Genomic DNA, 72,089 nt, shown 5'->3' on the forward strand with positions numbered 1-72,089 from the left:
AGAAAATGATGTTAAATAGTGACTTGAAGTAATACTGAGAAACATTCGTGAAGTCCAGTTCTTTAAACAGTCCTACATAATTCAGATCACATTGCTTCTGTCATGCAACCAAGTAGAAATTACACGCGAGTGTCGGCGTGTGCAAGTAAGTCGATTTGACAGGCTATGTAACTGAATATCTACCAATAGGTTTTCAAAATGTAAAAGAACAAACAAACAAGCAAACCAGAAATCAAACATGGCGATAAAGTCTTTTAAGAGTCACCTTCACTTTAACATAACTTGTATTTTCAAATATGAACTTTGACCATTATTTGCATAACCAAGAAGGCTATGTCTCATCTCGTTGTCATTTTATATGATCAGTTTGACACAACCTATAAGCCTGCAAAATTTTGCAGCAGTCGAAGCAATGTGGTCTCCAACACAAAACAAAGGGATATTGTGTGTGTGTGTGTGTGTGTGTGTGCGTATGGGTGCGTTTACATGAGAACGTGATTGCTACATGGACGAAGGTGTAATTGCTCCATTGAAGAAAAAAAAAGTAAAAGACAGAAGAATATTGTTTCGTGTTCTTGTGAGATTCGAACCCATACATGTGCAACATTCAAGTCTCTTGCGCCAGAGACGTCGCCTTTAACCTCTCAGCTATACGTCTAACGAGAAAATATGAGGAACGTAAGCTTATATGTGAAAGATAAATCAGGAATCGTTTTGTCCACATTCCATTCTCATTTTCAGTTGTAAGCTGCAAAATTGTCAACCTGATGAGGAGATTTGAAAAAATAAAATGCATGATTACTGCAGCTTATTGTCTCAGCTACAACATACTTAACCCTAAAGGGGCCGGGCTTTTTTGCCTATGCTCAGACGGGGGATGGATTCCACCCCCCCCCCCCCCCCCCCCCCCCCGAGATCTCGGCCATCGGTGGTGCGATCGTGATGAAATTTTGCATGCGTGAGACCCGCGTCATAATCTACAAGATTGTGTCATCAGATTTTTTGAAACAATCAATTTCTAATTTTGATTAATTAATTATGCAAATTAAGCTCAAGATCATATCTTAGCCTAATTAAAAGCATTGAGAGTCTAATTTTTGATCTGTAAATCTGTTTTAGCATATTCAACAATTGTACATCACAAAAACTTCCAAAACTCATTTCAGTTCTTATGTATTTTATTGCTTTCAGAATTTCTTATGTATTTCTTTGTTTTTCAACTTTTGTTTTTTTCTTTGTTTTTTCATTGGAAATTGTCACTGACCACTTTTCTACCATAATTAGCACAAAACTAATCAATGAAAGTGATTAATTGTAAAAATAATCAGGTTTTTATGACTTTCATGACAGAGCACTGTTTTCCATAGGAAATGTACACAAAATCACAAAATTGTGCCCGTTTTGGGGCGACATTCCGTTACAAAAATGGGCGTGGCTTCGCAAAAGTATGCGTGGACGTCGCAAATTTGGTCTCAAAAGTTGCGCGAGACTTGAACAAACAAAGTCAAGAAGCCTCGCGATGAGGCCTTCTCGCGTTACAGCATTATAGCGCGAAACGTCGAGGGGGGGCGGATTCCGCCCCCCGGCCCTTTTAGGGTTAAGTTTCAGAGGAAATGGAGCAAAATTAGCTGAGGTAAAGGTGCTTGAACATTATCAAGTCAATGCATGGTTTAAAAAATAATCACCTCCCATAGACATATTCAACATCCACATCAGTCAAAAAAATTGAATTTTCATGTTGGTTGCGCGAAAACGTGCGGATGGACGCGCACACGCGGAATTTTTTGAAACACTTAAAATTGTCTGAAACTTCGAGAAAACCGGTAGGGAAGTCGTTTTGAGCATTTTAAATTTTTGACGCGCGTGTAAGCACACGTCATGGTGACCTGGGTAATTAGCATAGTACAGGACGATCAGACGTGACTTGAACTTTATGTCTACCGAAAATGGTAAAGAAATGTGTATGCGAAGTTATGATCGATCATTAAAAATCACAAAATGGCGGCTAGATGACGTCACAGATAAGTTATCGTCATGAAAATGTTACTGTGCTGAGATATTGTCACGAGACATGATGACTGAAAATTTCATGTTAACTGGTCAAGTCATTATTGAGATATTAATTTTGTTCACAAAATTCGGCAGAAACGAATGGGAATTTCCATTTACACAGCCCTGTCGCTGTACACAAGTGTAAGTCTAGCGCTAGCGCACGGCGTCTGGTCGGGCTAGGGAATTTCGAGCAAACACAATAGGTGATACGCCGTTAGCGTATCACCCAAATTACACCCACCAAGGAGGTTTAAGAGATGGAGTTCCAACTGGCTGCAATTATTCAAACAGTTGTCACTTTTCTATTGATGTACAAAAGAATTCCACAGGTGCATCTGTGCCTTTGGTGGCGGGGTTTGATGCCGCCGTCTTGCTGAGCAATCTGAAGATTCATTTTGAACGTGAACTTAATGTTGGCTATATTTTGCTTGTTTATAATAAATGAAACGAAATCTCACTTAATGATAAAGCTCATTAAACAAAGGTCAATCCCTTCAAGAAATATGTGCAAAAGTGTAAATCAGAGCTGTATCATGTGAAAGTGTTTAAAACTGTACCCTCCCGGAAAGCCGATTTTATCACTTTTCCACTTAATTCCTCCAAATAAAACTGATATGGAATAATCTTCGAGTATAATTCTATATTAATAGATATATCAGATTAGTGGCCGGGCACGGCCAGTCGAGTAATTTTCATTTTCATTTCATCATTTTTTGCGCAATTTCTATTCGCGCATCCCTGTGTCTTTACCATTATATACCACCTATCTTTTATAAGTAGGGATGGCAAAAAGTAATTACCATCACAAAGACATATTTTCGTTAGAAAGTGGCTGATGATTATGCAATGAGACATGAGTCAATCGTCTTCCTGTCTGCACGGCAGATCCAGTTTGCCACATGCTTCAAATACTTTCGAGTGGCGGCATCAAACGTGACTTCAAAGGAAATACGACAGTTGTGACTCCATTCTCTTGAACCTCCTTGCACCCACTCACATTAAGACAAAGGGGACATAATCAACAGCTAGTCATCCCTGAGTGCAGAACCAGCCTGGGCCTCGCCTCGAGACAGTCTATAATCCAAGCATCAAATTCTTTATTAATTTATTACTTATTATCCTTTATTTCAATGAATGAATGAACTTTTATTATTTCTTGGGATTATCTATTATTCAACGAAACAAATTATATTGCTGTTAAACTAAAAATTTACTGCACCATGAAATACCGACCTACCTGACAAAGTGACAGAATAATCAGCATGTTGATTGCGGTCACTCACCAGAAAGAAGAAGAAGATGATATGCTAGAAACTGATGGCAGTGATGCCGTGATGATGCCTGATGTAATTCATGGGCCATATAGGTTTAAAAAAGGCAGAGAAAATGTGGACTCTTGCAGCAACAGGTTAACTTGATATAAAATTATTGATCCTCTTGCAGTGTAGGCCTTTGTGACATACCCTTTGCACTCACTCTGTCGACTTCTGGACCATTATGCTATGGAGACCTTCTCGCTCCCGAATCGGCTTGAACGTTCTGCAGCTCGAACGATTGCGACGGTGCCGGTGACGGACAGCTTTGTTGATAGCTCCAGCCTGCCGGTGGTGCAGTGGCACTGCCGCATGTTGTATGCCGGTACTTCTCGGGTATCAGCGTCTTTCTGCTACGCACGCACAGCTCAGTGCAGTGCTACAGATACAGTATAATATGTTTTGCTTGCAGGATTACGCAATGCCAAGAAGGGCTGAAGTTATCGCTAAATTTTGCTAGCTCTGAGCAACGATACTTGCGGTGTAAACATGCCTTTCTTCCCTAAACCGCTCCTCCACCCTCCACACACTACGCGTTGTGAGATTCAAATTATTTTTTTTTTTTTGCAGACAGAGACTCCAACTCTCCCGTTTTCGACGGGAGATCTCCCGCCGAAAGCCCATTTTTGCAAAATCTCCCGTTCTCCCGTTTGAGATTTGATTTTTCCCGCCCTGGCTCTGTGTCTCCCGGTGGAAAGGATTTCTTTATTGCTATTGTATGTTGAAAAAGTAAGCCTTATAGCACCAGAGAACATCTAGAACCCTAGGAACTTCGCGCTTCGCACACATCAACTTGGAGTCTCCCGTTTGCTAGGGGTTTCGGGCGGGAGAATCTCCAGATCAGAAGGTGCTTGGGGTTGGAGTCTCTGTGCAGATGGTCTCTTGAAACAAGATTACAATGCCAATACTTAACAGTAATGACAATAATAATAATAATAATAATAATAATAATAATAATAATAATAATAATAATAATAATAATAATAATAATAATAATAATAATAATAATAATAATAATAATAATAATAAATAATAATGAAAATATGATACTGAAACAAAGATTTACAGATGAAGAGTTTATTTGCAAAAACCGATAAGTCCATTTTTGAAGATTTTGAAGTACGGTCTCTATCATGAAGTACAAAATAGTACCTTTCAAATGATATATTGGTCACTACATAGGTACATTTTTCGAAATTATGGTCAAAAGAACCAAAAATTTTCTTATTATTCTCTTTATTTTTTTTTTACCCTTAATCGCAAATATCTCCATTTGGCAAATATGGACTTATCGGTTTTTGCAAACAAACTCTTCAGATGATGTCAGTGGCGGAACCTTGGTTTGGAAGGTTGTTTGGGTGTATATGAAAGTCATCTGAAGACAAATAGAAACAATTTACAAGACAATTAGGTATGCCACATAACTCTTTTTTTATATAGATTTTTTTTTTTTTGCCACAAAAGTGATCTTCACTCAGCGTATTATGGCTCAATATGATGTCAACGTGCATTTGCTCTACTATAGTAGTCCCTTTAACTTACAAACCTGGGAAATTTAGCAGAAAATTTTGTCGCATTGCCCTAATTGTATGGCAATGTTGAATCTAATTGCATATCTTTTATTGGAGATAGCAGAGATAGAATCACTTGAGTGGATCTAATATTTACTAGTATAATTTCCATACACAAACCATTTTATAGTCTTTTAATCAATCCTTTGAATCTGCTTATAAGTGTCCTGCGGCTAATTTGAGTTTTAGCTGTAAAACTTTTCATGATATCCTGTCACAGACGTGAATGAAACCACTAAGGCACTCAAAAGAAGTTTTTATTTCATTCCCCTTAAAAATACTAATCATCGGTATAGTGCCGAACCAACCACAAAAGTATCATTCTTGGACTGGCTTAAAATTCATGATTCTCAAACTTTCTTTTTTTTTTCTCTCAATTAATGTACACAGGTACAATTCAAACATAAGCAGCAATCGCACTTTCCTGTCAATTTTTCATGTTGCTTATTTAGTTTGTGTATATTGTGGAAACTGTGGACAAATTCTAGTGGTCATTTGGGTGCATAGCTTGTGACCCCGACTTTGAGGCATGAGTGGAATGCAGTAAGCAAAGAAATCTTCGTCAGTATTATTGCAAACTTTCCACTGACCATGTCCTTGAGTCAAAAAGTTGGACTTGATGCCAATGCCAAATTTATGATTCTAAAACTTTCGTTATACTCTTTCTCCCACGATGCACACATGGGCAGGCTACAAGTCAAACCTATACAATTTCACTTTCCTGTTAATTTTTGTTCCTTTTGTGTATAATATTTGCTCTCCCCTCATAATACTGAATATGAAATTTAGGAGTCATGATGTTGACATAGAAACTCGTATAACAATGATCATTGCCAACATCATCCATGTATTGTGTGTGTGTGTGTGTGTGTGTGTGTGTGTGTGTGTGTGTGTGTGTCTGTGTGTGTGTGTATGTGTGTGTATGTGGCATGGAAGTCGGATATGGTGTTTTGATAAAAAGAGAGTCACAGTAATGTTTACATAATTATGAAGTCTATAGATTGCCAGAATGAGTTAACTTCATCTAATTGTAGATAATTTTTTCCAATCACCGATGTAGCCAGGATTTGATCTTGGGGGGGGGGGGGGGGGGGCGGTTCTATATGGGAGGGAACCGCCCCCCTCTCCCGCAGTAAGAACATTTTGCATTTTGATGTTGTCAATTTGATGGATGATTTTGCGTGTTTTATCGACTTGAAACAGTCCCATAAGCAGCAGAATTTTAATGTAGATTTATTATTGAACAATTTGCCTATAGAGTGGTATCATTTAGATAAACATCTTGTATTAATACACTTACAATGAATATAATGAACGCTGGCTGTTAAGTAAACAGAAAAAGCATAATAATATTATGAACACGCGAGCGTGTGGGAGAGGGGTATTTCTCCTCCCACGCGAGGGTGATTTTTCATTTTCAGATCTGAAATTCAGCGATCTGGTACAAACTTTTGGTGAAATACTTAGAATGTTGTTTTTTTTTGTTGTTGTTGTTGCAGCAAAACAAAAAAAGAGATGGAAATAAAAAGGGTTTTTTTTTCAGAGAAGTGTTAATAGCTAAATCAAGGAATTGAGCTCTTATTCCGCGTATTCATCATCACTGTGTATGTATAATAAGGTCTAATAAAGTGGGGAGTGTGTTATGGGAGGGGGATGCCCCCTCCCGCTCGACGGAGCTTTTGCGTTTTTATAGAATTGAAATAAAGCGATCCGAAGCACACTTTTTGTGGAAAATTCGGAAATTATCATTCCCTATATGAAGAACTAAGCAATGAGAGGGTGGCAAGATATACCTCTCCCATATATTCGAGGGTTGGAATATTTTGAAAGCAAGTCTGTGGAGATGACAAAGCACGAGGATGTCGGAGGTGATGAGACTTATCGATATTCTCCTTCCTGCACGAAGGAGATTCTGTATTTTATGATTGCAGTTAAACATTCTGGTGCACACACTTTGTGGTATTTGGAAATTTGTCTATCTTCAAAGTGCAGTCATACTGGTGTACGGGGGGGGGGGGGCGATCAGGGAGAAGGTGTGATGGGAGAGTAACCCCACCCTTCCCGTACGAGGGAGTCTTTTAAAGTTGAAATTGAGATAATACGCATATTGAATGATGGAATATTTGGGAAATTGTCAAGAAAAATGTTCTAGATCTGTATGGGGAACTGAGCGAGGAAAGGGTTGATTAAAATGGGATATTTCCCTTGTAAAATAATGAGGGAACTTTTGAGTTTTCGGAATTTAAGTGATAGGTCTTGTACACTCAGAATTTTTTTGACAATCTGAAAACTGTATATATCGGCTATGATAGGGGAAAGGCACAGAGGGGGAGGGTTTTGGAGGGCCGGGGTATACCCCTCCAAAGCATTAGAGATTTCGCAATTTTAGAATTGAAATTCAACAATCTGGTGCACACTTTGACGGAAATATTGAAAAAAAAAAATAATATGATCTCACACGTATATAGGACCTACTTGATAAAAGGTTGAAAGGGAGATCCGAGTCATGCACATACTTATACAGTAGAGGCCTATACATACAATTTTCATTTTTTCCGCCTTCCAAATCCTCGATCCAAATCTTAGGGGCGCGGGGCGACCGCCCCATCGCCCCTCCCCCCTTGACTACGCCGGTGTTTGCAATTAAAACTGCTAAAAAAATAATTAATAAATATAAATAAAAAATATTTATAAAATATGATATATTATTGATTGAAAAATTAAGAATATTCCTTCTTATCTGATGTTCATATCTTTTTTGTCGAAAAATGAAATAAAACATTGAATTGAATTGAAATTGAATTATATGCAACAGGTGAGTATCACTGGAAAGCCATTATACCCCACATGTTTATTTACTCTATAAACTTTATCCAATTCGTTTCACTTCAATAAAAAAAAAAAAAAAAACACTTAAAATTCAATCCCCCGTTTTGCAATCAAACTCTATGAATATCAAATGTTATGTTTACATTTAAAGGCCTATCATATGCTGTATGTAAAATACTTTTTTGCGTTATCTGTTTGTTCGGTCTGACATTTGTTTCTGTAAAAGACAATAGTTTGTAAGAGTATATAGGCCTACGCTAAAGACAAAAATATCCATGCACGTTTGAGTTCTGAAAGTGGAGGTATAACTGTTCTTTTCGCGTACAGATTATTATTTTCGGGAATGAGGAGGTCTGGGACATTTTTGCGAGATGTTGTTCAATTGCGAATTGAAACCGAGGCTATCGTAAGTGTACTATTAGTCTCGCGAATGGCGACATTTTTGCATGATGTTAAATTCCTGGTCCAACAGTGATTTGTGAATTTGAGAAAATTAAGCCCTCGCGAAACAGCTACATACAGAAATGAACGCAAGAGTGAAAAACGGGTTCACAACCCGAATGCACACGAAGAATCGATAGCGCGGATCGTTCTGCGCAACATCAAAATATTGCCCGTAACTTCAACTCGACGTACCGTCACGTACGTACCGGCGCGGCGGCGGCGCACGCATGCATTATTTTATCGGAAACTGAAGGCAACTGTACTCTCGAGACGACCGGGCAGGGCATAGGGACAGTTTTGTCACGGATTAAAAGTTGACTGTAACATTCTATAACTGAATAGTTAATTCCACGATTTTCATCATGGGTTCTAGAACGTCTTCCCTTCTACAACAAGAAGAAATCGACCAAATTCAACAGGAAACTGGATGTATGTATAACCCGAATTCACACTGTCCTGCATGATCACTTGCGTGTTTTATTGCAGCTAACGAGCTAGCTGCCAGCCGCTCGGCTCTTGGCCCCGTAGACATCGACTGTATCGAGTAGACCATTAAAATTTATAGTGTCTAGACAAAAGACATTAGTAACTGTGTCAGACATAGGTGTCTAGTATAAACCTCTGGCTCTAATCTCTATTTACATCTTAAAATTGAAATACACTGACTTATTACACTTTGTTACAGGTAGGCCCCCCTAATTAAATTCATGTCGTTTAATACACTGTGAGGACGAGACAGAAAATCCATCTGTCTCAGTGTGTCTGGAGATTTTTACTTGTATAAAAGTAGAATAATATAGATATTCTAGAATGTTTAAAACATTTTTACCCCCGCCAAGGGAGGAGGTTATGTTTTCCTCATGCTTAGCGTTGGTTTGTTATTGTTTATTTGTTTGTTTGCCTGTGTGCAAAATCACTCAAAAAGTTCTAAACGGATATGGATCAAACTTACTGGTACACAAACAGGAAAGGTTGAGAATGACACAAGTAGCAGATGATTCAATTTTGGTAGTAATTCAGGAATTGACTTTACATCCACGAACACATCCATTCCGAGATAATTTTCTCTGAGATGACATGTATCAGTGGCATTCTTTTGGACATGCACATACGCAGAAATTACTGAGACAGATAAGTACATGCAACGCACAAATTGGAGTCAATAGGAAAACAATCCATGACTGAGTCTATGCGGGAACACATTCAGACTAGAACGTCTGTGATATGTTTAGAATTTACATGAAAACATTGAAGTAAGCAAAATTGATTGATGTTTTATCACAAATTAGAACAAATTATCTCCTATCTTGATTTCTTGCTGACTGATGTTGGGATTGTTAAGTCATTTTAGAGATCCTATGTTATAAATGCATTAACTTGACTACAAAGTGTCTCATTTGGCATTAATTCAGATCCTACAGTATATAAATGGTGGCAAGGTTTAATACCAAATGTGTATTTGTAAGTTTCATGGTCTCTGTATTAACTACTTTCGGCAGTGAATTTCTCCACACATTTGTTGGATCTTCCAAGTAGCATTAGTTTGCTTTCAGTCATTTGTGCTGTACTGAGTAAGTAAAGATATCCTTCAAATGACTGTCATTCATTGCCACACAACAGTAACTGATTATCATCAGCCAACTCTGCTTCATGCATTTGTCCCTTACAGTTTCGCCGAAGCAGATTGTTCGGTTGTACAGCCGCTTCACCAATCTAGACAAGAGCGACAGTGGATTTTTGAGGTAAGTAGTTTCCGTCTGACTTGTGTGGCACACTTAAGAATCCATAGTGGAGATTTGATATTGTTAGTGGAGCCAAAAGAAATAGTGCAAAACTCTTTGTAATGGTTTCTTTTGCAGTAGCCTATTGGGTCCGATAATTACACCGTGTAATATTAACGTAAGGATTTATGCTGATCATGTAGCAAGCAAAGTCTCAAAGGTTGACACTTACCTGGTATGTGGTTGGGTAAGCTCTGGTGAAGGTCAAAGGTCCATGTGAAAGTTTTAAATCTTGACATTTGGCAGAATCCAGTAAAATGTGACAATTAATGCTGACAGAGTATTGCATAAAAAGTGGTTTGTAGCTGGACTAACCAAAGCTCAGAGATCAAGGCCCTTGTTGTATTCTAAGATTTCACTGTTTAAAACATAAACCATGGAGCTTCTAATCAGACTCCATTCCAGTCCAGTTTTCAATCCTGTGACAGGAAAATGACAAGAAAATGACAAGAAACTGTTTGCACTGTGAAGATTCATTGAATGTTGTGACACACACTTTGTACTGTAGGACCAGTGGCATTATTCAAGGAGAAACAATGACAAAAATCATAAGTTTACATAAAATGTTGATCTAATTAAATAAAAACTCAAATTCTCTTGTCACTTCTGACAAGGTGAAAGTTTGCATTATGAACTATACAATATTGCATTTTCTTGTCAAATATTTTTTTTTTTCTGTAGCTGAGAGTTACACTAAGTTTCACCAACTACATACCAACCTACTACATACACCATACTCCTTCTTTTAAATCCAGACTGTATGGTTGTGGATACGAAACATTGACAGTATGCGTCAGTTTGTTTGGTAGAGCTGCTACTACCAAGCACACAAACCTGTGATCTGATGTGTGATACGAGTAGCTTGTCATTTTGTACATCCTGGAAGAGTGGTAATACGGAATATAAAAAAGTGAACATAATATTATCCAGGAAATAAGGTGAAATACAGTGCAGGTGTAGGTGACTTATCGTATTAATCATTATTATGCCACAAGTGTGCAGTGTCACTCTGCCAAAATAAAACATGTAAAGCCTTCATCATGCTATTTCTTGCAACACTTCGTTTTGCACATCAAACTAGCGCAAGTAGATGCATGTAGCTAGCATGCCTGTGATATCATTAATATACATATTGTATTGGGCAGTGTAATGCAGCCTCTTTAATATCTTCGGAGATTGCAAAGGAACACTTACATTGTAGTAGATTACTGTACATATATTTCCATTTCAGCTTGCTGACAAATCATCTAAATGCAGTATATCATGAAACCACTAACAGTTTAAGATCAGAAATTGTTTGTGAAAACCCAAAACTTCAGGACACTTAACATCTAGAGCAATTTAGTGATGTCAGTAAAAAAAAAAAAGCACCTCCTCTCTTCCGATTTCCCCCTTGCACCAAAAACAATTGAAACCTCTTTGCTTTTTGTATGAGGAGAACCAATGTTGTACCCATGTGGACAGATATAATCGTAGTTGAATGAATGAAGTAAATGTAGAAAAAAAAAGAGAGATACTGTAAAGGTGTAGTCTGATCTAGATAATGCCTACCCAGAGCCTGCAGGCTAAAGTGGAGTGTGCAACCACACATTGCCATATCAGTATCTTTCTTTCTTGTTTTTTTTTTTGCATCCAAAAGTCCATCTTCCAGAGGCATTTGATTTTTTTTTTTTTTAAGCCCAAAGTAAGAAAAAAACAAAACCACCCAAAACACTGTCCATTCGTTTGAATCATTGCAATTTTACTTGTACCTATACTGTAAGGAAGATCCTCTGTAACTCCCTGTGTATGGTTGAGGGGTCTAGATATCGCGCACGAAAATTTGAAATGCTCTTATAATAGAAGTTATTCCATAATCGTACCTGAATTTCTCAATGAATATCACGAAAATGCAGAAAAATCACCTCCCAGAATCTCCTGATGATACGATGACGGAGTAGTGCGCTGTCGCCGTTTGTATATGTCGGACTTTTTTTTATGCGTTCTATTTCTCGGGGTATGTAAAGATCGCGCAGCTGCCCTCTGTAGTTTCATGCGTGAAAGTGTCTGCCCCTCTGCGGCTGTAACGTGCTCCGGCTTTCGTATAATGATAATAATAACTAGACTTGGAATTTGTCAAGACTGACAAATTAGGTGATCCGATCTCTTCGGAAATCAATGATTTTAGGCCCGATCCCAATAGGCATGACCAAACAGGTTTCATCTTGTTAAAAGGGACATTGGCCGTGTGATGTTTGGATTCTCATTTAGAAAAGGGAGTCAGACCTGTCATCTATGGTACACAATTCCGTATACACTAAGATACAGAATAAAGTATATTTGATCTTTGACCCCACTTTGCACAGACAAGATGGCGTCTGAGCAAAAAGTGGTTATCTTGTAAAATGATCCCCGTAATATGGTCTTTACGTGTGCAAAATATGGGAAAGATAGGACATGTATTCACCAAGATACAGGATGAACCATTTATGACCTTTGACCCTAATTTACATACACAAGATGGCGTCTGATCAAGTACTTGTTATTTTATGAAATAATATACGTGACATTAACTAAACATGTGCAAAATATGGGGGTGATTGGGCCTGTATTTCTTGAGTTATTGCAAAGAAAGTTGCAGAAAGAAAGAAATATCTCAATACATCGAAGATAAGCTTTAATTTCAACCAAGTTTTTTAATGTGATCCTGACATCGTATGAAAAAATGGAGGACACATTGGCGATAGCCCAAAGTCTCAGCTACAACATATTAAAATCTGGGAGAAATTCACCGTAGTGTAAGTGAGCTAGTGCTCGATAAAGGTAGTCATGTCGATTTTCATTCCAAGAAAAACTGCACTCCCATAGAGATAACACGTAAACTGGTGAAATTTGACAACATTACTTTCAATCCGTTTTTACGAGGTGATAACGTCATCCAGTCAAAATTTTGTAGGTATATTTTTAAAAGAACATTAAATAAGCTACAACATACTGAAATCTGGGAGAAAATTAACAAAGGATAAGTGAGATACGCTCGAGTGAACTTGAAATTTGATGACCTCATTTTGAAAATTTATTTCTTTTTATTTTATTAAGAAATCTGATATCTTTTAATCATTTTTTCAGCATCGCCAACCCATGAAATGACATGTACAAATCATCAGCTTTCAGAATACGTAAAGAAAATGGGGGGTCACCGTACATCCTGACGAGTAAAATCGCATTTAAAATTGGCGGTTTTTTGGCATAGTTGCACTGTATATCGCCATTGACGCGCGCGCGGAATTTCAACTTTGACGGGCCTGTATGACGTCATATTGAGTCGGATTGACTTGAAACTTGGTAGAAATATTCCTTGACATTTTAGACACCCGATTTGTGTGAAAAAACGGGAAATTTCTATTGCATATGAGCTGTGCGTGTGTATAAGTGCGCGCGCGTACGCGTCCGTCCGATTTTTTCAATTTTTCAAAAAATGCTCCAAATGGTCTGAAACGTGGGCAAAAAAATTTTGAGCTCGATTTGAGCATACAAATATTTCAACGCGCGCGTACGCGCACGTTTTAATTGTACACATAAATTTTGAGAACATGAGTAGAATCAGCTTGATTTGAAGTATATCTCACGTAAATTGCATTGAAAAATTCCATTTCATTCATGAGATATGAATGAGAATGTCTTTTCATATAATGACGTCATAGTGACGTCACGGTCGACTGATCACTATGATTTTATTAGATCTGTCGTCTTCGGGACATGATACATATATGGTATAATTTTGACATTGATAGGATGAGGACTTTCTGAGCTAACCTCTACACAACATTTGAGGAGAAAGAACTTTTTTTGTGACAACGAGAAGTTTAACACTAGACTTGGAATTTGTCAAGACTGACAAATTAGGTGATCCGATCTTTTGAAAATCAGTGGTTTGAGTTTTGATCCCAATATAGGCATGACTATACAGGTTTCATCTGTGTTTAGGGATATTGGCTGTGTGATGTTTGGATACTGATTTTGAAAAGGGAGTCAGTTCTGCCATCTATGGTACCAAATTCCGTTCACACTATAACGAGGATACAGAATGAAGTATATTTGATCATTGAGCCCACTTTGCACAGCCAAGATGGCATCTGAACAAAAAGTGATTACTTTGTGAAATGATCGATGTGACATGGTCTTTGCGTGTGCAACATATGGGAGAGATAGGACATGTATTGACTAAAATACAGGATGAAACATTTATGATCTTTGACCCTTATTTACATGTCAAGACGGTGTCTGATCAAGTAGTTGTTATTTTATGAAATAATGTACGTACCATGAACTAAACATGTGCAAAATATGGGGGTGATAGGGGCTATTCTTCTTGAGTTATTGCAAAGAAAATTGGAGAAAGAAAGAAATATGAAAATACATCGAAGATAACCTTTAATTTTAACCACGTTTTTGGACGTGATCCCGACACCGTATGAAAAACAAAGGGGACACGTACGATAGCGCAAAGTCTCAGCTACAACATATTAAAATCTAGGAGAAATTCACCGAAGGGTAAGTGAGCTAGTACTCTTTTCGAAAATCAATGATTTGAGTCCTGATCCCAATAGGCATGACCGTAAAGGTTTCATCTGTGGTTATTGACATTGGCCATGTGATATTTGGATTCTCATTCAGAAAAGAGAGTCAGGTCTGCCATCTTTGGTACCAAAGTCGGTATACACTATAACGAAGATACATAATGAAGTATATTTGACCATTGACCCTGTACTTTGCACAGCTAAAATGGCATCTAAGAAAAAACTGGTTATTTTGTGAAATGATCTTGGTAACGTGGTCTTTGTGTGTGCGAAATATTGGAAAGATAGGACATGTATTCTCCAAGATACAGGATGATAAATTTATGACCTTTGACCCTAATTTACCTACCCAAGATGGTGTTCGATCAAGTAGTTGTGACCTTATAAAATAATGTACGTCACATGAACTAAACATGTTCAAAATATGGGGGGTACTAGGGAATGTCTTTCATGTGTTATTGCAAAGAAATGTGCAAAAAGAAAGAAATATGAAAATACATCGAAGCTAAGCTTTAATTTAAGCGAAGTTTTTCGACGTGATTTCGACGTCGTATGAAAAAAAAAAAAAACGGAGGACACATTACCGATAGCGCAAAGTCTCAGCTAACACATTAAAATCTGGGAGAAATTCACCGTAGGATAAGTTAGATAGTGCTCGATAAAGACAGTCATGTTGATTTTCATTTCAAGAAAAACTGCACTCCTATATAGAGATAACTCGCAAATGGATCAAATTTGACGAGGTTACCTTCAATCTATTTTTACGAGGTGAAGACTTCATCCAGCGAAATTTTGGATTGATTAAAACTGATAGAGTATTAAATAAGCTACAGCATACTGAAATCTGGGTGAAAATTGACTAAGGATAAGTGAGATACGCTCGAGTAAACTTGAAATTTGATGACGTCATTTTGAAAATTGACTTGTTTTGATTTATTAAGAAATTTGATATCTTTTCATCATTTTTCCAGCATTGCCAACCCATGAAATGACATGTACAACTCATCAGCTTTCAGAATATGTCAAGAAAATGGGGGGTCACCGTCCATCCTGACGAGTAAAATCGGATTTAAAATTGGCAGTTTTTTGGCATTGTTGCACTGTATATCGCCATTGACGCGCGCGCGGAATTTCAACTTTGACGGACCCGTATGACGTCATTTTGAGTGGGATTGACTTGAAACTTGGTAGAAATATTCCTTGACATTTCAGACATCCGATCAAAGTGAAAAAACGGGAAATTTTCATTGCATATGAGCTGTGCGTGCGTATATGTGCGCGCGCGTACGCGTCCGTCCGATTTTTTCAATTTTTCAAAAAATGCTCCAAATGGTCTGAAACGTGTGCAAAAAAATTTTGAGCTCGATTTGAGGATACAAATATTTCAACGCGCGCGTACGCGCACGTTTTAAGAGAAAATATGAATTTTGAGAATATGAGTAGAATGCGCATAACTTGTAATATATGTGACGTAAATTTCATTGAAAAACTCTATTCCATTAGTGAGATATGATTGAGAATGTGTTTTCATATAATGACGTCACAGTGACGTCACGGTCGACTGATCACTATTATACATTAGATCTGTCGTCTTTGGGACATGATACATATATGGTATAATTTTGAAATTGATAGGAAGAGGACTTTCTGAGCTAACCTCTACACAAATTTTGTCCAGAAATAAAGAAGAAGAAGAAGAAGAAGAACCAACAAAGAATCCGTACAGATACAGAAGGTGATCCGAGAGGATACTCGGATCACCTAATGAAGCTAAGCTTTGATTACTTAAGCCGAGTTTTTCGACGTGCTTTTGACGTCGTATGAAAAAACGGAGGACACATTACGATAGCGCAAAGTCTCAGCTACAACATATTAAAATCTGGGAGAAATTCATCGAAGGGTGAGTGAGCTAGTGCTCGATAAAGACAATCATGTCAATTTTCACATCTAGAAAAAATCCCTCCCATAGAGATAACACGTCATAATGACGATAAAGAAAGAAGTACATATGACCTTTGACCCCACTTTGCAAAGACAAGATGTCATCTGAGCAAAAAGTGGTTATTTTGTGATATGATCCTTGTCACATGGTCTTTACGTGTGCAAAATATGGGAAAGATAGGAGATGTATTCACCAAGATACAGGATGAAACATTTATGACCTTTGACCCTACTTTACATAACCAAGATGGCATCTGATCAAGTAGTTGTTATTTTATGAAATAATGAACGTGACATGAACTAAGCATGTACAAAATATGGTGTTGATAGGGTATGTTTTTCTTGAGTTATTGCAGAGAAAGTTGCAGAAAGAAAGAAATATTTCAATACAACGAATATAAGCTTTAATTTCAACCACGTTTATTAACGTGATCCCGACATCGTATGAAAAAACAAAATGCACATTAACGATAGCCCAAGGTCTCAGCTACAACATATTAAAATCTGGGAGAAATTCACCGAAGCATAAGTGAGCTAGTGCTCGAAAAAGACAGTCATGTCAATTTTCATTTCCAGAAAAACTGCACTCCCATAGAGATAACACGTAAACTGGTCAAATTCGACAAGGTTACTTTCAATTCATTTTTATGAGGTCATGCTGTCATTCAATCAAAATTGTGTTATTACATAACTGATAGAGTATTAAATAAGCTACAGCATACTGAAATCTGGGTGAAAATTGACTAAGGATAAGTGAGATACGCTCGAGTAAACTTGAAATTTGATGACGTCATTTTGAAAATTGACTTGTTTTGATTTATTAAGAAATTTGATATCTTTTCATCATTTTTCCAGCATTGCCAACCCATGAAATGACATGTACAACTCATCAGCTTTCAGAATATGTCAAGAAAATGGGGGGTCACCGTCCATCCTGACGAGTAAAATCGGATTTAAAATTGGCAGTTTTTTGGCATTGTTGCACTGTATATCGCCATTGACGCGCGCGCGGAATTTCAACTTTGACGGACCCGTATGACGTCATTTTGAGTGGGATTGACTTGAAACTTGGTAGAAATATTCCTTGACATTTCAGACATCCGATCAAAGTGAAAAAACGGGAAATTTTCATTGCATATGAGCTGTGCGTGCGTATATGTGCGCGCGCGTACGCGTCCGTCCGATTTTTTCAATTTTTCAAAAAATGCTCCAAATGGTCTGAAACGTGTGCAAAAAAATTTTGAGCTCGATTTGAGGATACAAATATTTCAACGCGCGCGTACGCGCACGTTTTAAGAGAAAATATGAATTTTGAGAATATGAGTAGAATGCGCATAACTTGTAATATATGTGACGTAAATTTCATTGAAAAACTCTATTCCATTAGTGAGATATGATTGAGAATGTGTTTTCATATAATGACGTCACAGTGACGTCACGGTCGACTGATCACTATTATACATTAGATCTGTCGTCTTTGGGACATGATACATATATGGTATAATTTTGAAATTGATAGGAAGAGGACTTTCTGAGCTAACCTCTACACAAATTTTGTCCAGAAATAAAGAAGAAGAAGAAGAAGAAGAACCAACAAAGAATCCGTACAGATACAGAAGGTGATCCGAGAGGATACTCGGATCACCTAATGAAGCTAAGCTTTGATTACTTAAGCCGAGTTTTTCGACGTGCTTTTGACGTCGTATGAAAAAACGGAGGACACATTACGATAGCGCAAAGTCTCAGCTACAACATATTAAAATCTGGGAGAAATTCATCGAAGGGTGAGTGAGCTAGTGCTCGATAAAGACAATCATGTCAATTTTCACATCTAGAAAAAATCCCTCCCATAGAGATAACACGTCATAATGACGATAAAGAAAGAAGTACATATGACCTTTGACCCCACTTTGCAAAGACAAGATGTCATCTGAGCAAAAAGTGGTTATTTTGTGATATGATCCTTGTCACATGGTCTTTACGTGTGCAAAATATGGGAAAGATAGGAGATGTATTCACCAAGATACAGGATGAAACATTTATGACCTTTGACCCTACTTTACATAACCAAGATGGCATCTGATCAAGTAGTTGTTATTTTATGAAATAATGAACGTGACATGAACTAAGCATGTACAAAATATGGTGTTGATAGGGTATGTTTTTCTTGAGTTATTGCAGAGAAAGTTGCAGAAAGAAAGAAATATTTCAATACAACGAATATAAGCTTTAATTTCAACCACGTTTATTAACGTGATCCCGACATCGTATGAAAAAACAAAATGCACATTAACGATAGCCCAAGGTCTCAGCTACAACATATTAAAATCTGGGAGAAATTCACCGAAGCATAAGTGAGCTAGTGCTCGAAAAAGACAGTCATGTCAATTTTCATTTCCAGAAAAACTGCACTCCCATAGAGATAACACGTAAACTGGTCAAATTCGACAAGGTTACTTTCAATTCATTTTTATGAGGTCATGCTGTCATTCAATCAAAATTGTGTTATTACATAACTGATAGAGTATTAAATAAGCTACAGCATACTGAAATCTGGGTGAAAATTGACTAAGGATAAGTGAGATACGCTCGAGTAAACTTGAAATTTGATGACGTCATTTTGAAAATTGACTTGTTTTGATTTATTAAGAAATTTGATATCTTTTCATCATTTTTCCAGCATTGCCAACCCATGAAATGACATGTACAACTCATCAGCTTTCAGAATATGTCAAGAAAATGGGGGGTCACCGTCCATCCTGACGAGTAAAATCGGATTTAAAATTGGCAGTTTTTTGGCATTGTTGCACTGTATATCGCCATTGACGCGCGCGCGGAATTTCAACTTTGACGGACCCGTATGACGTCATTTTGAGTGGGATTGACTTGAAACTTGGTAGAAATATTCCTTGACATTTCAGACATCCGATCAAAGTGAAAAAACGGGAAATTTTCATTGCATATGAGCTGTGCGTGCGTATATGTGCGCGCGCGTACGCGTCCGTCCGATTTTTTCAATTTTTCAAAAAATGCTCCAAATGGTCTGAAACGTGTGCAAAAAAATTTTGAGCTCGATTTGAGGATACAAATATTTCAACGCGCGCGTACGCGCACGTTTTAAGAGAAAATATGAATTTTGAGAATATGAGTAGAATGCGCATAACTTGTAATATATGTGACGTAAATTTCATTGAAAAACTCTATTCCATTAGTGAGATATGATTGAGAATGTGTTTTCATATAATGACGTCACAGTGACGTCACGGTCGACTGATCACTATTATACATTAGATCTGTCGTCTTTGGGACATGATACATATATGGTATAATTTTGAAATTGATAGGAAGAGGACTTTCTGAGCTAACCTCTACACAAATTTTGTCCAGAAATAAAGAAGAAGAAGAAGAAGAAGAACCAACAAAGAATCCGTACAGATACAGAAGGTGATCCGAGAGGATACTCGGATCACCTAATAATAATGATAACACATATAATAATAATAACAATAATATACACAAGTTAGGTAAAACTGCTGTTGCTTAACAGGGACAAATTTAATATCAAGTGCAAAAATATTCTAGAATATTTTTTCACTTGATATTAAATTTGTCCCTGTTAAGCAACAGCAGTTTTACCTAACTTGTGTATATTATTGTTATTATCATTATATGTGTTATTACTATTATTATTATTACTATCATTATTATTGTTATTATTATTATATGTGTTATTATTATTATTATTATTACTATCATTATTATTGTTATTATTATCATTATTACTATCATTATTACTATTATCACCACCACCATCATCGATCATCATAATCATTATTATCATCATTATCATTTTCATTATTATTATCACTTCCACCACCATCATTTTATCATTCTTATTATCATTATTTTCATCATTGATATTGTCATAATCGTTAATGATTTTCATTTATAAAGTTTTCTTACAATATTTCTAATCACTTTAACCAATAATATACACGTAATATAAAATGGAAAAAAAGTAAAATAATTAAATTATGAACATATATTGTGTGTGTGTGTGTGTGTGTGTTTGTGTGTGTGCTTACCCATTCGTCACCCTCTCATTTTCGTCACCCATTTGTCACACTCTCATCTAATTTGTTTTCTTCAGTATCATTATGGTTATGGCCCTCCCCTGTCACAAATATATCACAAGTTAGCGCAAGAAATCACAAGCAAATTCAAATTAAAATCACACTTCAACTTCGATAGACTGAAATATTTATTCCTTTGTAATATTATAATCGTTGTGTTAAAATTTGACTTAAAACAACATTTATTAACAGTATTTCAGCGTAGCTGGCAGCATACATTGTTCTTGTGTATGATGACATCACGTGGTAAACGATCGATCGAACAAATTACGAATTCTATCGACTACGAACGAGACAAGCGAGACGACACGTCTAGGCTACAACATCCTTAGAACAGATTTTAAGGGAAGGTAGGTTTGTTCAAGGTACAAAATTGGAAATTTAGTGGAAAATTTGTTGGAAATCAAAATTTCTTACCTGCTTCCTTCTCATGTTGAGCGGTAAGTCAGGTATGTTTATTCCATGGGCGTATCGGCAAATTTTGCGCTTAGTCCTACGCGTAATATCGCTTGCTATACGCAGTTACGCTATGCGCGATCATTAGGTCCCTGCGCGAGACCTAGTACCCTTACTATACATCATAGACTCAAACCCTTCTGTCTCCATGGGCAAGCTACATCCAGAGTTTCAGATGTTTCTGACAGAAAGCATGTATAGGCGGGGGCGGAGTGACGTCACTTCCGCATAGCGACGAACTCGCTGCCCTTAGTGCGATGAAAACAATAGCCGTCAAACGAGCGTGCAACAGAGCATGCAATGCCGTCATACAATACGCGAATTTCAGTATATGGGACCGTTCATTAGCACACATAAACGGAGTTTACGTGGATATCTACAGTGGAGCTGTCAGTTCACGCTGTGTTACTACTGTCGCGTTTAATGCTGTTCATTTCACTTTTATTTACCGCTGAATCTAGTTCATTGTTTCAGTTAAAATATGCTTTCATAGATTATAAGATGTCTTTCGATTACTGTGATAAACTTTCATGGGAAGCAAAGGAGAGATACAAGACTAAACTGTCCTCCATCGGCCTTGCAGTTTGTCCTTACCGGGTACCTAACTATACACAGCCCAGTCGCCGCTGTACATACGTATTCGCGTAGCGTATTAACAGCGTCTGGTCGGGCTACCGTGTACCCGCAGACTCGTGGATCAATGACCCTACGTCGTGGCCAGACATTCAGTTCGCCGATGTGTACATGTACCTAACGAGTACACCTGGTTAGTAGTCGGTTATCATTTACTTCCAGTAATTTGATTTGAATTCAGAGCATATCGTCCTTGACTTCACTGGACTCCAGTGGGATCCGTCTTCATTCTCCCGGCTGATAGCAGCTAACCACCGGTTCCTTCTTTCTGGACTGCGATCACGTTTTGGAAGTTCAAAAAAAGATCGTTTTTTGTCCAACATTAGACTATGATTATGGCAGCCAAACACAACACAACTTCGAGGCATTGTGAGGATGTGAAACAAACGATGAAATGATGTACGAATCTGCAGTAAAAATGTCAGAAAGCTGTGCAAAAATAACCGATAATAGCACACTAGCGTATAGCGTTCATTCAGTGCAGTGCATTATGCATGTACCGTGCGTGTATTATGCATGCGATACATTGCTGAGCGCTGCACTAAGGTACGGTCGCTACGCATTTGTTTTCATCGGCCGGGTCGGTTACTAGGGCTCCATGTTGAAAATGCCCGGATGTCCGCCCCCGCCTATACTTCAACATGCACAATGCTTTGTAAAGTGATGTCAGCAGAAAGCAGATGGAACAGCTGCTGAAAATATGTCTTTAAACTTTCACAGGTTCTCCTTGATGCTGTGGCAAGTGAAGTTTTAAAAAACAAACAAAACAAAACAAACCAAAACAGAGATTTTACATGCCTGGTAGTACCATGCCAACAGGTGAAAAAAAGAAAAAACAAACAAACAAACAAACAGAGAGACTATTTCAGGATCAAGTTATAGAAATAATGTGTGTGTGTGTGGGGGGGGGGGGGGGGTGGATGAATACTTTTGTGTATTAAGATCACAGAACAAAGAGTGCCTTCCAGAGCAGAGTGACCTGTAGACAATGCATATTGTATCCCATACAATTTCCTGCATCAGCCATGCAAGAAATGTATTTTTTTTTTTCTGCAAAAGAGTGCCCTGCACACAAAATGCACACCACTGGTTGTGGTCAAAACAGGAACTTCATGTACACTCAACCACGCACAGCAAGTGCTTTGTCATTCTATCAGGGGAGTCAATGAAGCCACGCAATGAGGAAGTAACTGCGAGAAGAAAATCATTTGTGTCCTCTATCAGTTTGATTGCTACACATTGTTTGGCATTCTATTCCCAATAGTAGAATACAGGAACTCAATTTCTGTTTTCAAAGAAGGTATGAATACTTACTACATGAGGTTTTACTTTGTGTCAATGTGTTTCTCTTTCTTTCTTCTGTTTGTTTTATTCAGGCTGACATTTCACTGTAAACAATAAAGAAAAAATGATGACATGTATATGTGAGCACATCAGGAATGTTGGCAATATGTACCATATTAGGTGTTTTTTTGTTGTTGTTTTTTTTTTGTACCTTACTATGCTTACAACGCAATGACAGACTAATTTTGTACCTTTTCCCTTGTTAAACATACAAAAGCCGGGGGGATGAATAGTAGGCAGAAACATGGAAAAAGCTGAACAAACTGCTAAAGATCCACTTCTCAGAAAGTCACATAGTTTAAATTTCAGCACATTGTTTGATTCAAAGACTAGACAAAGTTCATGTGCTATACATCCTGTCTATACACCTACACTAGCATTCATAGAAAACCCACCAGTTTATTGAGGTACTGGATTGTATACACTGTTTCCTCTCCTTTCATGATCGATGTACTGCAATGCATAGATTACTGTAAAGATGGAATGTTGAGAGAATTTCCTCACAGTCTAACAATATTTTGGCAAAGCTGGGGAAACAAACTCAGAATGTATTGTATTTATGGTAAATTGACATTTCAATTCAGTAGTTCTTGTAGGTTGTTGATTGTTGTCCCACCCATTGAAATCTAGGGTCAAGATTTCCAGCAGTTTACTAGTAGCCGTAGGTCTGTTTTGTTTCTGTGATTTTGTTCATGGAAGGGTAGGCCTATTCGTGCCATAACCACCGTGATTATTGAACTGATCACATGTATAGATTGGTGGTCACTGGTATTGTATGATAATTGCCACGTATGATACTGCGATGCAGTGCTCATCCAAAAACAAAACGAAAACGAATGAAACAAAACTTAAATCTGTACAACTGCATGTGGCATTGCTGCACTTCCGTTTTAAAGCATATTTATAAATGAGCTTTTTTGTTGATCCTGTGAAGAGATTCTAAACAAATGAGAGAAGATGATGGAGTTAATGAACTGACCAATACATAGACTGATCATGACTAAAATCTCAAGTGGAGATGAGGTCATGAAAAGGGAGGTTTAGTACAAATGCACCATACTTTTGTTTGTTGATATAATGCATGTTGAGCAGTTCAACCTTGGTAAAGTGCATTATACAAATGAGTGCCTTTAAATCAATAGGATATCTAATTACCAGATACTGAATATTCATGTGTGAACCATGTGTGTATTTGACTGTACAGATCAGTGTGTGTTCTTGTCATCCAAATTAACAGAAGACATTCATGCCACACTTTATGTACACTAAATGGCCACTTTCTGCGTGGCTGTTTTCAGCAGCTCTTTTAAAAGATTGTTCCATGTTTTTTTTTTTTGTTTTTTTTTTTAAGTCTGTGGTTCCAGAGTTCATTGCAGACTTATGCTAACACTGAACTGGCTTAATTCCACTCTCCCTGTCTCTTCAGAGTTGAGGATTTGTACCGCATCCCGGAGCTGGTCATCAATCCCCTGGGGGAGCGCATCATCCAGACGTTCTTCGCCGGCAGCGAGTCGGACCAGATCAACTTCCGGCAGTTCATGCGCACCCTGGCCCTCTTCAGGCCGTACAAGAAGAAGAGGGATGGTGAGGAGGCGCTCAATACCCGCCACAACAAGCTGAACTGTGAGTGACATATCCCTGCATCTAATATAGGCAGATACATCAAGTGATACCAGATGATAAGAAGAAAGAAAAAAAAGAAGAGGCTATATTTTCACAATTTTGACAGTACACGTATATCATTATTCCCAAATCTACAACCTATAAGATTATGGCATCCCGTAACAAAAGTACAATGTTTATGGTTGTCCAAGCAGGAAGGAGTTCCTGGAGCTATGACATGTCTCTGCATGTAAATATAGCTAGATAGGCCTTTGATCAAGTGATACCAGAAGAGTAAAAGAAGAAAAAAAATATACAACAACAACAACAACAACAAAGCTGTATTTTCATGAATTTTGAGAGTGAATCAGTATTTTTGAAATTTACATCTTTTGAGATTATGGCCTCTCATGTTAAAATTGCAGTGTTTATAATGATGCAAGCAAGAAATCACCAATATTTTCCTGAAAAATGCTAATGCTACTTTCTCCTTCTGTCAATGTTGTGGGTTTTGAATGCAAACATTTGTGACAGTGCCATACAAGTCCCAATGTACAAAATATATGGCATACCAGGTACTGTATATTATATGCTATATATTTTGTGAGTCTAAATTTTTGCGAATCGGGACTTTCCGACAATTTCGCGAGTGGTTAAATTCGTGATCGTGGAGTCCTGTACTGAACGGAGAAATGTATACGTGTACGTCACATTCATATCGACATTAGAGTCAGTATTTTTGTGTGTTTTCAATTTCGCAAATAGGAGCTGACTCGCAAAATGCGCGAAAATGAAAACCTCGCGAAATATTTGGCGTATACAGTATGCAGTAGATGTGCTTACAGAGGATTGTATGAGAAATTTGTAATGGATGTTCTGTAAAAAGGAGGGCCAATTAAAATTGTGGTGGATACAACAAGTAAGACATGTACTGTAGTATGAGGATTCTAGCTCACAAGGGGTCTCTACTTAAATCGTCATTAAGATGCAGAAAAGAAGGCAAGGGTATGTATTTTTTTCTGCTCAAGTCTCTTTTGAAAAATCACCTTTATTCTCATCAAGCATAACATGGTTGACTGGCCAGGTACAAAAGTGACTCAAGTGAAAATTGTCCAAGAGGCCTGGGAGCTAGGAGCTGTGGAAAATAGGAAAGGGTGAGGGTTGGGCCCAGCAGAGAGGAAAAGCAAGGAATGGGAGATCATAAGAAATGGGATCAGGTTACCCATTATGGAAGTGATTTGCAGTAATGCGAGGAGTAACAAAAGTTTTGTTTGTCACAGAGAGAGAAGTGGGGGGGGGGGAACTAGAGCAAGGGAGTTGATTCACACAAAGCTGAACACAGCAAGAATATTCTTTCTTACTTTTTACCTTTCTCTGTACTTTGTTGTTGTTGTTGGTGTTCTGTTCTCCCCTTCCTTTCTCTCATGAAATCAAGCAAAAAGAAAAAAAAATATGTGTACAGTATGTCCCAACAAAAAAAAATTACAATTGGATTTTTGCAATGATAATTCCAATATGATTAAACTGTCTGAATGCTATTTCCAGGCGCGGTGGAGCACCCCAATTTGCATCTCATTATCGCCCCGTTCTCTTTGAATTTCCAACGGGCATCCACGGCTGCCCGAAACTGTGTGCATGAAAAAGTCAAATCTTTACCTTCTCCTTGTGCCGCTATGCGTGCCGCTAGTAAACTCAAACTTCCCACACTATCTAAGTTTTTTAAAACCTTCCTTTTGATGAAAAAATTATGAAATTTGCTGCACTAGAACTTGAGATATTAAAGCATTTTGAAAATCACCTCTTGCAAAATATGCTCTCTGTTTTTTTCCGACTGGACTATGGCCGGGCTCCAATGTGTCCGAAATTGGCAACATAAGTTCATCAGGCCTCAATCCATATATGGTGAAAGTTTTCGCTTGGTTCCACCTGCACTTTTTGAGAAATCAACTTGTTTCTACAGGGTTTGGAATAGAAAATTATAGTCAGCGAAACAATTGAAAATGACGTCATTTCTTTCCCCGTAATATTGGGCATGCGTGGTACGTGAGATTCAGGATTTCGTGCTCATTGTTGGTTTGCATGTGACGCAGTCAATTTTGCTGAGTGTCGCACGGCGGTGACTGCTGAGCTGCTGCCGCGCACGCTACATGCAGCAATGCGTTGTGTGTGCTGTGACATGCAACGCTACAGTGACGCGATTATATATACATGGGACCGACCCGTACGCTTTGCGTTCATGTCATTTTTGACATCACCTTCTGTTTTTTCCGACACAACCATGGCCGGGACTATTACGGTATGAAATTTAAAATGCAAGCAGATAAATAAATTTCGGTGTACTTTGTTCGAAAGGCGCTTTGGTTCCGCAATCACACTTCGTGAATTTTAGGATGATTTTTGAGGAATATTTTTGGTAATTTTGCTCGCCAGGTTTTCGCTAAAATTTCACATTTTATCATTGTCAAATCCTTTGATATGTTATATGTGCATATTCGGACATGTTTTCAAATTCAAACTAACTCAATTTTAATCCGAAAATAGGTTTCCTTAAATAGTTATTAGCTTGAGAAGTTGTTTACTTTTTCTCAACTACGCGAGTACATGTTGTTTACTTTATGCAAATGAGGCTCGGCTGCCGATGGATTTCTGCGAGATAATTGGGGTGCTCCACCGCGCCTGTTTCAGGGTCTCAAAATATAACATCTTACCTATATTTTGCAGAAAACTCCATTCAATTTAGTTAAGTGGGTCACACAGAAATGTGAATTGTTTTGAAGCATGTCGTGGATGCGGTTCTTCTAAGTTTAGCACTTGGGTGGTCTTTGAACTGCATATTAATGTATGAACACAATGGACAGAACTTGGAGATAAGGGATTTCTGACATGCTCTACAAAAATTCTCATTGCTCTTTGACCACCGGAGCAAATTGGACAGGGTTTTCTGCAAGACGTGGGTAATAAGTTATAGTTTCATACCCTGAAATTATATTTGGATTGATACACTATTTTTAAAGTTATCATTGTGGAATGTCCCGTTGTAATTTCTTTGGGGGACATACGGTATACTGGTATATCTTCTGATGCCCCTGGCTTCATATCACTGGACAGGCAAATGATTACCTTGACTGCTCCTTATGAAGAGATGGGAGTCAGTGATCATATACACAAAATGGACCATTAAAGCTCTTTTGAAAGACAAAAAACAGCAATGACAAAAAAGCCTATATGTTGTTTTGCATGCTGCATTGATAATTGGCAGGGATGTTCTCCATCACTACCAGTGCAAACTACTAAATTACATGCGCATATTTACACTAGCCATTTTGATTTTTTCGCCGAATTTTCCATCCAAAATTTTTGTTATTAGAGTCTTGCTGAACAGGGATCTTTATTCTCATTTTCACTCATGAATGATTGTCTCCTACAGTTGCCTTCAAGATGTATGATGTCGACAGCGACGGCAAGATCGCTCGCGACGAGCTGCTTGTGCTGCTTCACATGATGGTGGGCTCGAATATCACGGAGGAGCAGCTGAGCGCCATCGCAGACAGGACCATCACAGAGGCAGATCTCGATAACGACGGCCAGATTTCATTCGAAGAGTTTGAGAGCGTAAGTGCCGTCCTTCCTGAGAGAGGGTATCTCACTAAACAGTGAATGTTTGCGAACAAAGCGAATTTTACAGGTTTCATCATGGTTTGTAATCAGTTGAAATCAAATTTGCAAAGTTTTTACTGTTGCAAACAGTTTTGTTTTGTTTTTTTCATGTTCAAAATTTCTTTGCAGCAACAATAACTGTTTGCGACAATGAAAAGCGTTTGCGAATTTGATCATGTTTACAAACTTGATTGCTGAGTTTACAAATCCTGACAAAGCCTAAAATTTGCCACGTTCACAGACATTTAGCGCTCAGTGAGATACCCCCTATGATACCCCCTATATAATACCCCGTACTCTGATCTCCTGGACACACAACTCTGTGTGGCATTGGCTCCAAGCCAAGGCTTTCTGTGAGTGCATGAAAGGAAGGCCATGCTCAATTTGTGATGCCCAATCAGAGGATGCATTATTATCCTCACATTCTCATGCTCTTGGTCTGATTATGGAGCAGTCATTTTGATGTCCTCTAATTTCACACCTTTGCCCGAAGCTAAAGCATAAATTACATGTATCATGTTTCTCATCCTCTGCTAGATGATTTAGTTCCCATGGTGGTGATTGCAGTATAACATGGTATTGTCACAAACTCAGACCCGTGCAACAGAAAACCTAAATTCCATGGTGTGTGGTGTTACTTTGGAAAAAAACAGAAAGGAAAAAGAAAATGGCAGAATAGATGAAAGAATGTGTGATCATCCACCAGTGAAGAATTTTTTATTGTTGATTGTGACTATATCAGGCATTTCACCAGACTTCAGGATCCTTCCTATGTACTGTAACAGATATATTTGTGTCAATCAAACACCTCTAATAGTTTGGTCTTAACGTTGGTTGATATGCATGACTTTTATGTTTCTCATTTGTCAATGCCGTCCAGTCACTGATGTGTAACATTTCAAATTTGAGCCTTCCTCCATGTAAGATCTCCCTAATCACTGAGAGTTTAAGCTGCTAATACAGTGCACTCCTGTGGTTATAACGGAATTCTTACAACAAAGTAAAAATTCAGGCTGCAACATTGTCCGCTATATGTATTTTTATTTTTTAATTGTTGGGTTATAACGAAATTTCTATATAATGAAAGAAAACTGCCTGTCCCGGGGACTTTGTTATAACAGGAGTCCACTGTATGTTTATGTTAAACAAATTTCCTCAAAAGTTAGAAATGTGATAAATATTGACACCAGTGATGTCCTTTCGTTATTCTTTTTATATGATATGGATTTTCTTCTTCTTTTGTTTTCCTTGCTCTGTTCATCAGGCACTAGAAAAGTCAGAGGTTGAACACATGATGAGCATTCGCTTCCTGAACTAGTCCGTCTACGGGGAATCCTTGTGGGAATGGCAGTGCACCACACCTGACTTTTCATTTTCGTGATGACGATTTTTTTATATCATCAAGCCGTCGGACAAAGTCATTGCCAGCATTTGCTGGAAGATCGCTAATTTTTGCATTGCCCTCTTGCCCGCTGAACTTTGCGCAGAATAAACAGGAGATCAGAATTGATGGTCAGTGGTCATTTTCCAGGGTCATCCTCCAAGGTGCGGTCACTGTGTTTCCAAGCTTCCTACGTTTACAATCAGGACAAAGGGACTGCAGTGTGCAGTCAGGCACTTCTTCATTTTGGAAGGCTCTACAACTACGGGGTTCTCCAATACTTTTACACGCACAGAACTCTGGAAGCTGCTTTGTATGATCGTATGATGATTTGTGTAATGTTGTTAGCAATTGCTGGCATTTAGAGAAGCTTATATTAAACAAATTGATTACACATATAGTGCAACTCATTGTCAGTATTGTGAGTTTGTAAAGGATTGTGATGAAGAGTGACACACAGTATGAAAACCTGCATGAAATATTACTACAGTATGATGCAGAATTTATTACTTTACAATGTATAAATCAAATGTCAAGTTCGTTTTTTTTTTATTGTTATTTTGATGATGATAGAAAGTGTGGTAATCCTGTGTGTATATACATATTTATATATGGCAAGAAAAGAAGAAAGAAAGAAATTGTGTGAAATATGAAAACATTATGTGGATTATAGTGCTTTATAGCAAATTTATTGCTCTGGATGACATTGCAATGCAGTTTTGTTTTTGTTTTTGTTTGGCTCAGTTTGGCTAAAGAACAACCAATCATAGAGCTGCACTTTGGTTGAATATCATGACTGTAATCCTGAGCACAGATTTGTCACTTGCATATCAGAATATATGATGAGTATTTTTATGATTACATTATATATCTTAAACTCTTATGTCTTCATATGCTTATATATTACATACTTCATTATCTTCTAATAAGTAATTACTAATAAAGATCTAGTCATATGAAAGTAACAGGGTGCTAAATGTATTAGAAATATCACAGGAATCATTTGAGAAAAAAATAATGTAATGTAGTGACAGGAATGCTCACATTTTTCAGAGTATTTTGTGCAATTTTGGTCGTATTTGTGAGCATGCTTTCTGAAAATGTGTAGTGACAAGATAGGAATGTTGACACAGGCAAGATTATATTTCAGTGAGAAAGAGAAAACTACGCATGCACAGCCAATATAAAGGTGTGATTTATGTACATGTGGGAATACTGTTGACCAAAATTTGTGCAGTTGTGCTTAAAAAAGGCATATAGACATAGAAGGGAGAGCGGGATGGCACATTAGTGTCGATGTGATGTACTGTCAACAAACATAGGCAGAATTGTCTAGTTTCCCCGATTCTGTCCCGGTAGGGTATCTGCCCTGCAATCATCTGTTTCGGGTTCAAAGCCCAGTGAATCTTGCCAAGTAATGCTGTTCGTTATCATGCTTTCCCCTCTTGTGATGAAAGGCAAAACACTCTGTCCCTCGAATAGGACATGCAGTGGAGGTCCCTTATGTGAGAGAATCACAACCCATGCACATAACAGATCCTGCTTCATTCATTCATTGCAAAGAACAGGGTGCAAAACCAGGTGAAGTGATCTTCGTAAATACACACAGACCAGTCAATCAGTACGAATATGATAATACACCAGATTGTGGACTGCACCCCAACAGGAAGAAGAAGCCCTCCTGATTTCAGAATTCATATTGCTCACTGAGATGCATCTGGCATACCAGTATCTCCCAGAAATCTTTATGAGATCTCCCAGATTCTTATGGGGGAATTCTTATGTAGGCATAAGATCATTTTGTGTTATATTTCATGTTCCAGGTGTAAAACATGCAAATGTCATTTAATAGATTTATTCAAAAGAAAAAAAAATGAATGTAAGTTTTATAAACTGCTTTTTGGTTCTGCTGTATATTGAGTGTCTTTTAGTTTTTGCTTAGTTTCAATTCAATGAAGGCGAGTTGCTCACCAGTAGCATGGCTAGTGTCAAGATTCACCTTCCGCACAAACTCCTTTTCTTCATTTGGACTGAATTGATAAAATCTATTTCATGTACAACTTTGACTCAAGATTTTGATAAGAAAGTTGAATAATCATAAAAGATGATGAAAGTACACAAAACATTCCATTTGAGTTTGACTCATAGAGGTGTAAGTCAGTCCATTTCGTACAACTCTGGCCACTAAAATCTTATAGGCCGACAGATTTTTCGATTTATGCTTACCCTGGTTATGTGTTGATATGAACATACGTTGTTTTTTTCTTAGATAAAGATTTTACGTCGACCATCATTCTTTGGGTAGAGAAATCAATGGTCAAAAGTAGGGTAGTTAAAACTTTATTTAAATTTGATAACTTTTTATCCTGCTCCAGTTATGAGCCATGCATATACCAAGTCAATTTAACAGTTTACCTTTCTGTTACACGAGATGTTTTGAAAATGCTTTGAGTATCAGCAAGCCATAGTGTGATACTTCCTAGCCAGGTAAGAAGGATATTTTGGAGATATCACTTTTTGTTTTAGAATTAGTATGTCAGAGAATTGTGTTGCACATTGGTTGAGCATGTTACACTCAAATTCAACTGAGAAATCAGTAATTTTTATAAATATAGGGTATCTGAAATATGGTTGTTTTTTTTTCTTCTGTCAAGCTTTATGATCTCTTCATGTGCCATTAGTGACTTTTGGGGAAAGTTTCAGTGAAACTTATCTGATTTGTATTTATTTTCCAAATGAATGATTATGCAATAGGTACAAATAGTTATATACCTTGGTGCAAAGGATTGATGAATAAGAAATGAGTAAGTAAATCTAATAGACTTGGCAGGAAACTTTGCATGTCAAAGTTGATCAAAATAAGCCACACGTACAGAATGATGTATTTACTACATGAGCTGGTGTTACAACCATTGAGGGTACTGCAATGAACGATATGTTCTATTGCACATCTCTGAAAAATTTGAACAGAAAAGATGGCAAGTTCTGTCATGAAATGCTGTATTGCTTTTGCACAAAACTTATTGTAATTAATACTCAAGAAAAATGTTACATATTCTCCATTCACAGCTAACACATTGCAATGTGTATAATTCAGTGTAACTGCTAGGTACATTTTCTACTTCTAACTGGATTATTTGGATATTGTGATCAGTTTTAATTCTAACATTGTAATAAAAGTATATAAAATTGTTAATTGTGCTTTGTGATTTGTTATTCTTTCAAACATATACATGCTGCAGGCAGTACAGTATGGTTTTTTTTTTTTATGGTGATGACTGGAAATAGATATGATGAAAGTGAGAGTTGTGTTTGCACTGTTATACATGCATGATAGTGTACCAAGACATTGTTGTATCTCTAAAGGGGAAGAATGCTTTACTGGCTTTCTTGAATGAGAACATCGAGATATACATTAGAATGGTTTGTAATGTTGTTGTCACTTTCATGATGGTGATGATGTCGAGGGACTTATAGCCTCCCGAAATAGCATTTCAAACCCCGAGGGTGGAACATTTGGTACATGTTCCCGACAACAAAAGTCATCATCTGTTATATTATATGGGTTAGTCAAATACCATCATCGGTCATCTGCTTTTTCACATTGTATGGAATAGGCAAATCTTTCCTATCGATTGCGTGAAAAATATGATCGTTCAATCGTTTGGTATCATTCGGTTGTCATTTGTTAGGTGAAAATGTCGAACATTTGGTATGTTCCCTCCCCCGGCAGTCATCATCTACATAATATTTCTGTCACTATGGCAATACAGTCAGGGACCACACTGCTTATTGTAGATTTGGATCTTTTTTCTTTTTTTTAACTCTGGAAAAAGAAATGAAAACATAGTTCATGTGTGTAAATGAATAGTAAGTAAAGATTAAAAAGTGCGCGCATTGTGTTGAATACCGCAAAGAAAAACAACAACAAGCACGGAAAGTCGGTATACAGTACATGTAGGGACAAGTTGGGTTTGCACCAAGGACTTTGCATCTGATCAATCGATCCCTGACCTTACTTCAGGAATGCTTCGTGCTTGGCATGGTAGGCACTTTTGAGGCGAGAATGCTCTGCGGGAAGTAGTTTCACCAAAGGTCACAGATATTAATTATTCATGAGCTGGCGCGCTGACTGCCGGAGCCTTATTGAATATGTATGAGGTGCGAGATTCCCTGTTCCCCTGCGTTATAAACGTACACCACCGAGTGTACGTCATGTAAACACATTTTGCTTGCACAGTTGCAACAGTATGTGTATGTGTGTGTGTGTGTGTGTGTGTGTGTGTGTGTGTTTGTCCGTCTGTCTGTCACTCACTCGAGGGATGTCCATCGACAACTCACCCTTGCTGACATCCCGAAGATTCTGTACAAACATGGTTTGACGATGAGTTTGATCGTCATTGTGGTAAGTGCGTTTGAAGGGGGGTGAGAAGATTCTTCAAATAAATACTTTTAGTAGGGCCTAGTTGTTATTTTTTTATTTTTTTGTTCGTGGGGGGGGGGGAAATGGGCTGGGTCAGGAAACACAAAAAAGTACACTTAATGAAATCAGTCATTCTCTTAAGTTCTAATTGAATCGAAGTTCATCTCAATCAACCGTTAAAAATGACAACGTCCATAGAGCTGTATTAGAGCTCTATGAGTACATGCTCTTCTAATGCCTATGCGTTTACACGACGAGGCGATAGAGTTGTGAGGCGACATTATAGAGTGCGGTTTGGTCATATTGGTGAATTTACCGATGAACTTGCATTTTTAACATTGATTATTTTTAGTAGAGTGACAAATAAAGCCCCTGGAGCCAAATTTCATGTCTTTTGAAGCGAATCGACCGTTAAAAGTGACAACATCTTAGTATCAAATGCTCTTCTAATGCCTATGCGTTATACACATAAAACGAGGCGACAGTAGAGTGTGGTGAGGCGACAGTAGAGTGCGGTTTGGTCATATTGGTGAATTTACCGATGAACTTGCATTTTTAACATTGATTATTTTTAGTAGAGTGACAAATAAAGCCCCTGGAGCCAAATTTCATGTCTTTTGAAGCGAATCGACCGTTAAAAGTGACAACATCTTAGTATCAAATGCTCTTCTAATGCCTATGCGTTATACACATAAAACGAGGCGACAGTAGAGTGTGGTGAGGCGACAGTAGAGTGCGGTTTGGTCATATTGGTGAATTTACCGATGAACTTGCATTTTTAACATCGATTATTTTTAGTAGAGTGACAAATAAAGCCCCTGGAGCCGAATCTCATGTCTTTTGAAGCGAATCGACCGTTAAAAGTGACAACATCTTAGTATCAAATGCTCTTCTAATGCCTATGCGTTATACACATAAAACGAGGCGACAGTAGAGTGTGGTGAGGCGACAGTAGAGTGCGGTTTGGTCATATTGGTGAATTTACCGATGAACTTGAATTTTTAACATTGATTATTTTAGTAGAGTGACAAATAAAGCCCCTGGAGCCGAAACTCATGTCTTTTGATGCGATTCGACGCTTGAAAATGACAACATCTATAGTATTACGTGCTCTTCTAATGCCTATGCGTTATACACATAAAACGAGGCGACAGTAGAGTGTGGTGAGGCGACAGTAGAGTGCGGTTTGGTCATATTGGTGAATTTACCGATGGACTTGAATTTTTAACTTAAATTATTTTAAGTAGAGTAACAAAAAGAGCCCCTGGAGCCGAAACTCATGTCTTTTGATGCGATTCGACGCTTGAAAATGACAACATCTATAGTATTACGTGCTCTTCTAATGCCTATGCGTTATACACATAAAACGAGGCGACAGTAGAGTGTGGTGAGGCGACAGTAGAGTGCGGTTTGGTCATATTGGTGAATTTAGCGATGAACTTCAATATTTAACATTAATTATTTTTAGTAGAGTGACAAATAAAGCCCCTGGAGCCAAATCTCATGTCTTTTGAAGCGAATCGACCGTTAAAAGTGACAACATCTTAGTATCAAATGCTCTTCTAATGCCTATGCGTTATACACATAAAACGAGGCGACAGTAGAGTGTGGTGAGGCGACAGTAGAGTGCGGTTTGGTCATATTGGTGAATTTACCGATTAACTTGCATTTTTAACATTTATTATTTTAGTAGAGTGACAAATAAAGCCCCTGGAGCCAAATCTCATGTCTTTTGAAGCGAATCGACCGTTAAAAGTGACAACATCTTAGTATCAAATGCTCTTCTAATGCCTATGCGTTATACACATGTGGATTAAAACGAGGCGACAGTAGAGTGTGGTGAGGCGACAGTAGAGTGCGGTTTGATCATATTGGTGAATTTACCGATGAACTTGAATTTTTAACTTAAATTATTTTAAGTAGGGTAACAAACAGACCCCCTGGAGCCGAAACTCATGTCTTTTGATGCGATTCGACGCTTGAAAATGACATTATCTATAGTATTACGTGCTCTTCTAATGCCTATGCGTTATACACATAAAACGAGGCGACAGTAGAGTGTGGTGAGGCGACAGTACAGTGCGGTTTTGTCATATTGGTGAATTTAGCGATGAACTTCAATTTTTAACATTAATTATTTCTAGTAGAGTGACAAATAAAGCCCCTGGAGCCGAAACTCATGACTTTTGGAGCGATTCGACCGTTAAAAGTGACAACATCTTAGTATTAAATGTTCTTCTAATGCCTATGCGTTATACACATAAAACGAGGCGACAGTAGAGTGTGGTGAGGCGACAGTAGAGTGCGGTTTGGTCATATTGGTGAATTTACCGATGGACTTGAATTTTTAACTTAAATTATTTTAAGTAGAGTAACAAAAAGAGCCCCTGGAGCCGAAACTCATGTCTTTTGATGCGATTCGACGCTTGAAAATGACAACATCTATAGTATTACGTGCTCTTCTAATGCCTATGCGTTATACACATAAAACGAGGCGACAGTAAAGTGTGGTGAGGCGACAGTAGAGTGCGGTTTGGTCATATTGGTGAATTTAGCGATGAACTTCAATATTTAACATTAATTATTTTTAGTAGAGTGACAAATAAAGCCCCTGGAGCCAAATCTCATGTCTTTTGAAGCGAATCGACCGTTAAATGTGACAACATCTTAGTATCAAATGCTCTTCTAATGCCTATGCGTTATACACATAAAACGAGGCGACAGTAGAGTGTGGTGAGGCGACAGTAGAGTGCGGTTTGGTCATATTGGTGAATTTACCGATGAACTTGAATTTTTAACTTAAATTATTTTAAGTAGAGTAACAAACAGACCCCCTGGAGCCGAAACTCGTGTCTTTTGATGCGATTCGACGCTTGAAAATGACAACATCTATAGTATTACGTGCTCTTCTAATGCCTATGCGTTATACACATAAAACGAGGCGACAGTAGAGTGTGGTGAGGCGACAGTAGAGTGCGGTTTGGTCATATTGGTGAATTTACCGATGAACTTGCATTTTTAACATTTATTATTTTAGTAGAGTGACAAATAAAGCCCCTGGAGCCAAATCTCATGTCTTTTGAAGCGAATCGACCGTTAAAAGTGACAACATCTTAGTATCAAATGCTCTTCTAATGCCTATGCGTTATACACATAAAACGAGGCGACAGTAGAGTGTGGTGAGGCGACAGTAGAGTGCGGTTTGATCATATTGGTGAATTTACCGATGAACTTGAATTTTTAACTTAAATTATTTTAAGTAGGGTAACAAACAGACCCCCTGGAGCCGAAACTCATGTCTTTTGATGCGATTCGACGCTTGAAAATGACAATATCTATAGTATTACGTGCTCTTCTAATGCCTATGCGTTATACACATAAAACGAGGCGACAGTAGAGTGTGGTGAGGCGACAGTACAGTGCGGTTTGGTCATAATCTTTATTGGTGAATTTAGCGATGAACTTCAATTTTTAACATTAATTATTTTTAGTAGAGTGACAAATAAAGCCCCTGGAGCCGAAACTCATGACTTTTGGAGCGATTCGACCGTTAAAAGTGACAACATCTTAGTATTAAATGTTCTTCTAATGCCTATGCGTTATGCACATAAAACGAGGCGACAGTAGAGTGCGGTTTGGTCATATTGGTGAATTTACCGATGAACTTGAATTTTTAACTTAAATTATTTTAAGTAGAGTAACAAACAGACCCCCTGGAGCCGAAACTCGTGTCTTTTGATGCGATTCGACGCTTGAAAATGACAACATCTATAGTATTACGTGCTCTTCTAATGCCTATGCGTTATACACATAAAACGAGGCGACAGTAGAGTGTGGTGAGGCGACAGTAGAGTGCGGTTTGATCATATTGGTGAATTTACCGATGAACTTGAATTTTTAACTTAAATTATTTTAAGTAGGGTAACAAACAGACCCCCTGGAGCCGAAACTCATGTCTTTTGATGCGATTCGACGCTTGAAAATGACAATATCTATAGTATTACGTGCTCTTCTAATGCCTATGCGTTATACACATAAAACGAGGCGACAGTAGAGTGTGGTGAGGTGACAGTACAGTGCGGTTTGGTCATATTGGTGAATTTAGCGATGAACTTCAATTTTTAACATTAATTATTTTTAGTAGAGTGACAAATAAAGCCCCTGGAGCCGAAACTCATGACTTTTGGAGCGATTCGACCGTTAAAAGTGACAACATCCAGGGGCGGATCCAGGAATTCCGTAAAGAGGGGGCGTGTTTGCAAAAATAAAGGGGGGGGGGGCGCACGCACCCCTCCCCCATTTTTTTCTTTTTATTTCTTTTGTTTCAACAAAAAATAAAGAGGGGGCGTGCGCCGGTTGCTGTCCTCCCTGGATCCGCCCCTGACATCTTAGTATTAAATGTTCCTCTAATGCCTATGCGTTATACACATAAAACGAGGCGACAGTAGAGTGTGGTGAGGCGACAGTAGAGTGCGGTTTGGCCATATTGGTGAATTTACCGATGGACTTGAATTTTTAACTTAAATTATTTTAAGTAGAGTAACAAAAAGAGCCCCTGGAGCCGAAACTCATGTCTTTTGATGCGATTCGACGCTTGAAAATGACAACATCTATAGTATTACGTGCTCTTCTAATGCCTATGCGTTATACACATAAAACGAGGCGACAGTAGAGTGTGGTGAGGCGACAGTAGAGTGCGGTTTGGTCATATTGGTGAATTTAGCGATGAACTTCAATATTTAACATTAATTATTTTTAGTAGAGTGACAAATAAAGCCCCTGGAGCCAAATCTCATGTCTTTTGAAGCGAATCGACCGTTAAAAGTGACAACATCTTAGTATCAAATGCTCTTCTAATGCCTATGCGTTATACACATAAAACGAGGCGACAGTTAGAGTGTGGTGAGGCGACAGTAGAGTGCGGTTTGGTCATATTGGTGAATTTACCGATGAACTTGAATTTTTAACTTAAATTATTTTAAGTAGAGTAACAAACAGACCCCCTGGAGCCGAAACTCGTGTCTTTTGATGCGATTCGACGCTTGAAAATGACAACATCTATAGTATTACGTGCTCTTCTAATGCCTATGCGTTATACACATAAAACGAGGCGACAGTAGAGTGTGGTGAGGCGACAGTAGAGTGCGGTTTGGTCATTGGTGAATTTACCAATGAACTTGCATTTTTAACTTAAATTATTTTAAGTAGAGTAACAAAAAGAGCCCCTGGAGCCGAAACTCATGTCTTTTGATGCGATTCGACGCTTGAAAATGACAACATCTATAGTATTACGTGCTCTTCTAATGCCTATGCGTTATACACATAAAACGAGGCGACAGTAGAGTGTGGTGAGGCGACAGTAGAGTGCGGTTTGGTCATATTGGTGAATTTAGCAATGAACTTCAATTTTTAACATTAATTATTTTTAGTAGAGTGACAAATAAAGCCCCTGGAGCCGAAACTCATGTCTTTTGGAGCGATTCGACCGTTAAAAGTGACAACATCTTAGTATTAAATGTTCTTCTAATGCCTATGAGTTAACGAGGCGACAGTAGAGTGTGGTGAGGCGACAGTAGAGTGCGGTTTGGTCATATTGGTGAATTTACCGATGAACTTGAATTTTTAACTTAAATTATTTTAAGTAGGGTAACAAACAGACCCCCTGGAGCCGAAACTCATGTCTTTTGATGCGATTCGACGCTTGAAAATGACATTATCCATAGTATTACGTGCTCTTCTAATGCCTATGCGTTATACACATAAAACGAGGCGACAGTAGAGTGTGGTGAGGCGACAGTACAGTGCGGTTTGGTCATATTGGTGAATTTAGCGATGAACTTCAATTTTTAACATTAATTATTTTTAGTAGAGTGACAAATAAAGCCCCTGGAGCCGAAACTCATGACTTTTGGAGCGATTCGACCGTTAAAAGTGACAACATCTTAGTATTAAATGTTCTTCTAATGCCTATGCGTTACTCTCTAAAAAAAATCGAGTGAAAATTTTCACTCTAAAAAGAGTGAATACAAAAAAGAGTGAATTTCGAGTGAAATTGGAGTGAATTTTGAGTGAAAATGCTCATTTTCACTCATTTTGGAGTGACGTCAGGGATCACTCCAAAATCTTTGAGTGATCCCTGACGTCACTCCAAAATGAGTGAAAATGAGCATTTTCACTCAAAATTCACTCCAATTTCACTCGAATTTCACTCTTTTTTGTATTCACTCTTTTTAGAGTGAAAATTTTCACTCGATTTTTTTTAGAGAGTATACACATAAAACGAGGCGACAGTAGAGTGTGGTGAGGCGACAGTAGAGTGCGGTTTGGTCATATTGGTGAATTTACCGATGGACTTGAATTTTTAACTTAAATTATTTTAAGTAGAGTAACAAAAAGAGCCCCTGGAGCCGAAACTCATGTCTTTTGATGCGATTCGACGCTTGAAAATGACAACATCTATAGTATTACGTGCTCTTCTAATGCCTATGCGTTATACACATAAAACGAGGCGACAGTAGAGTGTGGTGAGGCGACAGTAGAGTGCGGTTTGGTCATATTGGTGAATTTAGCGATGAACTTCAATATTTAACATTAATCATTTTTAGTAGAGTGACAAATAAAGCCCCTGGAGCCAAATCTCATGTCTTTTGAAGCGAATCGACCGTTAAAAGTGACAACATCTTAGTATCAAATGCTCTTCTAATGCCTATGCGTTATACACATAAAACGAGGCGACAGTAGAGTGTGGTGAGGCGACAGTAGAGTGCGGTTTGGTCATATTGGTGAATTTACCGATGAACTTGAATTTTTAACTTAAATTATTTTAAGTAGAGTAACAAACAGACCCCCTGGAGCCGAAACTCGTGTCTTTTGATGCGATTCGACGCTTGAAAATGACAACATCTATAGTATTACGTGCTCTTCTAATGCCTATGCGTTATACACATAAAACGAGGCGACAGTAGAGTGTGGTGAGGCGACAGTAGAGTGCGGTTTGGTCATATTGGTGAATTTACCGATGAACTTGCATTTTTAACATTTATTATTTTAGTAGAGTGACAAATAAAGCCCCTGGAGCTAAATCTCATGTCTTTTGAAGCGAATCGACCGTTAAAAGTGACAACATCTTAGTATCAAATGCTCTTCTAATGCCTATGCGTTATACACATAAAACGAGGCGACAGTAGAGTGTGGTGAGGCGACAGTAGAGTGCGGTTTGATCATATTGGTGAATTTACCGATGAACTTGAATTTTTAACTTAAATTATTTTAAGTAGGGTAACAAACAGACCCCCTGGAGCCGAAACTCATGTCTTTTGATGCGATTCGACGCTTGAAAATGACAATATCTATAGTATTACGTGCTCTTCTAATGCCTATGCGTTATACACATAAAACGAGGCGACAGTAGAGTGTGGTGAGGCGACAGTACAGTGCGGTTTGGTCATAATCTTTATTGGTGAATTTAGCGATGAACTTCAATTTTTAACATTAATTATTTTTAGTAGAGTGACAAATAAAGCCCCTGGAGCCGAAACTCATGACTTTTGGAGCGATTCGACCGTTAAAAGTGACAACATCTTAGTATTAAATGTTCTTCTAATGCCTATGCGTTATACACATAAAACGAGGCGACAGTAGAGTGCGGTTTGGTCATATTGGTGAATTTACCGATGAACTTGAATTTTTAACTTAAATTATTTTAAGTAGAGTAACAAACAGACCCCCTGGAGCCGAAACTCGTGTCTTTTGATGCGATTCGACGCTTGAAAATGACAACATCTATAGTATTACGTGCTCTTCTAATGCCTATGCGTTATACACATAAAACGAGGCGACAGTAGAGTGTGGTGAGGCGACAGTAGAGTGCGGTTTGGTCATTGGTGAATTTACCAATGAACTTGCATTTTTAACTTAAATTATTTTAAGTAGAGTAACAAAAAGAGCCCCTGGAGCCGAAACTCATGTCTTTTGATGCGATTCGACGCTTGAAAATGACAACATCTATAGTATTACGTGCTCTTCTAATGCCTATGCGTTATACACATAAAACGAGGCGACAGTAGAGTGTGGTGAGGCGACAGTAGAGTGCGGTTTGGTCATATTGGTGAATTTAGCGATGAACTTCAATTTTTAACATTAATTATTTTTAGTAGAGTGACAAATAAAGCCCCTGGAGCCGAAACTCATGTATTTTGGAGCGATTCGACCGTTAAAAGTGACAACATCTTAGTATTAAATGTTCTTCTAATGCCTATGAGTTAACGAGGCGACAGTAGAGTGTGGTGAGGCGACAGTAGAGTGCGGTTTGGTCATATTGGTGAATTTACCGATGAACTTGAATTTTTAACTTAAATTATTTTTAGTAGAGTAACAAACAGAGCCCCTGGAGCCGAACTCATGTCTTTTGATGCGATTTGACCCTTGAAAATAACAATATCTTAGTATTAAGTGCTCTTCTAATGCCTATGTGTTATAAAAAGGCGACAGTAGACCGAGGTTTGGCGACCAGTAAAATTGGATTTACAACAAAATATTTTGATAATAAAGTGACGAACTAAACTCTGGTGTTTTGATGTGATTTTAGCATAAAAAATGACTATCATGTTAGTATAATTGTTCTTCCAATGCTTGTGTTGTACTCTCAAAAACCAGGCGACAGTATAGGAGTGCTTTGAGGCGACTGTAGACTGAGGATTTTGGTAATATTTGTGACATTGCCAATGAAAATGATATTTCTGTATGAATTACTTTATGTATAAAATGACAGACAAAGAACCCAGAGAAAAATGACAACATCCTGTATTTTTTTTTATAGATTGTTCTTCCAATGTCAATGTTTTGTACATAATGCACACACACACACACAAACACACGCACACATATATATATATATATATATATGTTTACATAAGAATCATGTAACAAATATGATTCAGAGTTTCTTCAAAACTAAAACTAAATTGAGAAAAATTTGAAGATGCACTGCCTTAGAAGTGGATTCTGCTCTATGCACACTCATCGATGGTTTGCAGTCAACCCTTCACACTACTTCTGTTACTGATTTCTTTCCGTGCAAACAATGGCTGAAGGGAAAATCCAGTCGAAATATACATTAGTTTCAGAATAAAGAGTACAACATTATGTGTATAACAGTGAAATTCTGATCAAAACGGAAGAAAAACAATGAAGTTGTGACATTTTGAAATTTCGCTAATTTCTCACGAAAGAGTTCTTGAACAGTCTTTATGAATAAACAAATGGCAAAATGAGCATGCCTTCCCCTCACAACTTTCCATATTATTTGTAAATATGGACAAACTTCCCGTTTAAAACGCATTTATGCCCAAAGCTGAAATCCTGATATACCCATCTGATAACTATTCTGAAGTTATTCAACACGGAATAACATCATGTTTGAGATTTCACTGACGGAAGCATTGAATTTTCACTTTTTTTTACACAATCAGTAGAAACTGTGAGGTTGTAACATGGTTATATAACTCATTTACATAATGTCCACTGTACAAGAACTGTTTTGCAGAAATTAGCAAAACTTCAACATTTCATAACTTCTTAATTTTTCATCAGTTTTCAGTCAAATTTCTACTGTTGAACTTGTAAGACTTTACTTTTTTTTTATTAAACTACTTACTTTTGGAATGGATCCTGAAATCCATAGGAACTCTCATACTAAAGAATGCAAACACAAGAGCAAGGTTTCAACTGTTTCTTATACCAGGCCTCAGACTTCTGTATTTGTAAAAAAATAAAAAAGAAAGTAGCTAAAATGTTACCAGGACACAAGTTTTTGCTTGTCATAGAGAAGTCTTACACATCTTAACTTCACAATAATAACATGAAACATATTTCCCCTGAATTGTCGACTAGCTGGAGAAAAACATGAAGTTGCAAGACCTTGTTGATTTGCACCATAATGTACTCGTACCATGGTAGCATACTGTCTGCTACTCATAATAATCTGACCTGCACAACTTTGCAGAATGGAAGCATGTTATATACAAACTTGTGATGCACTTGTGCCACTCTTAATGCTTTGTGGCCCACGTTGACACACCATTCTTGCTCTCATACTTTTGCATCAGAAAACAAAATAACTGAAATTATTTTACTCGGTACATGTCTTTGGCTTGTCTAAAAAAAGTCTTACATAACTTTACTTCACAATAATCACTTGAAACATACTTCCTCTTAATTGTCTTCTAAATACTTTGTGGGCCACATTGACAGAACAGGCTTATTTTAGATGTTGTGAGCAAAATGTCGTAATTACAAAAAGAATAGCATACATCGTAGTCATAATTGTACAAAAGAAGGTTGAAAAAGAAGAAAGAGATAGATAGAGATGTACACCCAATGACCAATTCGTTGAAAATTCAATCAAAACAAGATGCGAACATAATATGTGATTTCAGAAGTTTTTTAAATGTTTCAATGGTCTCTGCTGATCGGATCCTCAGTGGAAGAGCGTTCCAGAGAGATGGGGCTGCAGCAACAAAGGCTTTTTCTCCGAGAGTTGAGATTGTTCTTTTAACCGTTAATTGTTTATTATTACATGAACGGAGATTTCTGCCAGGGACGTATTCTGAAACAAGGTTTTGCAAATATTTTGGAGCTGAAGAATGTAATACTTTCCATGTATGAAGAAAAATTCTAAACTCTATCCTCTTGGATACTTATAGCCAGTGAAGATTTTTTAGAACTGGGGTAATGCTGGAGAAGCAAGATGTTCCACTGAGGACCCGAGCAGCAGAGTTCTGAGCACGCTGTAGTTTGGCCAGTTGGTAAGATGAAGCCTTGAACAATAATGCATTTCCATAATCAATACGAGACAAAACATACGAATGAATAACAGAGGCTGCAACTTTGTTTTATAAGGATTTCCTGATACTTATGTGAATATTAGTTGCAAATATACAGATCGACATGTGTTTGTAATGTGCGTCGCCATTGATATTTCATGGTCAAAATAAACTCCCAGATTCCTACAATTTGATACAGATTGTACATTGACACGTCCAATTCGTAATGATTGACTACGGACCTTTGCTGGCAGATGTTCTGATGCAATTATCATGAATTCACTTTTGCCATCATTCAGTTTGAGTTTGTTCCGTATCATCCAAGCTGTCATATCATTAATACATGCTTCACGTCTATGTCTGGTAGAGGCCTCACTTAAAGGATCAGATGGATCGAATAATCACATGAAACATACTTCGTATGAATTTTCTGGTAACTGGAGACAACTACCAAGCTGGAAGACCTTGTTGATTTTGCAGCATAATATACTCTTACCATGGGAGCATACTGTCTGCTACTCATTAGAATCTGACCTATAGGGCCTACTGCACAACTTTGCAGAATATAAGCATGTTATAAACAAAACTAATGGTGATGCACTTGTGCCACTCTTAATGCTTTGTGGCCTATGTTGACACACCATTCCTGCTCTCAAACTTTTGCAGTGGAAGAAAAAAAAAACAATAACTGAAATCATGTTCTGGGTACCTGTCCTTGGCTTGTCATAAAGAGGTCTTGCACAACCTAATTTCAAAATAATCACATGAAACATATTTCCTCTGAATTGTCTACTACCTAGATACAAATATCAAGTTGCAAGACCTTGTTGAATTTGCACCATAATAAACTCTTACCATAGTAGCATACTGTCTGTTACTCATAAGAATCTGACCGGAATGCAAGCATGTTGAATACAAACATTAACTGGTGATGCACTTGTGCCACTCTTAATGCTTTGTGGTCAAAGCTTGCAAACCATTCTTGCTTTTATCCTTTTGCACTGGAGAAAACAATAACTGAAATCATGTTACTGTTAACATGCTTTTGGCTTGTCATAAATAAGTCTTACACATCTTATTTTCAAAATAATCACATGAAACATATTTCGTCGGAATTGTCTATACTAGCTGGAGACAAATATCAAGTTGCAAGACCTTGTTGATTTTGCACCATTATATACTCTTACCATGGTAGCATACTGTCTGCTAATCACAAGAATCTGACCTATACTGCACAACTTTGCATACAGAATGTACAGTAAGCATGTTATAAACAAACTGGTGATGCACTTGTGCCACTCTTAATGCTTTGTGGCCCATGGTGACGCATCATTCCTACTCTCATACTTTTGCATTGGAAAAAAAAAAACCTGACATAAAATTTACATAACAGCAAAGCTAGCACTCTTCTATGACTTTGAGCTGCAACAGTTTTAGGATAAATCAATTGGTGCTATAGTTGAAGAGTGTATAGTTGTATTTCTTTCAAGTGGGATTTCTGAAAAATGTGATAGCGTGCAAGCACATGTGGCAGTAAAAACTAGGGGAATCAGACTTTTAAACATAATTCAAGCACATTGACACAGACATTTTGTGGTGCCAGTTTTGGGGGTCATATGGCTCAAATCTGCGGAAAGATAATACGAGTACACCACAGTACTTTGCGTCTGTGCTTCTTAGGGAAAGCTGATTTACATTTACAAGCCATATGGAAATTTTGACAGAGTACGCGAAAGACACAGATCAGGACAATGGCAGCTATGATGGAAAATGATTTCTATGCATCGTTTGTGCTACATGGGCAAGAGAAATACCCAGTTCTTAAAAAGAATCTCAGTAGTGCCCAGAAAGCCATTTCTTACACTTATAAACAATATGGCCACCAAATAATACTTCTTTTTAATCTTCATGAATCGTTACCAACAATTCCTTGAAAGAACTGAAAATTGCAAGGCAAAAGAGATTTTATCCCATGCATGATGAGAAGGCCTGTACATCCAGTGTAGACAAACTGTTCATTGAGTGTTGATGAAAGTTTAAAGAATATAAGGTACAAGGTCAATGAATGAATAAGTGAATAAAATATATGAAATAATTTGTTTGTAAATAAGGGTAATTGAGAGGGTAAACTACTGATTTGATTGAAGATTTTATAAGGTCTTAACTACGTGCATTAACGGGACGAATGAATCTACAACTTCTAAAAGATCTCACGAAAACAGGTAACAGCATGATTAATACTTATCTTATCTCATTTGTATACTGGATCTCCATCCTTTTTTACTTATTTTGTTTTCATTATTTTGTCTAATACTATATACTTGACTTAAATACTGTTCAGGTGCTCCTTACTAACCATGAAGGGTTACAAGAAAATATCTGATTACATGTTTCTCACAAGCATGTTGCAGCCAAATATGCAAATTAGTAACTTCAGAAAGGAATGTCCTAAATGGTATATGTGCACATTTTCAGAACAGGCATTTAGTGATAGTTTGATGAAAATCATCTATGCTTTTATAACAAATGCATTTGCATTTACTGTTTTGTGTTATGGGGACTTGGGCGATCGAGGGGTTAAGCTTGGGCACATAATTCTATGTGTAAAATTTTCACTTAGACTTTAGGGCCATGTCTCCTTTATCAATTCCATTGCATTTCATGGAAGTATGAGTATGAACAACTGTATAAAGGCATGTACAAATGCATTCATATCAGGATAAAGTCTCTATCAATTACATTAAACATTCACTGAAATAAAAGGATCTTGATATACAGCCAGGAAGACATTTACTGGCATGCACGTGCCTATGGTATTTTGACATGATATACTACATATTTCCTATAATAAGATGGTTGGAGAAGATGTATTTCTGAAATTGCAATCTATGCTGATTCAGCCGCCATTTTGCATACACAATTATGATTTTATGATTTGGTATACTAATTTTGGGCAGAAGAGACTGTTTCCCCAAGTTATCTTTACAAGATTGAAATGTCATTATGACCTTAATGCAAGCCTTTTTCAAGAAATCCCACTTGGTAGAATAATGCATTATAATATATATACTTGGAGAACTGATGTCTCCATCCAGAATGATTATGTGACATAATGTGACCATGCATCACAAAACCAACAAAACGTTGCCAGACATTGATTTTAGTTAAGGGCAGATTCTTAAAGAGCGGACTCTAAGCTGTAAAATGATGTATCACACAATTCAAATGGACTCCCCTAACCTATCTAAATACTAGAACGAAAACACACACTCTGGAAAAGTGTGAATTGAGAAAAGAGGGTCTATTCAAGCACTTAATCTTTACCAAGCCGTGCTAGCTGTGCAATGAATGTAAACCACTGGAGCTACCACAATGAAGGGATTATCAGATTAAGCTGAAATTGAGCATGCTCCTTTAACATATTCTATGCATGTTTAATGTCAACTTTCAAATCAGTAGACTTATCGTTTCAAAAGTTATTAGACTTAAAAGTAAAGAGTGTGTAAATAATTTCAAGAAATGAAAAGGGGACATACCTGATCGTTCTACTCTCCCTCCAAAAAGGTTGAAGAAAAACTGCTGAAAACACAATTTCACATTCATGTTATGATCCCAAACTAAAGAATTATGTAGAAGGATAGCTCTTTCAGCAAATATGAAACACACAAGATTGACTCAGTTGACCCATTTCCCCTTTCAAGAGTCCTCACGTAAAATCAAGTGTATGACTTTTTTTTTTTTTTTTTTGTGATGCACGGTCACATGTGGAAGATGGTCCTCTATATTCACCTACTCATACTGTGCCTTACACACAGGGCATACAAAGTCACCCTTTGGAGGTCTGCAGATGTCAACAAATATGGGGTGACACCACCTCCCACACACCTCACTTGGCTCACAACAAACCCAGTCTGCTGGCAGAGGGGGCTTGCTGCACCCCACAGCATCACAGATTCGTCTTTGCTTGGGTGGTTTCACTGCTGCTGCCAGTAATGCCCTTAGTACATATCCCTCATTTTTCTTGCATGTACCTGACCAAGGCTAGCTGGATTCAGACCTCTTGTGATCGCTAATGCGTTCTAAAGACAAAGACAAATAATAATAATATTAATAACAATAATAATAATAAAAATAATAATGATAATAATTAATGAACATAACTATGTATGTATATATGTTTGTTTGTTTGTGTGTTTATAGATATATACACACACATATACACATATATACGTACATTCATTAACACTTATGTGAGTAAAGAAATACGTAACCAATCACGTGTACTATTACATCTAATTAGGAAATACAATCATAAACATATTCCTAAAAAAGAGTCAGGAGACTGGCTCAACAAATGTGATAATATCAATAAGCAAACTTGGAACATCAACATGCTGAAACATGTAAAATTCAGATTCTAGTGTATGAAATCTATATGTGAATGTCTTATTATAGTAAACTAGTATTGATAAGATATCAACATGAAATCATCAAGCTCGTCTACCTGGTTTTAAAGGACCATTAACAAAGCTGTTGTAAGTAAAAGATGAAGTGGATCTGTAATTGACGTTGTCAAAGTAATAAATGTCATTACTGCAGACACATAACACTAAGATTTCATGTTCTAGACTGACCTTGTAAGAAAATAGCAACACAGCATTCAGAGGAAATATTCATTTCAACTCCCAAAAGACAGGTCAGTTCAACTGTCACACAGACAGAAAGACAGACGAAAGGACAGACAGAAGGACAACCTGAAAATATATAATGCCTCAGGTGACACTTTATGGCGTATCTGAGGCATAAGAACTTCCTGAGAAAATTATTGTCAGTCAGTACAACCATATGAGTATAGTGCCTACAGTTTCATGAAGATAAACCTTCAGCCATTTCTGAAATATGGTGAGAATTCAGTTCTACTCTTTTCTATGATTAACCCCATGATTTTAAATGCGTGTAGGCCCTATTCTTTTTGTTAACTGTAGTACTAGCATAACTATCTATACAATACACATCAAACCTTTGATCTTGAGAGATTTAGCCCTAGACTAGTCTCTGTAGCAGATACCATGGTCAGCCAACATAAAAGCCTGTTTGTTGTTGTTGTTTTTGTTTTCTCTAAACTTGCAATTAAGTGTTATGGGATGGACAAATAAACAACCTGAAAGCATGCAGTACCTCTTCACTTTTACATGATGGGCACAAGGAAAGAATATATTAGTACATGTTCTTGTTCACAGAATATTTGAAATAAAGAAGAATGCTAGTCCTGTTTAATTACCAGCATTACAAAGGCACCACACGAACTTCCATCCTTCTGCAGTGCAGACGTCAGGGACTCATCATGGCTCCACTCACCTTGGAGCTCCCCTGTTTCTTGGGCCCTCTGTGCCATGGAGTGCCTTTACCAACATACAGAAACAGATAAAGGTAAAGGTAAAGGTTTACTGAAGAGCTACAGCCAAAATGCAAAAAAGGAGATAAGATTGAGGTGGTGGGGATGAGGGCTTGACTCTCATTAGCTTCAAAATGAAGTCAACTTGTTGGCATTACTTAAGTAATTGGATCTATTAATAGATGACAACACTCTATTTGTAATTCATAAAAAAAAAAATATCAGCGTTGATCTAGACACACACATAGAACATCTTTCTTATGGACGATAAAATGTACTTGATTTTTTTTTTTTTTTTTGTCCTGGCTTATGTTGAGGTTAACCAAATACCCTATTGGAGATCACAAGTATAATATGTGACCCGCTACAACAAAAAGATCCAAAGGTCGGGGGAGGACAATCTTCTGAAAATGGCATGACATCATTCCCTTACTCTTCTACTCTAATGTCATATTTAGTACAACTCGTAAAAGTACTCAATTGCGGAGATGTCAGTGATTATATTAGCGCATGTCAAGTGGTTGAGGAAATCAGAGTTTCGAGAAAAACACCTTCAAAGTTTTCCTTCCGACGATAACATGATCAAATGGTGGCGAGACAGTTTTCATTGCTTGACAATAGAAGGCACGCTCCCAGCATTAACAAACTCATGAACCTTAATTGAGAAAGTATCAATTAAGTGACAATGCAATAAGAAATTTAAAACAAAGCTTTTTTTTTATATGTATTTTCTAGTGCATTTCAGGATTCGGTGTCATTTGCCACTCCTTCGCCATTCATTCCATTTTGTCCAAATTTGGTGACTTTTCCTCAAATCTTATTACAGACATTTTGATATATAATTTAGCTATCTTTGCTATTGCTGGTTGCAATGGCAACTATAAACTGACAACCGTGTCAGTCAGACTTTGCATCTTTTTTATGTTCCAATTTCAATTAACAATATTACACTGTATGAAATTAGTGTTTCTTCGCTGAAACTTTCTGAAGAAGCCAAATGTGATGTAATAATCTTTTTTAATGAAAATGTAATGTTGCCATGGTTATGCGTTATGATATCCTGACTACAAAACACTCTTGTGGTCTGTACCTCTACCTATGAAAGCAATTGAAACTCGGGTCAATTGAAAAAAAAAAACTGAGGGAGTTAGGTCAATAAACATATTCTCCTTTGATTTGTAGAACTGTGAAAAAGAAATGTATGTACGTACATGACAATGTACTCACTATAACATTAATGGTTCATTAAACACCACTGAAATGGAGGGAATAAAAGTTTGATATCAAAACATAACATAAAATCCATTGGCACTCTGTATATTATCTTTGAAGAGACAAGGGGGTTTGTTCTTCTCCTATGATAGTAGTTGCACATGTCAAGTCTGGGGTCAATTGTTAAAAACCTGAGGGAATATAGGTCAATACACATAATAAATGTTCCTTTGATTTGCAGAACTGTGAGTGAAAAATTGAATGTACATGTTTATATACTCACTGTAATAATTTCATTGAATGGCGTACTAAACACCATTGAAATTAATATTCTAAGAATAAAAGATCGATATCAAAACATAACATATGTCTATTGGCATTCTGCACATTATCTTTGAAAAGCTGATCTGAACTTGTCCACGTATATATAGATGGTGTGATCAGATCCCGAAGGGAGTCAGGAACAGACATTTTCATTTCTGGAACATTTGCCACAAGAAGGATCTAGTGGCTCTGTCTAATGTTGATTGGCATAAATGCCCACTTGAATTTTGAAAGGGTCACCTACAGGTAAATAAACCAATACTTTCATTTTAAAGTGAATGACAACTTTTCGTCATTCGTTACAATGTCTAGTATTTCAAGGAGGTATATGTGGGTTTTTTCATACATCATTTCAACGATTTGAGGATCGATGTATGTGGGCATTTTATATTTTATGATTTTTTTTTTCAAAGCGTGGAATTGGTTCTTTTGACAGATTTCGATCTGCTCAAGCAGTTGATAAGCTTTATCTTCTCATATTTTTTTAATTGCCAACAATTCTTTGTTACTACACAAACCCACTCTTGCTACTTTAACTTGCTTCATTAGAAAAGTGGCATTCACTTGCTGTTCCTAAACTTTACATAAATTTACGTTCAAAATTAAACTCTTGATGATTAGCTTGTAGTTAAGTGCCGTGTGAGTGCATCACTCAAAAGCTAGCAAATCTTAAAGATTAGTTGATGATTAGAAACACATCATCAGTGAGTACACAGAATAATGTTAGTAATTTTTTATTATTACTATTAAGCACCTTTATCTAACAAATCATTGAACACAGCCAGAGGCTGAATTAAAATTGATTTTACAAAAATGAAGAAACAATATTTATATGCAATATAACATGAATATAAAAATGTGAAATTACTACAGGCTCATACAAAACAAGAAAAAAAAAAACGCATACATAGTAGGGAAATAATGAAAGCTTGAATTGACCTTGGCCATTGACCCTTGACCTTTGACCATAACATTTTCGCAACAATCACTGCCAATCAGTATTTGCATATTCACTAAGTTCCATGAATGATGTATAGGCCTGCCTTGAACCATTTTCGAGATATGAGGAAATATAAAATTTTCACGTTTTCACTCAACGCTTTACATTTAATTTTTGACCTTATTGCCCAAAATATTCTTTCTCTTTCTCTCGCTCTAAACCCCCCCCCCCCACAATATTATGAGTGCTGATACTCACTCATCTGAGTACAAACCCAAAGATTGTTACACAATATACACACCAGTGCCCAACATCACCTCACAACAATAATCAACGAACTTGTGAGTTTGCGCCTTATGGGTCAACCTCCAGCTGCGCTATTTTGCATGGGTATATTAAAGGTTATGTGACAAGATTCTGCAATTCCTGTACAAAAATTGAGTAGGATTCACTCTTAAAGGGACAAGTATACCTTCATATACATAAGGATTGAGAGAGTGCAGCAATATTAGTAGAACACATCAGTGAAAGTTTGGGGAAAATTGGACAATCCGTTCAAAAGTTACGAATATTTTAAGTATCTGCGCAGTCACTGCTGGAAGAGAAGACTACTACAGTGTATGATGTCACATGCGTACAACTACATAAGGAAAATAAAAAGAGAATTTCACAAAACTTTACTTTTTAAATAAAGTGCACATTTCTTCGACTTGCTACTGACGTATGTTAAGGGTAATATTATTCCCCCTGCCTTCTGAAAGAGAGAAGTCCAGTGTTCTTTTGTTATGCGAGAAAAATGGAAATATGTTGAATTTTCTTTATTCTTTCTTTATATAGTTGTACTCATGTGACATCACAAGCTATAGTAGTCTTTTCATCCAGCCGTGACTGAGCAGAAACTTAAAAAATTCATAACTTTTGAACAGATTGTCCGATTTTCCTCAAACTCTCACTGATGTGTTCTACTAATATTGCTGCATTCACTCAACCCACATGTCTATGAAGGTGAACTTGTCCTTTAAGTTTTATCTTAAAGTTTTGTGCACATGTGAACATGCATTGTGAGGTCAAGACTGGAGCTAATCATCAACTGCTATACGTAAGTTTCATATTTAGCAACTGCGTATGAAAGTAACTAAAGTCTTTTGTGTTGGTAATAACACAACTGCTTTACAGTAGAAAAACATTGCCTGCAAAACTCGTGACCATACCTTCTTAAACTGCCATTCCACGGACATTCCACTGTACAGCAACATACGAGGGTATGATGAACACATGTCCATAGTCCTGTACATTGATTTCATTTCGAAGAAGATGGAGGTACTCATTTATGACCTAACAAAATATAATCCAAGAAAGAAACAAAACCTTCCGGTTATCACTTTTAAACAAAATCTTGTATTCACAAAATCAAGAAATTATTAAAAATGTATTACAAATTAAGGAGGAACTACAATCATCAGGACTCTGCCCCAGGGTACATAAAGAACAAAGTAAAAAAGTCACCTATTGAAAGTAAAATGGATGGCACTGGTTCATATACCACTTTCCTATCTTCTTCTGAGGCTTTGGTTGTCAACATGCCCATGTACTTATCTACTTTTTGTTTTGCAGTAAAATAATGCACAAAAAATGGAGAATTCCTTAATTAAACTGTCCAGCAAATAGCTCAATATTTCCTTCATTTTTAAGACCTTGAGATCTAATCTGGTGGGAACATTCATTTGTATACTTTGTTTTGTAATGTCATCTTCTCAAGGGAATGTGTAATGCTATGGCATGGCACACACAGAAGCAAAAAAGAAATACATTGTATGTATATATCAATAGACATAATTGTTCTCACAGTCCCATTTTTGTGACTGTCATCACCATCATTGCCACACATACTGTATATTCCAACATAGGGAGATTTCAACAATTGGTGTGTAGTTCGGATCTGACCTCGGCAGCTTTTTTTCTGTAACCAAAGTTACATAGATCTATCAAAGTGTCACAAGATATTTCAGACTTCGAAGACTATACACTCGGACTGACTGATGATGAGCAGCAGGCTATAATCATCATTTTCAGAAAATGTTCTTCCCCTATATACATAGCTTTACCGTAGGTCTGTATACTCGGCGAGATCTAAAATTCAGCTCCCCTTCTCACACTTAAAAAGCTAACCTCCACAGCTAAGGACAAAGGACCCTCAAATACAATGTCTTCCACAATTTCCCAAGTTAAACGTAGACCTAATTAAAAGTTCATTCAAGGTGGCCAACTTAATTCCCTAACAAAACAGCTATTAAGTTTCTTGGCTGTTATTTTATTGTATTTTGCACAACTGCAGGATATTATGCAGCTCGGGTTCATCATTTAGTTTACTCTCAAGTCGGGTATCATTGTACTCAGACTGTTTAGGACGGCTGTATATCCACTTAAATTTGTACTTGCCGATCGTACCCTTCCATATCATATAAAACACGTGCCGCTGTCCATTCGTTTACTGCATAGCTGCTGTAAACATGATATTCATAAGATGAGCGGACGTGGGGAAAAACCTAGATTGGCGATTGCCTATTTTTGAAGTTACAAGTGGAAATGAAATGGGTGGTTCTTATTATGGTCCATAAAACCAAGTTTTGGTGATAAAAATTAAAAAAAGAGGGAGCAATGAAGACAAAAAAAATCTTCTTTCTCCCATAACATGGGAAAAGAAATACCAATTACGAGGCCCTGAGACCCATGGATTCCCACGGGTGATTACTTATTAAACCTAATGACTATGATCCCCCTCCCAAAATAACAATAATAATTATAATAACAATATAACAATATTAAGAAGAATAATATGATAATAATAATGATGATGTATAGTCTGAAGCAGATAAACGGATGATTCTATGATCTATCAAACCAAGTTTTGGTGATTGAAAACAAAAAGGAGGAAGCAATTGAAGACGAAAATATAATATTTTTCTCCCATAACGGCGGAAAACAAATAGGAATGCCTTGACACCAGCCGTGGATTCCCTCGGGTGCCTGCATGGATGCAAGAGCAGGGGGTATAGGAATATGTTATATTAATATCAAAGTCATAGTGTCAATAGTATCTCCCCGTTTTGACGGGAAGAATCTGTGGGCAGAACTTTCGGAGAATCTCATAAGCGCTTTTGGTAATGTTTCTCTGAATGTTTGTTTTTGTTTGTTTGTTTGTTTGTTTGCTTGTTTTTTCTGCGGGGGAGAAAATGTGTGTGTGTGTGTGTTTGGGGGTTGAACGGTGGTCATGGGTAGAAGAGAGCACGAGTAACGAAAGAATGAGAAAACTTTTCTCTTTATTTCATGTTCTTTATCATCATTCTTTATCTATATAATTCTTTATTTTATGTGCAAAATCGTATATATGAGAAAAAATGAAACCTCTCAGACCCGTGGATTCCCACGGGTGCTGCTAGTATATATATATATATAATACTCAGTACTACACTCACCTCACACATTCACATCAACACACATTGCATTCATACATCTAACAATGCATGCTGGCACATACCTTACTGTTCAACCAATTGGGATGTATGAGGGTTTCAAAGTCTCGGTATTCCAATACATCACCACACGTGGTACCGAGCTTTCTTATGCATGGGCAAGGTGACATTCTCCACATCAATCTCTTGGAGAAGTTTTCTGATGGCACCTGCAACGATTGATCCAAGCAGAGTGAGTAAAAACTGTATTATGTGTTAAAGCTGTGAACCTGATATTTCATACTTGATGCTGTATAAATCTTACTTATACATCTTCACGAAGTAATACTGGAATAAACTACAAATGTATCATTAGGGGTGTCGACCATAGTGATGCACTCTTTTTTTTTTTAACAAAGGCAAATGCCAAAATGTGTCTCGCCCTTACGCGTAGAAGAAACTAGAATTATCACTGAAGGTGATTAATACCCCCGCCCCTAGTGTTGCTTTATAGTATGTGATGTCATGAGGGCATTGACGTTAATACCAAGTTTGTGCACTTTATAGTTTTAGTTTTATAGTTTTAGTTTACTGTACAATTACACGAGTTCCACAAGGTTTGGGTAAAAAGTGAGGTTACCATGGCAATGCATTGTCTGATACAAACACAAGGGACATTTTGCATAACTATACTTAAAGACCATCATACACACCAAATTTCACCTTCATAGACTAAATGGTTCAATTTGATACAAAAATGAGTGGTTACCATGGCAACACATTTTTCTTATATTAACACATTGGTGTCTTGCATAACCTTTAACAAAAACCCAGGTTCCTGATTGGTTGTTGCTATGGGAAGTTGCCATTCCAGCAATAGTTGCCATCCTAACATCTTTTATTAAATGGGGCCCATACAGGTGTCACAAGTTGATTTTCATGCAGTGGCAGACTTGCAATCCAAGTGTTGGCCTGAAATATCCTAAATATGTTCAGGTAGACAATTGCATCTTCTATTTCCCACACTGAAAGCCAAACAACAAGACTTTCAGCAGCAGCAGCAACAACAACAACAAACAGCAACAACGCCACCACCACCAACAACAACAATAACAAACCTTGTGCAGGTCTCTGTCTTGGTATTTCCGGGGGTGCACTCTTGTCGATATTCGCTGAGGTTTCTTTTGGGTAAAAATGGAAGAAGAATTCATGATAAGCACAAACTAGAATTATCACTGAATGTGATTAATACCCCCGCCCCTAGTGTTGCTTTATAGTATGTGAAGTTATGAGGGCAATGACGATAATACCAAGTCTAACAACTAGAACAATCTGAGTATCTAAATTAGATCTAAACTTGTCATTATAAAACACATTTTTTTTTTTGTTACAAAATACAAGGCCACGAAAGTATTATCAAAGAAGTATTTATCACTTGCACCATTCAGATATTAATATTTGATTACCAAATTACCAAATCTGATGTTACAAAAGGAGAAACAAAGAATTTTTTTTACGGGAGGGCCTATACTCAAGGTACATCTCCATAGTTTACAACACGCACGTTACTAACCACTGCAACAACCAACACATGCAATCTACAATATCAAGATTTGTTTTTCCTTTCGAGGACCATCAGACTAATGCCAAAACTTCCATTTCCTTATATTTATTCTTCTTCCTCGATTAGCGCTTTCTTTGTCTGCACATGGTTACATCAACTGAGTAAAACAATAAAACAAACAAGTATGTGGAGTTTTCCATGCTTGCGTCCACATAATATTATAATGGCTGTGTAAGGAAAATGATAGCAAAAACGCACAAGGACCTGAATTTCTTAATATTTTTTTCAACTTTATCACTGCAATATTGTGACATATTTTTAGTTATCTGCTTAACAACGCATAGTCATTAGAAGAGCAATTAATACTAAGATGTTGTCATTTTCAAGCGTCGAATCACATCAAAAGACATGAGTTTCGGCTCCAAGGGCTTTGTTTGTCACTCTACTAAAAATAATTTAAGTTAAAAATTGAAGTTCATCGGTAAATTCAACAATATGACCAAACCGCACTCTACTGTCGCCTCACCACACTCTACTGTCGCCTCGTTTTATGTGTATAACGCATAGGCATTAGAAGAGCACGTAATACTATAGATGTTGTCACTTTTAACGGTCGAATCGCATCAAAAGACATGGGTTTCGGCTCCAGGGGCTTTGTTTGTCACTCTACTAAAAAATAATTTAAGCTAAAAATTGAAGTTCATCGGTAAATTCACCAATATGACCAAACCGCACTCTACTGTCGCCTCACCACACTCTACTGTCGCCTCGTTTTATGTGTATAACGCATAGGCATTAGAAGAGCATTTGATAATAAGATGTTGTCACTTTTAACGGTCGAATCGCTTCAAAAGACATGAGTTTCGGCTCCAGGGGCTTTATTTGTCACTCTACTAAAAATAGTCAGTGTTAAAAATGCAAGTTCATCGGTAAATTCACCAATATGACCAAACCGCACTCTACTGTCGCCTCACCACACTCTACTGTCGCCTCGTTTTATGTGTATAACGCATAGGCATTAGAAGAGCATTTGATACTAAGATGTTGTCACTTTTAACGGTCGAATCGCTTCAAAAGACATGAGTTTCGGCTCCAGGGGCTTTATTTGTCACTCTACTAAAAATAATCAATGTTAAAAATGCAAGTTCATCGGTAAATTCACCAATATGACCAAACCGCACTCTACTGTCGCCTCACCACACTCTACTGTCGCCTCGTTTTATGTGTATAACGCATAGGCATTAGAAGAGCATTTGATACTAAGATGTTGTCACTTTTAACGGTCGAATCGCTTCAAAAGACATGAGTTTCGGCTCCAGGGGCTTTATTTGTCACTCTACTAAAAATAGTCAGTGTTAAAAATGCAAGTTCATCGGAAAATTCACCAATATGACTAAACCGCACTCTACTGTCGCCTCACCACACTCTACTGTCGCCTCGTTTTATGTGTATAACGCATAGGCATTAGAAGAGCATTTGATACTAAGATGTTGTCACTTTTAACGGTCGAATCGCTTCAAAAGACATGAGTTTCGGCTCCAGGGGCTTTATTTGTCACTCTACTAAAAATAGTCAGTGTTAAAAATGCAAGTTCATCGGTAAATTCACCAATATGACCAAACCGCACTCTACTGTCGCCTCACCACACTCTACTGTCGCCTCGTTTTATGTGTATAACGCATAGGCATTAGAAGAGCATTTGATACTAAGATGTTGTCACTTTTAACGGTCGAATCGCTTCAAAAGACATGAGTTTCGGCTCCAGGGGGTCTGTTTGTTACCCTACTTAAAATAATTTAAGTTAAAAATTCAAGTTCATCGGTAAATTCACCAATATGACCAAACCGCACTCTACTGTCGCCTCACCACACTCTACTGTCGCCTCGTTTTATGTGTATAACGCATAGGCATTTAAATAGAAGAGCATTTAATACTAAGATGTTGTCACTTTTAACGGTCGAATCGCTCCAAAAGACATGAGTTTCGGCTCCAGTGACTTTATTTGTCACTCTACTAAAAATAATTAATGTTAAAAATTGAAGTTCATCGGTAAATTCACCAATATGACCAAACCGCACTCTACTGTCGCCTCACCACGCACTACTGTCGCCTCGTTTTATGTGTATAACGCATAGGCATTAGAAGAGCATTTGATGCTAAGATGTTGTCATTTTCAACGGTCGAATCGCTTCAAAAGACATGAGTTTCGCCTCCAGGGGCTTTATTTGTCACTCTACTAAAAATAATCAATGTTAAAAATGCAAGTTCATCGGTAAATTCACCAATATGACCAAACCGCACTCTACTGTCGCCTCACCACACTCTACTGTCGCCTCGTTTTATGGGTATAACGCATAGGCATTAGAAGAGCATGTAATACTATAGATGTTGTCATTTTTAACGGTCGAATCGCATCAAAAGACATGAGTTTCGGCTCCAGGGGCTTTGTTTGTCACTCTACTAAAAATAATTTAAGTTAAAAATTCAAGTTCATCGGTAAATTCACCAATATGACCAAACCGCACTCTACTGTCGCCTCACCACACTCTACTGTCGCCTCGTTTTATGTGTATAACGTATAGGCATTAGAAGAGCATTTAATACTAAGATGTTGTCACTTTTAACGGTCGAATCGCTTCAAAAGACATGAGTTTCGGCTCCAGGGGCTTTATTTGTCACTCTACTAAAAATAATCAATGTTAAAAATGCAAGTTCATCGGTAAATTCACCAATATGACCAAACCGCACTCTACTGTCGCCTCACCACACTCTACTGTCGCCTCGTTTTATGTGTATAACGCATAGGCATTAGAAGAGCATTTGATACTAAGATGTTGTCACTTTTAACGGTCGAATCGCTTCAAAAGACATGAGTTTCGGCTCCAGGGGCTTTATTTGTCACTCTACTAAAAATAGTCAGTGTTAAAAATGCAAGTTCATCGGTAAATTCACCAATATGACCAAACCGCACTCTACTGTCGCCTCACACACTCTACTGTCGCCTCGTTTTATGTGTATAACGCATAGGCATTAGAAGAGCATTTGATAATAAGATGTTGTCACTTTTAACGGTCGAATCGCTTCAAAAGACATGAGTTTCGGCTCCAGGGGCTTTATTTGTCACTCTACTAAAAATAGTCAGTGTTAAAAATGCAAGTTCATCGGTAAATTCACCAATATGACCAAACCGCACTCTACTGTCGCCTCACCACACTCTACTGTCGCCTCGTTTTATGTGTATAACGCATAGGCATTAGAAGAGCATTTGATAATAAGATGTTGTCACTTTTAACGGTCGAATCGCTTCAAAAGACATGAGTTTCGGCTCCAGGGGCTTTATTTGTCACTCTACTAAAAATAATCAATGTTAAAAATGCAAGTTCATCGGTATATTCACCAATATGACCAAACCGCACTCTACTGTCGCCTCACCACACTCTACTGTCGCCTCGTTTTATGTATAATAAAAATATTATAACGCATAGGCATTAGAAGAGCATTTGATACTAAGATGTTGTCACTTTTAACGGTCGAATCGCTTCAAAAGACATGAGTTTCGGCTCCAGGGGCTTTATTTGTCACTCTACTAAAAATAATTAATGTTAAAAATTGAAGTTCATCGGTAAATTCACCAATATGACCAAACCGCACTCTACTGTCGCCTCACCACACTCTACTGTCGCCTCGTTTTATGTGTATAACGCATAGGCATTTAAATAGAAGAGCATTTAATACTAAGATGTTGTCACTTTTAACGGTCGAATCGCTCCAAAAGACATGAGTTTCGGCTCCAGTGACTTTATTTGTCACTCTACTAAAAATAATTAATGTTAAAAATTGAAGTTCATCGGTAAATTCACCAATATGACCAAACCGCACTCTACTGTCGCCTCACCACACTCTACTGTCGCCTCGTTTTATGACAGTGTATAACGCATAGGCATTAGAAGAGCATGTAATACTATAGATGTTGTCATTTTCAACGGTCGAATCGCTTCAAAAGACATGAGTTTCGCCTCCAGGGGCTTTATTTGTCACTCTACTAAAAATAATCAATGTTAAAAATGCAAGTTCATCGGTAAATTCACCAATATGACCAAACCGCACTCTACTGTCGCCTCACCACACTCTACTGTCGCCTCGTTTTATGGGTATAACGCATAGGCATTAGAAGAGCATGTAATACTATAGATGTCATTTTTAACGGTCGAATCGCATCAAAAGACATGAGTTTCGGCTCCAGGGGCTTTGTTTGTCACTCTACTAAAAATAATTAATGTTAAAAATTGAAGTTCATCGGTAAATTTACCAATATGACCAAACCGCACTCTACTGTCGCCTCGTTTCATGTGTATAACGCATAGGCATTAGAAGAGCATGTATTACTATAGACGTTGTCATTTTTAACGGTTGATTGAGATGAACTTCGATTCAATTAGAACTTAAGAGAATGACTGATTTCATTAAGTGTACTTTTCTGTGTTTTCTGACCCAGCCCGTTTTACCCACACCCCCCCCAACAAAAAAAAAAATAAAAAAATAACAACTAGGCCATACTTAAAGTATTTATTTGAAGAATCTTCTCACCCCCCTTCAAACGCACTTACCACAATGACGATCAAACTCATTGGGTGATTTCAAGTTCGGTGCTAGTGCTAGTGCTAGTGCTATCTCAGCACTAGCACCGGCGATAAAACCGAACTTGAAATCACGTTGGTGTTGGGAGTTGACCTCAAAATTATGACGTATTTCCGGTTGCTGGTGCTGGGCTCGGTGTTGAATGTCGTCTGCTGAACCGAGCTCCGCCGTTTGTGTTAGCGATTTACGTGCTTTTTCGCCATTGACCAACACTAGCCCCTAGGGATTAACATTTTCGTCATTTCAAGTTCGGTGCTGGTGTTAGCGTTGCCAGTGCGAGACTCTTATTCACGTCCGTAATAGATGCACGTTTTACGTGCAAAGTCTATGCTAATGCAGTGGTCGCCCACGTAACGTTCACGAACACTCTCGACATGGCTCTATAAATCTGAGCCTAGGAGCAAAATAAGGATAATTGTGTTTTAAAGAAGTGATGAAATTTGTGGCATTTTAATCCATCTTCCTCACTATATGTCTAAAACTAAGCACTTTTAGCTACATTTTTTAGTATTTGACTGTAATGACACGCCATCACTTTTTTCGTCGCGCAATTCCTGCGGAGCTCGCGGTGCTGCGATTCCAACACCTAGTGCTGGTGATCGATAATTTTGATCGGTATCGCCTCGTTAATCTGACCGTCGGTGTTGGAGCTCGATTTAACGCTGTTATTTGGGGGCTAGCACTAGCACTAGCACTAGCACCGAACTTGAAATCACCCATTGTCAAACCATGTTTGTACAGAATCTTCGGGATGTCAGCAAGGGTGAGTCGTCGATGGACATCCCTCGAGTGAGTGACAGACAGACGGAAAAATACACACACACACACACACACACACACACACACCCACACACACACACACACACACAAACACACACACACATACACATACTGTTGCAACTGTGCAAGCAAAATGTGTTTACATGACGTACACTCGGTAGTGTACGTTTATAACGCAGGGGAACAGGGAATTTCCCACCTCACACATATTCAATAAGGCTTCGGCAGTCAGCGAGCCAGCTCATGAATAATTAATATCTGTGACCTTTGGTGAAACTACTTCCCGCAGAGCATTCTCGCCTCAAAAGTGCCTACCGCTTGGCATCGAGCTATGCCTTCCGTATGAAAACATGGCGGGATCGGGAGCGCAGTGGTGTTTACAAAAGGTGGACACAGCTACGACGTCGAAGTATAACATAATTCCTCTGAAGAATGGTGATGAGGTACTGAATTCCGTTAATATGATAGCGCCAATACGGACAAGATGTTCAAATATTCCAAGTTGTTCGGCTGAGTGTGCTATGCATTGCGTATGTTTGAAAGTTGCGGCGAACTCCTGTTTTGGGATTGTGTCTGAGTGTAGCTAGCTGTACGTGACGAGCGAGTGAAGCCCACTGCTGCATGCGCTATGCCGCGGATGTCTTGCGTGTGTGCGTGTGGTGTGGTGACCTGCAGTGCAGTGCAGCTCGGCTCAACTGTACTAGTCCAGTCCAGTGCAATGTGTGTTTTTTGTGGAGTGTAGAATAGATTCTAATCTTACGGTGGAAAAAAATAAAACGGAGCTGATCATGTATCGCAGTCCCAACAAATTTTCTAGATCTCTACTGGAGCTGATGGCTACTCAAACACAAAGTTTTGTTGTAATTATTCAAACTTGTAACCAGTTGTAACTCGTTACTACGTTAGGCATCTAAATTTATGTCAGAAGAGCAAGAAATAGAAGAACATGAAGAAAGACTTGTGAACTAACAAGGGTGGTATTCTGAAAATCTTCCTAAGTTTCTTCCTAAGTCAGAAACTTAGGAAGTGCCTAGGAAAGACAAAATTGGTATTCTGAAATTTCTTCCTAGGCACTTCTTAATGCAAATTAGGCCATCCTTATCCCCACCCACGTTCTTTCCTAAGCCATTACTATAGTGGCAGTACGAAATGCCGTAATGCCCGTATCGTATCATAAGAAACTAACCAATGACAATCGCATTATTACTATGACATAGGGTCAAATACATGAGTGTGCGGCATGTCCCCTTTCTCACGCTCATTTCGCGCATCAGAGTACATGTGCGCGCAATGACTGACATTAAGCGCACCTATCATGATGCTTGCAGTTTGCTATTCTTAACAACGTACTTAGTCTAGGGGTGGAGCTTTCCTAAATATTTTCCTAAAATTCTTTCCTAAGTGCATTCTAGAATACCAACTTCTTCCTAAGTCAGAAATTTGCATATTCCCACCCCTTCCTAAGTTTCTTCCTAAGTCTACTTAGGGAGAAACTTAGGAAGATTTTCAGAATACCACTTAGGAAAAAATCCTGACTTAGGAAGAAATTTCTTCCTATGAAGGATTTCAGAATACCACCCTAGAATTCTAGTTGTGACAATTTTTGTAGTGTGACTCATCTCACTGTTTTCATTGTGATAAAACAAAGCCAAAGCCTACCATTTTTGATGTGCTAAATCTGGAGTCTAGATCTACACATCAAATTTTTCAAATAGAACAACCTATTATAGAAGTTTCACCTAGACCCTAATAATTTTTTAGCTATGCGATAAGTTATGCGCTAGAAATCTAGATCTAGCCTGACCACAGATGCGACACTTGTGTACAGCGACAGGGCTGTGTACAGTTACGCTAGATCTAACATTAGACATCTAGTGATCTTAGTTTCGCACCACCTTGTCGAGTGATTTCCAAATATGCACAAACCTGCCCAAGCCTAACCCCGTTGCGGGGCGCTGTAACCAGTGACATGTACGTGTTGGGTGGGTTCGCTGTTGCGGTTAACCCAAGCCTAGATTTTCAATAACCTAAAATAATTGCATCCGAGTCTCCAATGTCTGATCAGCTGCATTTAGAAGCTTTTTTATGTATTAAAAATGCAGGGATGCCAAGTTCAGAAAAATTTTATGAGTGAGATTTTCATGACTCGGCATCTCGGTGCGCGAATGTGCGCGCGAGCGAGGGTGTGGGAGGGGTTTTTTCCCCTCTCCCACGGTAGGGAGCTTTTTCAATTTTTAGCTTTTAATGGTGCGATCAGGTGCGTTATCCTTACAAGTAAGTGACTATTCTTTAATTATTTTGAAAGACAAAAGGGAAATCAGGCGCGGCGATACGGCGCAATTAACTCGCCAAAAGCTTATGACCTCGAAGCCTCGGTTGCAAAAAGTAGACAGCTTGTGTAGGCCTACGCAAAACCGCTGGGGAAGTGTTGCAGGACAATCGCAATATCTCACCTCAGAAGCCATCAAATGATTAAATCTATACAGCAAATTGAAGAAGAAACTATTCTCTAACTCGTAATGTTAAAGTTATTAGGGGTTTTATGAGGATAAACATGTGAAAATAATGTCGAAACTTTGCTTCCAAAAGAGAAAATTTGGTCTCAAAACAAGTGTTATTTTCTCACATTTTCCTTCATTGCACAAAAATGAAACTTCGGTATATGACTTATGGTAGTATATCCATACTGCGTTCCAAACATCTTTTCTGTATCATTTGGCGCACGGCTATGTCTGGAAAAAATGGAGATCACTGTCACTCGTGACCCACGTAAAATCCATAGCGTAAGCAATACACAGTCTGATGTATTGGTTTTTGTGCTGCATGAAACAGTTGGAGAACATAGCAGGGTTCCTCTCTTGCCCACTCACCACCCTGCTGACCGAAAATCGACCCCTGTCGCATTGCGCTGAACCTGACACCGCTGATTGGCTAAGCGTGCACTCACCAGTAGAAAACGCATGCGCAGGAGGCTGATCTAGTTGTGCATGTCCAGTATTTTCTCTTAAAAGTTGGTTGTCTTTTTGCTCTTATTTTCACCTAACTACTAATTGCACAAACACGAGACTTCGCAGGTAGTGAGTCTTGTGTATAAAGACTAGTAATGTGTTAATCAAATGCATATTCATGCAGGCGCAGACTTGTGTCTGGAAAAAATTGTAACCCTTTCCCACGGTCGACTCAAACAGAAAAATACACATCTCGAAAGATACATCGGCATTTTCGCCCAAAAATCATATGAAGGATGATATATCCATATTAGATATATGTGTGAAGTTTCAGGGATTTGGTGGTAAAATAAGGGAGATACAAGGAGATGAACTTTCGAGATTTTTTTGTCCTTCCCTCCGCACAGCGCTTCGATGACCGTTATGAATTCAAAAGCTTTGGCCTCTTATCAGTGAGTTAATTGCATTGTAGCTCCGGGGCTGAAATCCTTTGAGCTATGCTCATTATTATAGGCCCAAGTTGCAGACTTCACCCGATGCGTGAGAAAAATGGGTGCCATGCATGAGATCGTGAGACGGTCCCTAACTATGCTTGAGTCTCATGCAGAATGCGTGAGACTTGGACCCCGTTTACAGTGCGGGGCCGGGCTCGGCCGCGGCCAAGTCCGGCCTCAATTGCGCGGCCGAGCCTCGCAATTTTGTCCGTTTACACTACTGGGCTCGGCCGCGCTTTTGATTCAAACCTTTCAATATTTTGTCGTAGTGGCGCTCTGCTTGTAAACAAACGCAATTTGGTATTGTCTGGTTTTCAGACCCTTTGCCAAATGAATTTCGTGGCGACGAAGTCGCCGTTCGGGCAAAGGCCTTTGCCGAAGGGAAAAAAATCCTTTGCAGGACAAAACCACCTTAAACTATACTAGTTTTCGACGTTGAGGGGGTTAATATCCTGAATAGCGAAAGACACAGGCAGAGGGTTTGGAAGCCAGACTAAAATTGGCCGCGCAATTGGCCGCGCATTTGGCCCAGTTTGCGTTTACACCAAGAAGAGGCAGGGCTCGGCCGCGGCTCGGCCGCGGCCGAGACCACCTCCAGAGCGAGGCCAATTTTGGCCTCGCATTTGGCCTTTTGCGCGTTTACACTGAAGCGGGGCTGGGCTCGGCCGCGGCTCGGCCGCGGCCGAGCCTCGCACTGTAAACGGGGTCTTGGTAGCTCTGGTAATGACACTGGCTTTACAAGTGTTAAATTTTTGAAATAACTCCATCTCTTGAAATGCAGCTCTGCACACAAACATTTGGTATATAACAAATACATTCAGCGCATACAGTTACTTGGTCGATCATTTGATATGAATGCAGTCATTACATGCCTGGCTCTTTCTATTTGTGTCTTTGAAAAGCTAAACTTTTTTTCCCCCTTTCCCTCAGGGAAGTCTTGCAGAATAACAGTTGTACATGTATACACAGTGGTTGAAATTGTGTGTGTGCATCCCCTTAAACAGGCCTTTAACATATCTATCTCTTTTTCAGTCGTTCCTTCTGCCCTTATTTCATTTTAAAGTATTCCTACATTTGTAACCTCCTCTTTCTTTCATATTAACTTTTCTTTTTTTCCCTCCTGTCTAGCTTTTGTCAATTTCCTATTCAATTTTAATTCCTGCCTATCACTATCTGTTCTTTGTTTCCTTCAGGTTATCTCTCCCTCCAGCTACATTGTACATTTCTTTCTTTTTCCTTTCCCATATATCTTTTTGTTCTATTTCCTTCTTCTGTTTTGTCTTCTTTATTTCCTTTCCTACCTACTTTTAATTCTCTTACTTTCCTTTCTATTCATCTTTCCTTTCTTAGTTTGGATTCATTTCTCTTCCATTCTATTCTATCTTTTCTTTATAAATCCATCATATTTTTTCTTTCTTTTCAAACATCCATCTAATTCATTACTATTCCTCATAATGTAAGTTTCTCTTCTTCTTTCCTACCTTTGTCTTTGTTATTTTCATTTTACATTTATCTTCTATTTTGTAAATCGTTTGTTCTATTTTTTCCAGGTTTGCCTGTTTAGAACTCCATCTTTTTATTTAAATTCCATTTCCATTTTTTCCTATCTTTTCTCTTTATTTGTAGTCTGTACTTCTGCCGTATAATCACAATTTTCTCAATCTTATTTCACTCAAACACACACCCTCACGTACACACACACATTCACACACACAACGAACAACCACAACAACCGCCAAACCTGTATGAATCGTTACCACAAGACTTGATACAAGCTGAGGGAAAAGAGGGAAAAAAGATTATCATTTTAAAGATACCATAGAAAAACTTGCTGTGATTGCTTTGAGATCGCTACATTCAGATTAAACTACCAACTGTACTGTGCTGCTGTGAACGTGTTTGTACCATACATACCGTCTGCTTGTGTGCGGCGCAGTGTAGAGCTGCGATTGAGTTATTTAGACTTCGTGTGTAAAAGTGTCAAAACAGCAAATATTGCACTTTTACTGGACTTTGGTACTACTTTGGTCTCACTCAGAAGCAAATATTCTTAGTTATTGAATATTTAGACTGAGTTTGTGCATGTTTGGAATGAATTGAAGAGATGGTGCGAAAGTACACTGCACAGATTAGGCGATTGCTCATCATATGATGTGCATTTACCATTGCATGTTTCGCTGTTTAACCATGCAATTTTATTTAAGCAAAAATGTATACTGCTCGGCTGACTTCACCAATTTAAATTACGTTGACACCCATGTTAAGCTGGTGTCAAAATCAACCCATAGTTTTTGCACCATTGCACACCTGTAATCTCGGCATAAACATACCTTTGCTGCTGCATGCACTCTATCAGTGTATCAGTTACAACCCATGCATTCTGTCTCTCATTCTACTGGCAACAACTCGCTTTTTGCTTTTTGCATACAATTGACTGACTGTACTGTGCCACACGTTTGCCTTTCATGAAAAAAAGGTTGCCATTTCTGTACCTGAATTCAAGAATTGATGTGTAAAATATTCGTTGACATCCAAGGAGTTGTATAAAATGAAAACAAATAATGTACATGGCCTTTACTTGAGCAATGAAACAAGATTCACAATGAAAGAAGTGGTGCACTACTCAGCTTGGCTTTGCCTCATTGAAAAAAGAGCACTTCTATCTTTCACCTCGTTCAAAATCTTGAACCACTGTGCTCATGACCATTCACCGTGTTTGACCCTTATTAGGCCAGGCTTTTTGGTTATGCAATATCTATATATTTTTCAATATGAAACTTTTCTTTTTTTTTCATAAGATACTGTAATGATATTTGAAATCTATCCAAAAAAAAATTCGATGAAAATTTTCTATTTATCCTCTTTAGAATGGTGTATCTAAACACTAGAAATATGATATTTTCAAATCATTTAAAAAAAAAAAAAACAATAGTGACCTAAAACCTAGAAATGCTTGAAGTATCCTCCGGAGCTTTTACTGAATGTGGCCACATATTTTTTGTACTCCTGTGGTGGGTTCTTACTTCCCACAATCGAACCCTGTTCTCCATCAATTAACTTTGTAGACGGTAGACTTCTGAAATACCGGTATGTTCTTTGAATTTCAAGTCCAGTGTGAGTCCATCCAGAAGCATATAATTGTGTTATTATTTGTAATTATATGATGCAGATTTCACGCAGTGACTTGTAGCAGTGAATTTAACTTCAATAAATTTCAGGACCCCATAATTTAATTTGTGAATGGGGGAGTGTTGGTGTTTTTGAGAACAACTTTTGTGGCCTCATGGTCTTGAGCCAAATGTCTCCCAAACTTAAATTACCACATGTTGTTTATTGCTCATTGCTTTTTCAGATGTGTAGTGCTGGGCATGTCAGTGTTAGTATTGTAGCTGGGATACTTCAAGGCATAATTTACCATTTGCAGATGAAATAAAAACCCAGCATTAGTGTTTCAAACTAGTTCTAAAATGTGAGTTAGGGATAGAAACATTTAACAAACAATGTAAACATTTGATGCAGTATAATCAATGTGAAGTATTGTTCAATATACAAAATGTGAACAATAGTTATAATAAAAATGTTTACAGACTATTAAACCGTCTACAGTTATGGTTTAATGAGAAAAATAGTGATACCTCCTTATATTTTAGGCTTTATTGCAAAAATTTCATATGGTAGGATGTTTTGTGATACAACTGACCTACATATATGCATCAAATGCATACTTGCCAACTCTACCGCATTTGGCGGTAGACTACCGCTTTTGAAAGATTTTATTCGCATTCAAGCTAGCGCTGCTTGCTTAGGCATCCTGGATTCTACCGCTTTCTCAAATGAAAATGTTGGCAAGTATGCAAATGTGATATCTTGAACATTTTTTAAATCACTGCTCCCAAAGGTAAACTGGACCTTTAACAGTTGTATGTTGTGTTCTCCTTATGCAGGTATCTATTGGGAGAGGTACAGATGTCAGTATTCAGATGGTGGCAGCCAAGAATGCACTGAATCTTTCCCGCAAACACTGCATCTTCAAGCAGCTCGAGAACGGGAGCTGGACTGTGATCGACAACAAGGTATTAAATGACTCCAGGACATAAGACCTTTTGCCTTCCATCTGGGTAATTACTTTCCCCTGAGAGACTTTTCTGAGGTCCTGTCCTTCTTCCATATGAGGACTTTGTAAAATTGAATCATGGTCACAGAAGGCATGTATGTGATGATGGATTGATTGATGGACATATTGACCCAAAATAGCAATACAGTTTGTGTGCTGACACATAATAACATCTGTGTAGCAATCGTAAGTTTTGTTTAGTAATAGTAATGTAAGGAGACACCGATGTCGTGATGATACTCAAAACCAGTGCAGGTAATAAGACTACTGCAGATAGTGAGGGTTTGTCAGTAGACGAAGTTGTCTTTCAGGACTACTTTCAATAATCATTCGATGTAGTGGCTCATTCTTCTAACAAATTGACAGCCTGTTTAATTAACATAAACTTTTTGATGCACTGATATTAGAGATTATAACTTCATGTTTCTTTATAAGATTATCAGAGCACCTTTAATTCTTTACAGGAAGTAAGATGTACAGTAAGATATCAATTAAAGATGCATTGTATGCTCATCCTGCAAGATGATTTTTAAACCAGCACTGTAAGATATTTTGTGAAAAAGCATTAGAGAACAACAGGATTTACAAAGGAAAGGATCGTTATCAGAAATCGCCAATTTTTTTATTTCATTCTCTTGGACTTGTTGACACTTGAGCAGAATATGAAGTTTCACCATGAGTTATTATGTTTTAATAGTGACATAGAGATAATTTGCTTCCATTTTTCCTCCGTGTAGAGTTTGAATGGTGTTTACGTCAATGATCAGAAAGTGCATCCCTTGGCGCCTACAACGTTATGCGATGGAGATAAGCTGGAATTGGGCAGGAGGCCCGCAGCTGGGGAGACAAATGAATTTATTTACCGTGTAAGCAAATTAGAACAGTCTGCAGAGGAGGTGGAGAAACTCCTCAAGGCATGGAAGAGGAGGGCGGAGAAGGTGCGACAAAGGTTTGCTGCCAGGGGATCGATGAACCTTGATAGCGAAAGCAGCATCAAGAGTAACTCGCAGGCCGGGAGTGGCAGTGGTTCCCTGCCAGCGGACAGAAAGCGGAAAGCATGCGAGGACGGCAGCGCCTTTCCCGACTCGACGGCCAACGTCCCGTCGACGTCTGGGGAGGCGAAGAGGACTAGGGTTTCGTGCGAGGGTGACTCTGCTGTCGACTCCAAGAACTCGGAGTTCAGGAAACTGGCCGAGGAGCTCGGCTCCAACATGTCGACGGAAGAGATGAAGGAGCTGATGGATCTGCTGAACAGCACCAAAGAAGGGAACGTGCTGGAGAGACTC

General features: G+C 38.0%; 2 protein-coding genes and 1 long non-coding RNA gene across 4 annotated transcripts in view; 2 read left to right on the forward strand and 1 right to left on the reverse strand.

Annotated features, from left to right (window-relative positions):
* The first annotated feature begins 8,489 nt into the window (after positions 1-8,489).
* LOC140228643 (calcineurin B homologous protein 1-like) lies at positions 8,490-32,886 on the forward strand. Its single transcript, XM_072308894.1, has 5 exons — positions 8,490-8,638; positions 9,879-9,951; positions 24,483-24,679; positions 28,086-28,270; positions 29,580-32,886. Exons 1-5 carry the CDS (start codon positions 8,572-8,574, stop codon positions 29,631-29,633), a joined length of 576 nt encoding a protein of 191 aa, XP_072164995.1. The 5' UTR covers positions 8,490-8,571; the 3' UTR covers positions 29,634-32,886.
* Positions 32,887-50,313: 17,427 nt separating this feature from the next.
* LOC140232204 (uncharacterized) lies at positions 50,314-57,442 on the reverse strand. 2 transcript variants are annotated; one of them, XR_011901473.1, is made up of 4 exons: positions 57,384-57,442; positions 56,352-56,495; positions 54,025-54,100; positions 50,314-50,344 (listed from the first exon to the last, which is right to left on the reverse strand). It is a non-coding gene; the product is annotated as an uncharacterized lncRNA (long non-coding RNA). The 2 variants fall into 2 exon arrangements; XR_011901472.1 differs by having other exon boundaries at positions 50,324-50,344; positions 54,025-54,148.
* A 6,155-nt stretch (positions 57,443-63,597) lies between these two features.
* LOC140226873 (E3 ubiquitin-protein ligase RNF8-like) overlaps positions 63,598-72,089 on the forward strand; it is a 16,374-nt gene continuing 7,882 nt past the window's right edge. Inside the window, exons 1-3 of the mRNA XM_072307337.1 lie at positions 63,598-63,690; positions 70,634-70,762; positions 71,541-72,089. The exon at positions 71,541-72,089 is cut by the window's right edge and continues 300 nt beyond it. Of these exons, the coding sequence (XP_072163438.1) occupies positions 63,598-63,690; positions 70,634-70,762; positions 71,541-72,089 (771 nt within the window). The remainder of the gene's footprint in view (positions 63,691-70,633; positions 70,763-71,540) is intronic.

The sequence above is a fragment of the Diadema setosum genome, chromosome 1 (assembly GCF_964275005.1).
Source record: "Diadema setosum chromosome 1, eeDiaSeto1, whole genome shotgun sequence".
Lineage (NCBI taxonomy): Eukaryota > Metazoa > Echinodermata > Echinoidea > Diadematoida > Diadematidae > Diadema > Diadema setosum.

Bases quoted from the DNA above. Each gene is read 5' to 3' on its own strand.
- LOC140228643 (XM_072308894.1), top strand. From the start codon at position 8,572: ATGGGTTCTAGAACGTCTTCCCTTCTACAACAAGAAGAAATCGACCAA. The intron at 9,952-24,482 runs GTAAGTAGTTTC...CTGTCTCTTCAG, and splicing joins AGCGACAGTGGATTTTTGAG to AGTTGAGGATTTGTACCGCA. The intron at 24,680-28,085 runs GTGAGTGACATA...TGTCTCCTACAG, and splicing joins CCGCCACAACAAGCTGAACT to TTGCCTTCAAGATGTATGAT.